This window comes from Ochotona curzoniae, unplaced genomic scaffold (assembly GCF_017591425.1).
Source record: "Ochotona curzoniae isolate NIBS_2020 unplaced genomic scaffold, NIBS_Ocur_1.0 scaffold_3890, whole genome shotgun sequence".
NCBI lineage: Eukaryota > Metazoa > Chordata > Mammalia > Lagomorpha > Ochotonidae > Ochotona > Ochotona curzoniae.
In genome coordinates this window covers 29,542,508-29,614,596 of record NW_024467115.1, presented here as the reverse complement: position 1 = coordinate 29,614,596, position 72,089 = coordinate 29,542,508, and positions in this window count along the sequence as shown.

Sequence of the window (72,089 nt, the reverse complement as noted above, 5' to 3'; positions counted from 1 at the left end):
TTTCCTTTAGCTCGGTATGCAGCAATATCCTTCTCGTACTTCTCCTTCAGCTTGGCAGTCTGCTTCTTGTGTTCTAGCATCTTTAAGGCTTTCTGCATGCTCTCTTAATTTAGTTGTAGGTTTGTGGAGGCACTTCTGTTATTTTTCACTGTCATTATGACCTTTGTGGATTACAAGTGGAATGATCTGTAACTATTCACCTTCTCCCTCCCCACACCTTATTTAATAAGCTAGGAATTATTTCTTTAGGGGACAGATTCCTCAAATCTCCCCCAATTGTTTGATTTAAAAATAACCATCTATGGATAGTGGTACAAGTTATGCTGGCATCCTTTATCAGAGTGTCAGTTCCCTATTAATGTACCTGGGGAAGCAGAAAATGGCCCAAGTGTCTGGGCCACTTCCACTCCTGTGGGAGACCAGTTCTTGGCTCTTGGCTTCAGTCTGGTCCAGACCTGGGTACCGCATACATTGTAGCAGGTAATTAGCAGATAGAAGATCTCTGTTGCTATCTTTCAAATAAAGAGATCTTTGTAAAAATAACTATTCACAGTTTATTAAAGAAACAGTATTTTGAATCTATGTACTTACAGAGGCAACTTTGGTTGGCATTTCCCTTATCATTATTTGGGATAATTAGGTTAGATAGATTTGGGTGTCTCTGTGGATAAAGGGTGGGGCTCTAAGGCAGTGTAGGAGTAGGGAGCTGTTGGTGCTACTCCCTCAGCACCCTGCATCAAGGTGGTGTTCAGCCAGTGCCCAGTCACTTTGTGGGGCAGCATCTGGTGTAATCCTTTGCTCCTCCCTGCAGGTGCTTCTGCTTTCTCATGGGGCACTGGTCCTTTGACCGTGGACTCCTTCTGCTCAGGGGCAACACTACCCATCTCCTGGGGAAACAGCATAGAGGGTCTCAACAATCAGTTTTCTGTTGCACTTGAGCCTACCTTCTGCTGAGGCCACTTGCTGCACCTCTGGGGAAGGGGGCTCAATCAGAGCAGGTCCCCAAGCTTGGGCATAGCCGAAGGGAACCAACAGAGATCCTGATGGGGTAGGGGCAGGAACCAGGAGCCTAGAATCCTCTCTGTCTCGAGAACTCAGTGTCTAGGAGTTCTGTATTCATCCAGGAATGAGGAGAAGCAGAGACTTGGGGAGGGGCTCGACCAAGATCAGCCTTAAACCAGCTTGGCCAATCAAGCCTCAGAGTGAAGAGACAACGAAGAACACAGCAACACTGAAATCAAAGGAGTAGAGAGCATCCTGAAGAACAGCTGGTGGTTTCCTCCCAGGGGAGTGCTTCTTGGAGACCTTGAGCACTCCTGCTGCCACACAGCTCAGCCCTCATCCCCAGGGAGCTCAGCAGAAGTCCAAGGTGGGAGGCATGTGCTTTGTGGCGGGAGCCTCTCAGGAGGCACAGGAGACTGTCCACATTAAGCTATCAGAGGGGATGCAAAGAGCATGAGGAAAACAGCAAGCGGAGCCACTGGACACTTCAGACACAGCTTGCCAACCCCACTGCTGAATTCCCCACGTGCCACATAGGTATTCATCCAGCCCTTCCTGCACTCGGTGGCAACAGCCACTTGCCCTGCTTGTTTCAACCCACCAGTTGTGTCCCAACCACACACATGACCCTGAAACAGCTTCTCTAGCAGGTCCAAGGGATCTGTGCCTACACCTTCCCATGTTCCCTTCCATTGCCAACCTGGATTTAAACCAAGGATAACATAAATAAACAGCTTTTCAAGACCGGAGGCTTCTCAAAGTCAGACATCAGATCACAGACTCCAATATCCCAGTGCCCAGTGTTAGAACACAGCCAGAACACAGCTTGCTGGGTGAAAGGAATGGAAATGCAGCCAGGATATCAGTCACGCCTGTACTTATTGCCATAGCCAGCAGCCATCTTTGAAACCCCTGCTTGCAGGCACCCAATGCCCTGGCTGCAGGGCCATCTCCCAAGGCTGCCTTGTCTTCTCTCCACTCTCTATGGCCCACAATTTCCATGCATAACTTGCCTGTGAGGTTTGTGCCAGATCGTGACTTGTCAAGGCAGCAGCTTCCTGCTCCTTCTATGCTACAGACAGTGGCTCTGTGTCTGGTTCAGCTATCTCATGCCTTAGCCACTACTAAAAGGCGCAGGGAATGGGGTGAGAGCTGTGAGCAACTCAGGGTTCAGCTGAATGGCAAGAGCAACCAATGCTTTGTTGTCCTTCACTTGGTGGTAGAGCAGGTGGACGCCCAGTGTCCAAGGTTTTCCCCAACAGGAAGCTAAGCAATGGCCATGACTGCTGTGAGAAACATGATCAGGAAGAGGAAGAAGAGTAATGTCCTGCCTGCAGGGTCAACCCCACCCTTCCCAGCTCACACAAATGTACTTCCTGAAAGAGACCCTCCAGAGGCCAGCACGTTCTTCCCCCAAGAGACGAAGGGAAATGGCTCAACAGCCAGCACTTGAGATCACCTTCTCCCAAAGTGGTCTTGTGAGAAGATACACCCTCCTCACTGTGTCAAAAGGAAACATGCTGAGTCTTCAGGCAGGATCTGTATGTAGCAAAGGAGAATCCTGCTGAAGGCCTTTTAAAGGCCACTGGTGTTCTCAACAGCCTGCAGTTCATAGGTGCTTGCCCTGATTTGCTGTGGCAATTATGAGCTATCAACTGCTTGCTGAAGCTCATAGATGTAAACACTGTCTCATTCACCCAGTACAGTGGGTGTACAGAGGGCTGGTTTGGCCCATGTGCCTCTTTGCAGTCCCTTAGGACTCACCACAGCTCTGGTCCTAATGCTGATTAAAGAAACACAAGCCAGCCCATAATGTGTTGGTTGTCATCTGTGAAAATGTGCATGAAGCCATCAACTTGAAGCAGGACTTCCAGCTTTGCAGCAAATGTTTGACCTCCCCCTACGACTTCAGGAAGCAGTTGCTGGGGCCTGGGTGGAGCTCCTGTAGGGAGCATTTCCTTCTTGCTCCCGATGTTTCCTGCTATCAAGGTGGTGGCTCCAGAAGCTCCCGGTCCCTCTCTGGCCTCTCACACACTTCTTGTGAGGCACGTGCAGGAGGTCACTCTGGGCAGGCACCATCCAGCTGTGCTCTTTGGGCAGAGCGCTGGCCCCAAGCAGCACAACTGTGTTTTGCTTCTCAGCACCATTAATTTGACATGCACGGGCTCTGCTCCTGTACCATAGGTGTGGCTCCAGTCCAGCTCACTGGGCAGGATGGTTTCTATGTTTTATGGGAAGATGTCCACCTGCCCATAGATCCAGCATATCAATGCCACTGTTTTAGCTTTGCTAACCACAAAGGTGAGAGCATAGGGGCTGGTGTTGTGGTGTACCAGGTTTAGCCCCGATGACACTGGCACCCCATATGAATTGCAGTTCCAGTTGATTCAGTTCCCTGCTAATGAACCTTGGACGATGGCCTAAGTACCTGGATCCCTGAATGCATGTGGGAGAGTAAAATCGAATTTCAGGATCCTGGCTTCCACTGAGCCCAACCCTGGCCATTGTGGCCATTTGAGCAAATGGGAGATCTCTCTGTCTCTCTTTCTTTTCATTTCTCTTCTTCTTTCTGTAACTCTGCCTTTCAAATAAATGAAATAAATAAATGAATGAAAAGCGACACCCTGGTGTCTATCACCCTAGTACATTATTTCCAATTCTCAGATTGGTTCAGAATCTTGGTGGAAGGAGAGGGTCCGTGCTCAGTCTCTGCATTCAAGGAACAAAGTGACTCCTGAAGAGTGAAGCTTCTTGCGGGAGCAGGCCTAAGTGTGGGCTGTTTGCTTGCACCTTGACAATTTGCAGCATGTTGTGCTGGGCCATGATCAGCTTTTACAGTCTTACAGTTGACTTTGACTATGGCCCAGTGAACAGTTTCAGGGTCATTTCAGAGTTAGCTCAGATTAAGATGGCCTTGTCCCATTGGTTTACTCTTTATCAAGTGCAGGGTCTGCAGGTGCAAATGGGGCTCAGGCGTTACTCTGTTAAGCAGGTAGCTTGGTGGCCTGACAATGAGGCCAGAGGCATTAGCAGGCAGGTTGCCATGCTTGCCTATGACCCACACAGCGTGGTACTTTTGGAGCAGGTGCATTGAGACAGCAGCTACAGGAAAAGGAGATCTTTGTGTTCACCCACATTTTGGACATCATCAATGAAACAATATCGCAAGCTCTATGTATAGCACAGAGTCAAGGTAGAATGTGTATTATTAGTGCTAGGACCATGCAGAGGCACTTAAGGAGTGCTGCAAGTCCCATCCTTCATTCAAGGCCAGAGCAACATTTGGATTTCAGATTCTCCCACTCTACAGGTCTCGAGTTGGGTCTAGGTTCCTGGTGCTCTCCCTTAGATATCACTGAGCCAGCCTGGGGCTGCACTTGGCAATGGCATTCAGATCAAATAACTGCATTTAGGAGCAATAGCTGTGCATAGTTCTAGGGGAAGGAGAATCAAGCCTGTTTACTGACTGTGGAGGATGTGCAGCCATTGGTGTATGTATGAGGGAACTTCAAAAAGTTCACTGGACAACAAAATCAGATGTTTATGCGGGTGCCAATGTTTTTTGGAATTGTGTTCATAAGAGAAAATGAGCATCACAAAAAAAAATTGGCACGAATTTTAAAATGTTTGCTCAAATAAACTCAACTTTTAATTCCATTAGCATGCACTTTTTGAAGGACACCTGGTTATTTCTCAGCACAAAGATCATAAAGGGAATCCTCCAACACTTTCCTTTTTAAAAAGGAAAGTGGAAGGCAAAAGATGTGTTTTCCAACTGCAATTCTCTTTTTCTCTTCAAGGGCGCAAAAGCACGAGGGAGTTATCCATGCTTACTTCTTCATCCCTTCCTCAACTGACTCCACACACCAGCTCTCTGCAATATGATACCACTTAACACAACTGGTATTTATCAGTCTCTTACTAACTTCTTGACAACGCCTGACACTTGGGCCACACCCTCTTTTTTAAAGCACTGTCTCCCCTTGGGGAATATGGTCCCCTAAAATCATGCTCTTCTTCCTACCTCTGTCAACACTGCCTGCCATTCTCTTTTGCAAGATCAAACAGTGACTCCGGCAACTGTCTCATTGCATCTTCTGGCCAAATACCTGAGCATCAGCCTAACTCATCTACATGACTACTGATGTTTCAATCTTGAGATTTCATAGGAACCTGCCATGTAAGATGCCTCAAGTGAAGTGCAATCTTAATCCCAAGCAGAATTCTCTCCCAGGAATGCTAGCATCACTTCCAATTCTGCCAGCTAGAAATTCTGGAGTTACTTTTTGCACCTTTTCTCCTTTACTCCAGGTATCTACACCTCTACTTATCCTTTTACTTCCCAACTCTCTCTTATAAATCACTTTCTTCTCTCTCTCTTGGCCTTGGTCCGTTTTCACCTGTACCATTCTAATTTTCAGAATGTTCTCCAAGAAAGAGCAGGACTATCAAAACAGAGTCTTCCAGACTGCAATATGATGTCACACCAAGCTTATCCCATCAGAAGAAAACTCTTCCATGTGCCTCCATCTCTTTTAGGATGAGATCAACACATCCTACTCATTGCCGTGTTACTGACTGACTGGCTTTCTCCACTGGACATGGTCACACTTACAATTCTTCCATAAGTTTCTCCAGGACTTGTAATCTCTCTGCACTGCTTTTTGTTTCAAAACAGTTACTATTGATTTATGAGAGCTTGGTTCACTCATCAGCTCTTCAACACAATGGCTTCCCTTTCCCCTTTCTGGCATTTATAGTTTATAATGATTACTTCATAGCCCCCTCCTTATCGTCTATAAAATTGATGGAAGGGGGCATGAGCTTTTGACTCATATCAAATTCCCAAAGTCTAGAATAGCACCAGGCACTCAGTACATACACATTAAGCATTTGTTGAATGAATGAATGAGTGAGTGAGTGAACCAACAATTTGTATAGTGGGGATTTGGGCATAACCAGTGTGAATCATACTGCTATTACAGATGTACTTTTTAAGAACACACACACACACACACACACACACACTGCTGTTTCTAATTAGACACTGAATTCTGCTACAGAAAGCAACCTGTAATTATCAACTAATTCCCATGGGAAAATACTATCCATTTTATGATACCACATTATTTTACAGATTCTTCAAAGGGAGCATTTTGGTGAAAGGTAGGTGGCCCATATGTATCTCCTACCGCAGTTCTACAGTCACATTTTCTCTGCCCCTGGAAATGCTGTATGGCTGAACACTGCCATAAAATGCAAGAAAAAGCTCTGCAGCAGCAAATTCATGATAAAAGTAAAATGTAGGTTTAAATATATTAGCAACTCTTAACGTTGTCCTTTATTAAAAACACAGCAACTTAAGAAATAAATCACAGGACCAGGCATGAGAGCCTAGTGGCTAAATCATTGCCTTGCATGTGCCAAGATCTATATGGGCTCTGGTTTGTGACAAGGCTGCTCGACTTCCCAACCAGCTCCCGGCATGTGGCCTGGGAAGCAGTAGAGGATGGCCTAAAGCCTTGAGACCTGCACCCACGTGGGAGAATCAGAGGAAGCTCCTGGATCCTGGCTTTGGATCAACTCAGTTTCGGCCATTGAGACCACTTGGGGAATGAATCTGTAGACAGAAGACCTTTCTCTCTGTCTCTCCTTCTCTCTGTGAATCTACCTTTTCAATAAAAGTAAGTGGATATTTAAGAAAGAAACTTAAGGCAGTGGGGTCTTCTCAAACCAAGACCTTAAAACATGGTAAAAGTGATTTGCATTTACTTTCTCCATACCAAAGTAAGATAGGGAGAATATCCATGTGGATGGAACCCCAGTTACATATAGAGTAAGAGGAATTTGTTCAAATATTGAATTTGTAGAAAATTATTCATATATTCTTCCCTTTTATTCAGGGTTTCTATCTCATTTTCTTTAAAGGAGATTGAGTTTAAGATGACTAGCAGCTTAAGGCTAGTTGTCATTTGAGACAGTGGGTTTTAAAAAGTGCATCAATGACAGCCCAATACCACAAAACTCACGTAACTAAATTTAAATGCTGCTAGACTTGTTTTCTTCTTAATTTTTTACATTCATTTATTTTGCTTGTGAATCATTAGAAAAGTTCCAACACAGTCTGAACCTTTGGTCCTCGGAAACAACCATTTGTTCGTATCTCTTAATTCTACCCTTAAATTGGAGCCCATTACATTACGGAACTGTCTGTTAGATTACTAAGTACCTCAAGTCAGGGAACATGGCAGCACTTTTCTCCCTTTTTAAAAAAAAGCAGACATTGGTAAATTACAAGGCGTAGATTGATTTGGATTAGCTCTTATCTCTCTTGCAGAAAATTAATTCCTACCATTTACATCAATTAGATTGGGTCAAGATTTGTAATTCAGGCTGAATCTAATATAAAAACATGTATTTACCAGAGCACCTGAAATAAATATGTATATTTTTTTAAAATTTGTGGTTAAAAAGAGAGTTATTTACAGTACATGGAATTATATTTCTCCAAGCTCATTTAGTAGAATTTGGAAGTTTATCCAGGGACTGGATAAACATTTGGCTACAAAAAGTAGGGGCACTGTATGGAGTTTTGTGCTGCATTTTGTCTGCAGGTATCAGCTAATATTCATAGCTACGTGTAAGGGGCCAAAAGTGCTACTTATATTAATGGCAAGAAAACAAACTTAAGACCTTAGAAAGGCAGGTGTATGGCGCAACAGTTTAAGTTGACTGACGGTGATGCTGGCATTCCCTTTGGAGTGCTTGCTGGAGTACCACTCACTCTGTAGCCACTGGGGCATGAGGCAGCAGCACATGGAAGATCTCTCCCTCATTCTCTCTTCTCCCTCTTACCATCCCCACCTTCCTCTCCATCGCCTTCTCCCTCATCCTTTTCCCTCTCTCTGTTCTGCCTTTCAAATAAATGAAGTTTTAGAAAAATGTAACAAAAAGGAAAGGCCTTGTAATTCTCCCTTCTTCACTCTTGATGAAACATTTGCAACTAGACTTTTACAGGAATGAACAGTTGGCTAAACGGATTTTTTTAATATATGGTAATTGGTGAAGTCCCAGAGTGGAACACCTTTAAGGAGGGCTACTCCTGCACAGCTGCTTCCCATTTCCCTCAGATGATCCAAATCTGAGGATACATTGGAGGTCTCTCTCCCCTCCTTCCTTTTCCATCATGCTTTTTGGAGATTCATAAACCTGGCCATCTTCAAACCTGTTAGCTTGCACAGCCACAAGGAAATAAGCATAGAAATACAACTCTGACCCATAAGTTTAAATGGATGTGGGTACTATTATAAATAAAACAGCATGAAGACAGTATTGCCATGAATACAGCACTATGAAACAGGTTAATACACTTCGGTCCAAGTTAAGTGGAAAATGGCTGTTCAGACAACAGGGTTTAGATTTAGGGTTACTTTCTTGGTGAAAACAACCTTCTATGGAAGAGCCATGCTGCAAGTATTATGGCGGTCATGGGTTCCCCATGGGAACCTCACCTAGGGTTGCCTCTCCGTGTCCTGTGTATGTTGGGAATAGGCCTATAGCATAAAGATATACTTGGAGGGATGTTGTATGAATTGAGTCCAAAGAACAAACAGGCCTGAAGAGGAGCCATCCAATCTGGAGATGTGAGTTGGAGAGTGGCACCAGTAGGGCGTTGAGGGAGTGGGAGTGCCATGTGCAAGGACTCAGGTTCCTTATTTTGGGGGAACTAAAAACAAAGCAGTAAAGAAGAACCAACATGTCTTGGGGATGGGGTAGAAGGGGGGAAGGAAGAGACAAGATGATAGAGGTGAGCAGGAAGCAAGCCAAAGAGGATCTTGTGTGTCTAATAAGGAATTCAAACTTGATGTTATAGATGGAGGAATACCATGACCAAGATCAAATCTTTGTGTTGGAAAGAAGGCTCTTCATGAACTTGGGAGACAGCTGGGAGTCTGTAAGCACAAGTTCAGAGAGAGAGAGAGACCAACCAAGAGATGATAGTCTGAGTGAAGGTGTCTGGAGTACAGGTGAACCCCCGTAGGATGAAGTGGGCTGTCAAGACACACAGGAACTGGAGCGTGGGGGCAGTGAGGTCCTGCGATCGCTCAGCAGAAGAACAAGCCCGCTGGCCTTAGATTATGGAGTTATCTTTTCCCAGTATAAAGAACTCCAGGAAGGCATTTTGAAAGTGTCTCACTTAGCGCTTTTGAATTACATTATTCCTTGTGGTAAGACACTTTCAACTCCATGTTTCACAGCTTGTAGCATTGCCCTTGTTCAACAAACGCTTAGCTCATGATTCCCCTGGGATCCATCCCCAGGAAGGGCACTGTAAGTTCAGAGGACAAGGCTCCATTCTTATGATTTCTCTAAAAGACTGGAGATAATTTACACTTCTAGCACTAAAACATGAACAAATCTGCTTTCTCACACAACCTATCTAGGGGTGCCCTTTGAAATCTGTTCATTTGGAAGGCATATACTGTCTTCCTTTTAAAGTTCGTTTAGATTGAATATGTCTTCATATTTGGTTTTCTATTTATTTTCTGTTCTGTTTACATCCTGGGTCAAGTTAGAATCTGATATACTCACATGTATATACATTCTCTAATTTCTTATATATATTATACATTGCATGTGATATATCTCATATATGTTTCATATCATATTTATGTGATATATATATTTCTCTAATTTCTTCCATGTGCATAATTTGCTACTTTGTTGCTTCATTTTGCTTTCCCTTTAGAAGGTCTTAAATCTTACATAAATGCATTTGCCCATCCATTCCTTCGATTTCTTTTCCTCTTCCACAGCAAAGCTGTTACTGGAGATTTAGGTTTCTTGGGTTCATTGGGAATTCACTGCAAGACCTACCACAAGGCAAATGATCTGAATCCTGGAAAGTTTTTTCTTTTTGATCCTGTGTTAGTATTTACTTCTACTTTAGTAGTGTTTTTCTTGATTCACCTGTTTTATAGGTATTTGATCATGATATCCGAAAGCAGTGTTCACCTAGCTTCATCTTTGATATGTAATTTCATCTTCCTAGATGTAAGTCATTCTTGTGCTTATTCTCCCACTGCAAAGTTGACATTTTATCATGAAAGATAGCAGGCCAAAATAAAACCATCACAGAAAGTGGATAAAAGACTCAAGATGTTCCAGGTACACCAGCAGCATGGGAAACCAAGAGACACGGCTGGAGGAGCTCTCTCTGCCAGACACTGCTCCCTGCCTGGCAGGTGGAGCACATGGTTATGGGCAAATGTTTCGGTGTCTGACAGATCTGAGTACAAGCACTAATTCTGCTAGTTGTGAGCCATACAACTTCTGGCAAATGTCAATTGTTTGTTGTTATAACGAAATACTTGGTGCAGGCTGAGTTTATAAAGAAAAGAGCTATCTTGAGCTCACAGTTTGGCAGGCAGAAAATCAAAATAGTATGGCACAGCTTCTTGCAAGGGCTGCCTTGTCACGAGGCTGCATCACCTTCTGGTGCATGGCCACGGTGCAGTGCACATGACAGCCAGAGCACACAGCTAAAAATAGGAAGCCAGAAAAGTTGCAGTGCCAAAGTCACTTCCAAGGGCAGTGGCCCTAATGACTTATAGACCTCCAGCTCTTAAAGGTGCCACACAGCCTCAATATTGTGATACTGACAGCCAACTCTCTGCCTACCACAGGAGCCCTTGAGATACGAGCCACATCCAAACTACAGTATAAGGTTCTTGAGTCCAACAAGTTTACCTACTATGGATGAATAAATGATGAGAGCTGGAAGATGACGTTCAGGAGCTGTTACCATAGAGTGGCAGAAGAAGAATGATCAGGTCCATGCAAAGCACTTACTCTTGACTCCTGCTGTACGGTGAGCCCCCAAAACATTACCCTTAATTATTAAATACTTTTTGGTTAGTGTGCCACATCAGTTCACACAGAAGTTCTGAGTTTGCTACTACATTTTCAAGGAGCAAAATATTCCTTATTACTGTGCACTTCTTCTAGGAAGTGCCCGAGGTGTGATCTGGCATCAGCAACTTCAAGCAACTTGAAGCAGAAGTAAAATGCAGGTGTCATAAGCATGTAATACTTGATAAAGCCAGCTTGAACCTGACTGAACCTCTGATCTTCATTTAGGCAGATCTATTTCTCAGATGAAGTTATGTAATTCCCTGGTAGCAGGCTGAGTCTGAGACAGGGCAAAGAGAAATTGGACTCTGAACTCATTAATTCTGTCATTATTATCAGAATAAATCAAACAGCAATCTGACAAATTCCCCAAGGGATGAGAAGGTCCGTTGAACTGAATTTTCTGGTAACTTTAGGGTTAACACTAGAAATTTCTTTCAACCCTTGTTAATGTTTTCCCCCTAGACGGGGTTATGCAAGTTCCCAACTCAGTAAGTAAGAGCAGCATCTAAACTGTAATTTAACTTTCTCTGATGACTCAGACTTTTGCTGTGCCGCAGGGTCAATTCTGTGAACTACACTACAGACCAGATTTGAAGACAGGAGGCCAAAGGCTGTCATGAAGACTGAGAGGACGACAGGCATCCAGAGGTTCTCCACTTTTCCTCAAATAAATCCACATGGCTAAATACTGTGTGTGTGTGTGTGTGTGTGTGTGTGTGTGTGTGTGAGTGGGGAGGGAGCGTTAGACTTCCTTCTGTAAACTATGTTTAGAAAAAATTTTTCTTTAGCGTTTTGCTTGAATACAGGTGTATATAGTGTCCTAGAGCATGGTTAGCTGAGAGGAATTCTTGAATATACTCTTGACTCTCTCTTTCTCTCTTCTCTATGTGTGTGATTATTTATTTGAACATCAGAATTACACACAGAGAGAGTGATATTGTCTCTGCCTGCTTACTCCCTTGATGGCCACAGCAGTCAGAGTTGAGCCAGGTTGAACCCAGGAGCTTCATCTACATCCCCACATGGATGAAAGGGCCCAAGTACATGGTCCATCTTCCACTGATTTTCCCAGAGCATTAGCAGAAAGCTGAATGAGAAGTGGAACAGCAAGGACTCAAACAGGTGCTCATGTGGGATGCCAGCATTGCAGGTGGTGTTTTGGTCCACTCTGTCTCAATGTTGGACACAATTCTTGCAGGTATTTAAGCACTGGATAGCACGCACTCTCCACAGGCAGGAAGGAGAAAATTGAGTTTGTCTACAGCATCTTCATCTAAGCCCTTGGGGATTTTATTGTGAGTAAGATGGGGTTCAAGTGAGCTACATCTGTGCAGAGGTTAAAGTTACACAGAATGTTCAAGACAATTTGGTACCGGAGACATGTGCATATGATGGAAGATGCAAAGGTTTCTTACTGATGAAGATTATCTTAAACGTATCTTTGTAGAGTACATGCCCAAGGATTTGCATTTTTGAGAAGCAACTACAGGCTAATTTTCTGCAGCATAAGAACTGCCGATAAATGCCAAAACTACTCCCAGACCTAAATTATATAATCAGAAAGACAGCATCCTAACTGCACATCAAATAGTCTCACTTTCTGGCAGACTATGAAAAAAAAATCAGTTTCAACACTTGAAGTAGATATTTGTTTATATAATGCAACCAGTCATGACTGCCAAACACAATAATTAGATGCTTTAGCAAGTGAGAAATCTTGCCAGAGTGTGTAATTTGAGGGCAAAAAATAAGCAGAGTTGATACGTAGCAGAAAATGCTGAATTAATTTATTTTCTGCTGTTAGGGGCAAACATTATGCTACAAGCCTACCTGTAGGCATCTCCGGAGAAACCACTGCAACAGAAGGCAGCAGTTACTTTATTAAATCAAACCTCCACTCGTCTCTGTGGATGCTGCCCTTGACTTCCACCCAACCTGGAAACACAGGAATTTTCACCTCCCTGTCATTGTAAAATTATGTGTGCAGAAATGAAATTAAGCGTCTACAAAGAAGTAATATATAACTATATTTTCCCCTTTTCATTCCTTCAATCACCTAAGTTTTCATTACCCAAATGATGGCTGAGCACCCTCAATGTGGCCAGAAAGCTCTATTTTTCAGTCTTGGGACCTCCTGTCATCTGCTTACTGACCCAGAACGTGAAATCTCTTACGTTACCCTTTTCCACTCCACTGTCTGCAGCTGGTTCTCTTCACAGCTAGAGTGTGGATCTTCATAAAACTTAGCTAAATGACATCACTCTCCTGATTTAAATCTATCAGTGCGTCCCCGGTTCATTAACAACAAAAGCCATGGAAAGCAAGGTTATGCATGACAAAGCTCTCAGCTGTCTCTTCAACCCGATCTCTGTTGCTCATTAGCGCTCTCATCTTGGCTTTCATTAATTCAGCTCATGCTTTCTTTCCTTTCCACCTCAACTTCAGATCTAACTAACCTCTAACTAACTCCTCCTGCTGATCAGAATCCACACTCTGAGTACCCTATGCTCTCTCTCTTTTTAATTAATTACATTGCATTATGTGACACAGTTTTATAGGCACTGGGATTCCCCCCACCACTCCCCAAACCTGCCCCCCCATGGTGGATTCCTCCACCTTGTTGCATTACCACAGTTCAAGTTCAGTTGTTGAGTTGGAATCAGACACTTAATCTATGGCTTTGAAAGCCATTACCTTATTTCACTAGCCTCAATTCTCCATGGGTGTCACTTCTACTTGAATCTTTGTACTTAGCTCCCTCCACAGTGCCTGGCACATGGAATCCTTCCATCATGTTAGCTGTGTGACAAACAGAGCTGGCACTGATTCCTTAATCAACCAAGTCCTTAGTGGTTTTGGGCTTCGGTTCTCTTGCCCATAATGATTCTTCCCTGGGATCCAATTCCCTCACAATTCTAGGTTACTAAGTTTCTATGGGCAAGTAAATGCAAACACTCTTCTTTTTAAAATCACCTTGAGCTTTAGAATTGACATGCTGGAACAACTCTAGGGGAGCACTCATCATGGGAGAAATTTGTGGTCAACAGCAGGTAGAGAACAGATCTAAGTAGTAATAAGTGAGACACACACACACACACATACACAATATACATCCTTTGCTACGAAAACAACTTTAATACATGTCTTTACAAAATGATTAAATGAATTATATTCCTTCTAAAAACCATGAGAATGGGGTTAGTGAGAGGCTATCAAAAAAGAACCGCCTTGGGCCAGGCACGATAGCATAGTGGTTAAATCCTCACCTTGCACGCGTCAGGATCCCACATGGTTGCTGGTTCTAATCCCAGTGGCCCTACTTCCCATCTCTGCTTGTGGCCTGGGAAAGCAGTCAAGGACCAAAGCCTTGGGACCCTGCACCCGTGTGGGAGACCCAGAAGAGCTCCTGGTTCCTGGCTTCAGATTGGTTCAGCTGCAGCCACTGCGGCCGCTTGGGGCGTGAACCATCAAGTGAAGCTCTTCCTCTCTGTCTTTCCTCCTCTCTGTATATCCTCCTTTCCAATAAAAATAAATAAATCTTTAAAAAGAAAAGAACCACCTTAAGAAATTTTTATTACAAAAATAGCCAATATTACTGATTTTTGAAAATTGATTCCTTATTGCTTATTTACTTTAAAAACACATGTGAGAACACATGTGACAATATTCTTTCTTCTATCCAAATCCATGTGGATTATGAAGAAAAATAAGCAACTATCTCATTGAGGGACAGCGAGAAAAATTAATAAAGGCAGTGTTTTCCTTAAATATCATAAAATCCCTTAGTTATCTCAGGAATGATTTCAAAAGGAAATTAGAAATATATTTTAGACTCAAAATCTGGGTTAGAACAATGTCAACATGAACACTTTGGCTAAGAATCTGATTAAAGTTTCAAAACCATTCTTTGGATGATGCCCAAGAACGAAATAAATAGTTCAAGTGTCTTTGACAATAAGAAAGGTATTGAAAGTAAGACAAAAATGTAACCCCAAAGAACATCCCATGAGTTGACATGTCAGCCAGTGGGTTAATTCTTTCCTCAGATGAAAGCTTTACGGATTCAAGCCATTTCAGACATTAAACTAGGTCAGACCAGGGATTCATAGCAAATCAAACACCAGTGCAGAAGAAGCCCTTTCCACCACACATCCATGCACAAAACTTCTCTTTCCTCCTTGTTCCTACTCAATTTCATGCAACAAAAACACATCCAAGCTATCTACAAGTGTGTCCTTCTTCCTTTATTCAAGGGCTCACTCTAAATCAGAAATCTTTTGACTTTCCTGAACCCACAGTGTAGTAGTGCAAATGTTTAGGTTTAAAGGTGACCATCAGTTGTTTACCATGATCTTAATTTAGGTTTTCCTACAGAGCAGCGTGGGGGAAGCAACAAGCCCTGAGCAGAAGGCTCAAGTTAAAATGTTTAAAAATAAATGCGGATTAACAATTGCTTTGAGTCATCACTACCATAAAATTCAAAGATCATTGCCAGATGTACCAAATACATGGGGCACAATAATTTGGCTCCCATTTTATTTGCATTTAAGTTCAAATAAGACAAATTCTGTTTTGCATTATGTAGTACAAATTGGGGGACTGGAGAAACATACTTTGTATCTTCAGATAAAATAATTTTCCAGAAATAAATAAAAATCTAAATAAATGACACCTTTAATGCACCATCTCTCTGCAAAGAGGCCACTTACTTTGAGTGGCTGCATAGAAAGCGTTCTGATTTTAAAGTCCTTTGTATTGGTATTTCAGGTCAGGCCTGGTTAGGAACACTACGGCCAGCTGCCTGGAATGCTGAACTCTTGACTTGGTCACCCGCCAGCCAGACTCCATGGAGACCACTATGTTCTAATGGATCAAAGAAGAGTTCAGCACTCAAAGACCACTGCAGACTACCCAATGATAGAAACTATGCTTCATGTGGGAATAATTTTTCAAATGGACTGTTGCGTTTTATTGAAGAACTCAGAATACACACACATACAAATCTAGAAATTGACAAAAGAAAACTCACGGCTCTCTAAGAAAATGGAAATTCCTTTTTTGGAACCAGACTAGAGGGAGTTTAAAAATATTTCAGGCAACCATAAAAACACAAATCATTCTGCATTTTGTTTGCAGCATGCTCTGGTTAGTAAAGTCTCCCATGATAACTTTTTTGTTTTAGGCAAAAGTTACAGGTGTGATAGCTAATGGTTGAGGTCTGTTTTTGGCAGGCACAAATAACAGTGAAGTTCTCATTCAGTCTGTGTGGGCAGTAAGACAAAGAAACCTCCAGGCGCATGGAGCCTTCTGTAAGGTGCACAAAGCTTCCACGTCCAAGAATAACCATTTTTTTCAGAGGCAGTCTTCACTACTGTATTCCTTAAAAGTAGTATTTGTACAAGGGCACTTAAAAATTTTTATTGCAAATTGAATTAAAAGATATTTTGGAGCAAAAATTGCAATTCCATACAAATGAGGGGTCTTCAAGAAGTTCATGAGAATGCATACTAGGAAAATATTATGTAAATATTTACTAAAAAAAAACCCTTTGGCATCAAAATAAATTTTAAATTCCATTTGTTTACAAACTTTCTGAAGTACCTTTGCATATGAGTACTTTATGTTACTATGCATCCAAATACTTTTTGCTGTGCACAGACACATACCACAAACAGAAAAGAATCTTTTATCATCTGTAGACCTGTTGGTTAGGAAATCTTTTCAAGGGAGAAGTAGTCATCTACAAGAAGGTAGTAACTTAGCTTGCTGCTGGGGAATTTACTCTCCTGGGTAATTCTAAGGGAAAGTCAAGCCTGCTTTCCACAGCTTCATTCCTTTCCAGATTCCTGAATTCAGTTTCTGTACAAGTTCCCCAGCTCAAAGGAGAAAAATCAGGCTGTATTTCCCCCAGGTGATTTTAATGCAAATTTAGTTTAAATTCAAAACTTCTGGATGAATTAATAAAACAATGTTTAAGTACATCTGTTACAAATATGAAAATGTGGATGGACAGAAACAAAGAAAATGCATAGACTTTGGAAGGTCGCCATGGGGCTCTGTGCTCCAGTCTACTCTTTTCTGAGACATTTCATAACATTAGCTGTGTACAACAGACAGAAGGCCCTCAGTCCCCACCTCACAGTTGAACTAAGAATACACAGTGTTGGTTCTCAGATGTTAAAACACAAGACTTAAATGGTTTAAACAGACTGTGGAAGCAGCCATCTTACAACAGAGATGCTACCGATTAGGACACCTGCATCCCATATGTGAATGCTTGGATTCAAACCCCAGATTGATTTCCAATTCATCTTTTGCTCAGGTGCACCCAGGGAGGTACTGAATGATGGCTCAAGTACTTAGGTCCCTTTCTTCCAGGTGGGAGACTGGGAGTTCCTCACTCCTGAGTTTGGCTTGGCCCAGCCTCAGACATTGTAGGCCTTCAGGAGTGACCCAAGATGCAAGAACCCTCCTCTCTTTCTGCCTCTCAAATAAATAAAACTAAAATTCAATGCTCTCTCAATGTATAGTCTTAGTCAAAGACTAAGTATCCACAAACTTACATCTAGAAACTATTTCTTAAAAAACCATCATGTCTATGGGGTTGGCATTGTGGCTAAAATGGGTAAGGCCACTTCCTGTGAGGCCCAGCACCTCAAAAGGGAACAATTCATGTCATGGCTACAACACTCCCAATCTAGCTTCCTGTTAATGGCATGGGAAATCAGTGGAAGACCCAGATGAAGCTCTTGACTCTTGGGTTTTGGTCTGGCTCAGTCCTGGCCCTTGCAACTGCTTAGGAACTAAGCCAGAGAATGGAAAATCTCTCTTCACCTCTAACTCTGACTTTGAAATAGCTAAATCTAAAGTCTTGTCTACAACAACACTATATTTAAAATAACTAATGATTAAGTCCTGCATCTTCTATGAGCTTTTGAAGACTCCCCATAAGCATAGACTTCAACACCTGATCTTGGCCAAAAGGCTCAGAAGCAGTTCAATTTTTCTGCACAAAAATTGATTTATCTTTTAGTTCCATATTCTGTGAACTTCTAAAGGGCCCTTGTGCATAAGAGGTCTTCTTCAAAAATTTGGTTGAAAATATGTTTTATAAAAGAACCATTTATGGATTTCAAAAATGTTTGTACCAAAATAACTGTACCTTTGAATTCCATTTTTTTTTTTTTGTGAACCTTTCAAGAGCTTTCATATAACACTTCCTTCAGGAGGAAATAATCTTATAAATATAGTTGGTCTGATGGTGACTGTGTTAGGTTGGAGGATAAGATGCCCTTATAGCAGTTCAGTCTCTGACATAAATTTTCTGCTCAAATTTAGTCACCAGATCTGGACCTGTAACATGAAACAATTAGGACCAGGTTTTCTCTGAGTCTAAAATGAATAGCTACGTATGACTAAAGTGGGCACCAGTAGTGGCAGACACCAGGCACATCAGCTACCTGCACAAAAGGTCATAGTTGTAAGTTGGCTGCAAATGGATTGACATGGCTGAAGCAGAAGCATACAGGATTGGTCCTGACAGGAAACAGTGCAGGACTCAGCCAGAAATCCTTGAAGGTGGAAGCTAGTATCATTCTCTGATGACCTCACTGGATGAGAGGAAGGCAAGTTCGCCCTTATCCTTAAGCTCTCTTCTTTGGCCAACACACCAACCTGAACATGTCGGTTGACTTCAGACAACCACAGTTCTACGGGACTGCAGAAAGGCAGCTACTTGGCTACTTAAGTATTTTGTCCAAGAAGCTGCATTAGGTTTTTGTCCAGAGTACAGCCAGGTGGAAGGAAGACTCTGTAGAAGCGATATACGTCTATTGTAATGTGGTTTTTTTTTCCCTTCTTCTTTAAATGGAGAATTCTTATTCTAATTGGAGCATTTCCAATGTGGGTAGAAAGGATGGAGCTGGTGTTGTGTTTAAAGGTTTGTGCCTTAATTGCTTTGCTTCAGATCCAGCTCCCTCCTAATTGCCAAATAAAGCAGCAGAATATGGTCCAAATCCTTGTACCTCTGCACCAACATGGGAGACCCCGGAAGAAGCTTCTCACTTTTGATTTCAGCCTGGCCCATTCCTGACCATTATAGTCATTTGGGAAATGAAACAGCAGATGGAAAATTGAGTTGTCTCTACCTCCTTCCCTCCCTCTCTCTCTGTTTTCGGGTACTAAATAAGTCTTTAAAAATAAAGAAAGAAGATATCCAACATCTATTAAATAGTATTCTATATGAGAAGCAGAAGCAAGGCTCTGAATGGGAACACATAGGCCCACCAAGGCCAAGTTTATGCACTACAACTCTTCAACGTTAATTGTACTTTTTTAGTAGCTGAACTCTGTAGTGAGGTCCTACATCCTTGACAAGTTTCCCTGGTTTGTCAAACCTTAAAGAATAAAGGAACTAATGCTAATATTGGGGTTTTGTGATCTATTTCTTAGCAAGAGGAACAATAGCCTTTCTCCAGCAGCTTATTTTGGTAGATTCAAGAACTGAGAAAAATAGTTCAGTAGGAAGAAAGCCTCCCATCCAGCCTTGACATTAATTATTCAATCAAATCATTAAAGTGCTTGACACAGGCAGGAAGCAAAGGATTCTTTTTTCTTTAGGTTTTATCTTCCAATGATGTAATATTGTTGGGAAAGTAGAACAAAAGAATTTTGTCCTGTGGTGACAGTAGCAGGTGGTAAATGACCTGCAACCTACAAACAGATTGAATCCTCAATCTCTCTGAGCCCTGTGACAAAGTCTGAAGTCAGGAACACATTTCCCAATAGCTACCACACTTTAAAAGGTACCGAAGGTTCCAAATCACTGCCATTGCTCCATTCACTTGGGCATCAAGTCCCACAGGGAGCCTGGTTACAGCCTCCTCCCATCCGATCATCCAAGTCAGGACCCTGAAGTCATCCTACAACATCCTACAACATCTACAACTTTAGTTTCTCCCAGCCTGGTCCCCATAGCCCATCCTTGAATACTAAAATTAGTGGAAGAAGCTTTTAGCATTTTTATTAGGCTAATTTTTCACCGAAAATAGTGGGATAAGAGCATCTCTGCCAAGTGTACACAGAATTCAGCATGACTCCAGCACACTGAAGAACAAAGAAAAATGGACTAGGGAAGGTCCCTGTCAGCTGCTTTCTAAGGACATCTGGTCAAGAAGTCAGCACCTTAGCCCAGAAGCTAGAGACATCACCACACCTGTTCCTTACCTGAGAAACTCCCTTTCCCTTAGGCCAGGATACAAAAAACAACTCAAGGAATGTTGTGTAAGGGTGCAGACTGTGCAACAGTCTACAGGGATGAGCATCTGAGATTGATGTCATACTTAGAAGTGGGTTTCAACTAGAAGATTAAAGGAGAGCAATAATTAAGAACAATGGCCACACGTGAATGGCCACATTTGGTTCTCAATAATGTGTTTTGTTGAGGTACCCACCCCATCCCTTCTGCATACTGCCACGGGGTACAGGTGAAGCTGAGAGCATCCCTGGCTCTATGGGTGGGTCCTGATGAATATAAGCCAATCTACTTGGCATTCTTAGTACCGTTATCACCCTCCTTGATGCAAATTGCCCCCAACAGATTGTAAGAAAGGACTTGTGCTGAATGGCTGGAAAGTTTTTGCTCTTTATCCTGATGCATGTGGACAAAGGAATAGGTTACTGCATTTGTGACTAGCAGCCATCAAGAGGCCATTTAGAGGCCATTCTTGAACGACAGAGTTACAGGGAGGCTGGCTGCCAGGGGTCAGGGCATGTCTTCCATTTGCTGGTTCACTTTCCAAGTGGGCACAATGGCAGGGACTGGGCCAGGCTGAAGCCAGGAGCTTCTTCAGTTCTCCTAGATGGGTTCAAGGGCCCAATTACTTGGGCCATCTTCGACTGCTTTCCCAGGTACGTTAGCAGACAGCTGGACTAAAAGTGGTGCAGCCAGTACTTGAACTGATGCCCAAATGGGATACCAGCACTGCATATAGAAGCTTAAGCTGATATGCCACAGTGCCAGTCTCACAGATGTAATTTGGGAAAAAAAAACATTAATTGACTTATTTGCAAGGCAGAGTTATAGACAGAAAAAAGCAAGGATACAGAAACCATCTGCTGGTTCATTCTCCAAATGGCCATAATTGCCAGGTTGAAGCCAGGAGCTTCAGTATGGTTTCCCACATGGGTTCAAGGGTCCAAGCACTTGGACCATCACTTGATGCTCTCCCAGATGTCCATTAACGGAGAAGAGATCACAAGTGAAGCAGCCAGGACTTGATCAGGTTTAATATGGGGTGCCGGCTGAACCTACTACATCACAATGCTGACTCCTACAGATGTAATTTGTTAAAAATAACTTTGACCTGTGGTCGGCTGAATTTGCAGATATGGCCCCCACGGATACAGAAGGCCAACTGTATTCTGACAGGATGAGCTGGGGAGAGAGTTAACTGTCTCTAGATAAACGCCACGCACTTGATGTCGGAAATCAGCTCTGGAAGCATTCATGATGCATCTAGCTATGGTCAGAATGACTTTCTGAGAAGTTGATGGAAATCATCAGGAGAAAAACTTGTTGGCTGTCTTTCCAGAGAGTCAGAGATCACAAGGAAGACAAACACATGGATGTGTTGAACATCTTGGGGCAGGTCAGCAGGCTATGTCAACCAACCTCTCACCATCTGTTTCTCTGCTTTAACATAACTCTCTGAGCAATATTATCATTTTCATAAGTGCTTCAAGTTTCTCAGGTAGGAAAGTTCCTGTTCATAAATAATCCTCAAAAGTGGAAAGCTTTTGAAATTTTATTTCTTAACCTAAGCACGGTATAGTTGAATGTTGCTAGGTGGACAACGTAGCATAACATTTTGCTGAGTTCCAAAGGAAGAAATTCCTAACTCCGTCAGGGGACTCCAACATTTTATTATTCTCATGCTCACTGAACTTCACAAGTCAAGTACAATTCATTTAAACATGGAGCAAGTTCCAAAAGGTGTTTGGTGAGTGCTTGCTTTTCTTCGTACAGGATTCTAACGGTGCTGGTGTTAGGGCCAGTCCACTCCAGGGTTCCACCTAATGTTGGTCCACTGAAAGCAGAGGGTCACTGGGAGCACAGAGCCCCAAGTTCACTTACAGAGTCATGCATTCCACAGGAGGATACCTTTCCACAGCAAGGGAAGAGGTTTCCATCGATTCAGTCCCTGTTTGACCCCAAGCAGAAAGGCTGTTCTTCCCCCAGGAAGGGCCCCTTCCAAAGATCTCACAGCACCATTTAATTTAGCAATGCTAAGCCTGGCAGATCAAGGACATGCCTCTCTTGCTTCACTAAATATAATCAGTGCTCTGCATTCACAGGCTCCACAGCCGTGGCTTTAACCAACTGTGCATTAGAATATTCAAAAAGAGATTCAAGTCTGTAAAATATTAGGAAAAAACTAAGAATAGTTCCTATGTTAGAGTTACTCCAAGAAAAAAAAAACTTATTTGTATGTACAGCTAGGTTTTACAATTGTCCAGAGTTTAAAAGACAATTTTATCAGAAACTTTTGATAGTAAACCTTTTTAGAATTGTCATCTTTATGCTGCAATATCCTTCATCTTTAAAATCATGAACAAAGAAATTGGGCTATTTATGCCAGATGCAGCTGCCTACCGGGGAACTCTCTCTGCTTAAAGTCTACTTGGTTTTTGCTTTCTTATGGATGCATATACATTTCTTCATTTTTATGTCAAAAATGTTTCAGAACTGTTATACACAGGCCTAGACCATGTGCCATGCATGAGCCCTGGTTCTGCCTTTGAATCGCTCAAGTCCAGCACAGAAGGAATGAACAGCACTCAGCCAAGGCAACCAAGTAGGCCCCTCAGAAAGGACTTTTTAAGACCCCAAACAGCATCAAAAGGCAACACATCATTAAAACCGCTAAGTGAATTGTTTAGAGGCTAACTGATACAGTGACTTAGGGAGGCAGATAAAATCAGGTTGGAGTAATTTCAAAAGGAGAAGGAATTTGAACTGAGTTTAAAAGGACAGATAAGGTTGAGATAACATTATTATGACTGCTGCTCCCTGGCTCTGTTTGACAGCCTGCCAAGGGCGGGCACTCACCCTAGTGGGCATTACGCACAGGCTCTCCACTACCCTCACTGAAACACACGCGGATTTATCATGACTTTGACAATCAGGAAGGCAAGTCACTTTCCTGCTACCTCCCAGGCAGGTCGGAGCTCAGAGGTACACGGTATGGCTGGGCTGGGAGCACAGCTCACCGTAGGGAAAAGGTTGCTTAGAGCTGCTTCTGCGCTTAAACTTGAAGCTATTACACAAATTGGTCATCGTGAGGCTTCAAGAAGGACTTAAATTTCTGAGAGCTTCAGTTGCGTAACCTGCAAAGCTGGATTAGCATAGGTATTACAAATTAAATAAAATGAAAATCAAGTACATCATGTATAGTTTGTGGTAGACAGTCTGCTACTCATTAGTTTCTCTACAAAGCAGTGGAAGTAGAAATGAGCAGGTGAGGTGCACTTTGTGAGACTTGTGACAAAGGGAGCATTGAGGACAGGGGTGGAGTGGGAAGGAGGAAGGAAGGTTGATTTCAGACTCAGAAGCAATGAAGTTGTATAAAACTGTATTTTGTCAAACAAGAGTATTAGGAAGTCTAAGTTATTTTGAAAAGCAAGCACTCCACGGAAGAAGTTCCTGGCTCCTGGCTTTGAACCAGCATAGCATCGGCCGTTGCGCTCACTTGGGGAGTGAATCATCAGACGGAAGTTCTTCCTCTCTGTATATCTGACTTTCCAATAAATAAATAAATCTTTAAAAAAAAAGTGATTTAGAAATGAGACCAAGGAAGAGCAAAGGAAAAAAGTAGAGAACACAAAAATGATTTGGCAAATATGTGACTGATGGCCTGCCTGCTCTGACATTCCATTTATGATATGTGACCGGCGGCCTGCCTGCTCTGACATTCCATTTATGATATGTGACCGGCGGCCTGCCTGCTCTGACATTCCATTTATGAGAAGCTGTGAAATTTCTCAAGTCCCTTTTTCTCTGGAATGACTATACTTTACACATCAAAGGAATGTATATATGATGTTAGAACACTTTAAGAAACCAAACCCCACATTTTTAAGGGAAAGAACATAAAAAGAAAATGCTCAGCTTATGCAGGGCTTAAAGATCAGTTGCAGCTTCACATCTTTCAATTTTAAAACACAATGATTACTTTAAAACCCACCAGACTCAGACAGGGCTTTATCGTGAATGCCATCTTCCTCTTGAACAGGCTTTCCCCATGACAGCAAGGGTGTGCTGATGTGGGAGGCTACAGAGTACAAGCCTCTCAAAGCACCTGCTGCCAAGAAGACAAGGGATGTGGACAGCCAGGAACTGGGAGGCAAGGAGTGGCTGGTGCTGGCTGCTCGGCACAGGCCTGATGCTCTAAAGCCATGCTAGACAACTTTCCTGAAGTCTGGAGTCTGGGGACTCTGATCCCGTGTTCGTACAAATGTTTCAAATGTTATAAAGTAGGGTCACTACCTGCAGCTGGCACCACCAAAGGTGTCTGGCTCTTTGGACATTTTTGGTGACCTTTCTATGACTATTAGAACAGAACCTGAGCAAGCCCCGAGGGTCCTTCTAGCTCATCATCAATTGCCAGTGTCAAAAGCATGAAGCCTTCAGTAATTTCCATGACCCAATCCGCATAGGATGAGCATCTGCTATCACTTAGTTATATGCCAAGCGAATAATTTGCTCATGATTGTATACTGAAGATAGTTTTGGGGCACAGCAAGAAAAAAAACCTGATAGAACCAAAAAAAAAAAAAAAACAGCTGAAAAGTCATCAGTACAATGAGTGCTCTAAACAGCTTTCTCAGGAAAAAAAAAGATCAAGGAGAAAAGGATATCGATGATCTAAATAATAAACAAACACTTTGGATGTAATTGAGAATCTGCACCTAAACTAACAAGAAGCAGGCATTATTTTCAAAGACTTGGCAATTCACAAAGGAAGGCCACATTTAGTACATTGCATGTGCTCACCATACTAATTCCTTTGGGTCTCTGCGTTTCTGATTAATTTTTGATTTTTTTCTGTCACACTCTGCTTCACACGAAGGCTTATCTGCGGGCAGATTTTCGCCTCTCTGACTCACGTATAAATTTGGGGTAATCAGTCTTGTTCCCTTGCCCTTGTGTCCATCAGACACACAGCTCAGCACTTTGTGTCACTCTAGGAATCACCAACATCCCCAAACAGGCCACCTGTCACAAAGACCTCAAGAACAACTGAGGCTAACTTGATGCTACTTTTCTTCAATAATGTGCCACCTAAGAAGTCCATCAAGCATTATCATATTGGAGGTGGTTTACCAGCCAAAGGTCTAGGAAACATTTCCTGCTAGGAGCTGAGATGACTAAGAGTCATCTTTCACTGATGCTGGAGCCAGAGGCTTCAGCTAACCACTTCAAGATGCTCCCCAAGTCAGACACAGAACACCAAGGGCAGTCCGAGGGAGGGACCCCGAAAACAGCAATGCAAGGGTTGGCTCCCTGACAGGCCGAGTACAGGGAGCTGAAGCAGACAGCTTTGCTCTCCAAACATCCTGTCTCCTGGCTCATCCAACAGGGACAGGTCTCTAGATTGCTTCAACTCATCCACATTTCTTCCTCTAGTCTACATCTGCATTACAGTAGCCTGCTTCTCCTTCCCATATTCGACCTGAGACTTGCACTTAGTAAACCATATTCCACACAACAGCAGAGGACCAGGTGAGCAATCTGGAAGGTGGAACGGGGACAGGTGATGTGGGGAGGGTGTAGTCTGTGCATCAAGAAGTTTGAGAAACTGCTTACAGCACTGACTGAAGCATCCAGGGCAGGCTGGTACGGTAAAGACTGCAGTAAAAGGAACTGAGCCCTGCCGACATGCCAAACCTACTTGACCATGAAGCACCTGTTCACTCCACGTTTTGACAGACACATATTACCATGTTGCACAAAACTGAGGATGCACTGTGCCAGAATCTCCTATCTCTCGTTGTTCATGCCAAGCATTGCAACCTAGTGGTTTTAAAATAGATCATCCCATCATGTGAAAAAAAGTGCTTCAAAACATATAATAAATATAACTACAAATTCTAAGACTCCTTATAAAATTTAGATAACTTTTCTTTCAAGAATACTTAGAAAACTCCCCCACCCATGTCCTTCCCCAGCTGTAACAAAGAGTGACAAATAAGGAAGTCTCTCCAAGAATTGGTCTCCAGTCTCCATGGGAACTTAATGTATACAAACTTCTAGCAACTACTTTTTTTTTTTTTAAGAGGAAAGAGGTGTCCAGAATTTAGGACGAGCTAAATCTGTCCATCTCTCTGAATGTCATAATTCTGGGATCTGCTTTTATAAGTACTATAGTTTACATGGCACTTCCAATATTTATATATTTTGAAAGATCACCGTCACAACACTACCATGTTTAGTGATAACCAGGGGTTTTGTAATGGAAGAAATGGAAGGAAAGTACTTCCGTGACTTCTTAAAGACCACACACTGCCTTCAAGCCCCCGTCGCCCAGCACGCTGCCAAGAATTCCGCTGCATGGTTATATTATTAGCAATGTCTAGCTCAATACAACAAGTTACTTATTCCACAATGTGAATCATTAATGCTGTAGCCACTGCAGATTCTACTGTGAGCTGCCTTCCCACAAATCTTTCAACACTGAGAAAAACACTTACAGGACCTTGGTCCCAGCAGCAAGGTCACCCATAAGGCAGCTGAAGGGATGAGCAAAGCCAATTCCTTGCTGAGTGTGCTGCTAACCATTGTGTCTGTGAGTCTTACAGGGAAAAAACCACCCTATTTTGATTCCCGAAAACCTACAGCTTCAAGACTACACATTTCTGAGAGACACAAAAGCAGTTCCTGACAAGAGACTTGTCTTGCATGTGGCCCAGGAGGTGGAAACCGGAGAGCAATATTTCCCTCTGGGGGAAGAGCTGTGTCAGGTGCGCAGGGGACCCACAGGCATCACGGGCCACTAGGCTCATCTTCACTGAGCCACAGTAAGCTCCAGGTGGAAAATCTACTACTGCTCCTCGTCCACAGCTTTACCAACAAGCCCACCAGCTTGGGTTTTACAGCCACCTCCAGCTCCTGAGTCGCACTTCCTGTTTACAGACTCTGGCAGCAGGAGTGATGTCTAACATGGTTGTGTTTCTACCATCCACGAGCAGAAGAAGCAGGCTGAATTTGAGGTCGCTGGCTCGGTCCTGGCCTAGCCCCAGCTGATACAGACACTTAGGGATGGAATCAACTGATGGGAACTCCCTCCCTGTCTCCCAAATGAATAAATCCTTAAAAAGTTTTAAAGCATTCCACCAGCAGGGTTCCTCTACTCAACAAGTGGTTCAATGACCAAGTGGTTCAGAAAATGCTAGCGATAGCAATAAAGGCAAGGATGCCCTCAGCCCCAGTGGCTGGCATGTGCCTTGGAGCTTTAACTGGCATCTTTGCATTGCAGACACCCTCCATCGAACAGCTGGGTAGCAGACAAGCAGAGGATACAAAGGCTAAAACGTAGGGATGATATTACCGAGAATACAATCTCTATCTATCATCTGTCTGTCTTTGTGTTACCTGAAATATCTAGTTTTAAAGCTGAATGAACTCTCGCACACTTACACCACACTACTAGAAAAACCATCTATTTTTAGTTTCTTTAAGATTAACAAGTTAAGTGTGTCAAATAGGTTCACAGGTCTCTGCTTTTCCAAAGGTTTCTATAAATGAGAACACCACAAAGCCGAAGTCCTTTGATTCTTTCTGCTGACATCCAGTCTCAGGCCTTCACCAGCTGGAGAGAGAGGCACTCTCTGGCTTTCCTATATCTACTTGATGAAGTGGTACCCATAAGTCTGTGACATCAGAGAATAAATGGACTCACGCACTAGCCTTGTGAAGCCAGCCAGACATGCAGTCTGTGGCCATTGCTGTTAGGTGACTGCTTGCTACCAACAAGCTACCCACATTTCTGTATACACGTAGAGTCACTCATCTGGGCATTCATTGGGCTTCAGCACTTTGGGAGTGGCCCGTCATTCTCAAAGCATCTCAGAGGTATAATGCGACCTTCGTCAACGTGGAATTTCTAAGCAAACAGATGGGCTTCTCTCATGGGTCTTTAGATGTGCTTCGCTCATGGGAAGAAGAGAAAAGAGAGAACTATCCTGTGTCCAGGGAGTTTACATTTGATCGTGGCTCTCTTTTAAAAATGAAGTCCCTCAGACATGTCACACACTTCCCTTACATCAGCTCGGGACTTTCAGAAGATGATGCCTGCACTGAAGCTGACAACTAACAAAAATGTTTTCTCCTAAACTAAATGGTGTTTTTGGAAAAGAATCCAAGCCAGGCCAGTCACAGTCACTGCAAACACTGTATACTCAGTAACACAGATGTGTAACTATAGAACAAGCACAATTCCAGACCTCCCCAGCGGGGAGTGGGTGGAGATGGCCACTGTGCTCAGAGCTACAAAACATGTGGGTACTGAGTCTAACTCCGGCAGCCTTGCCTCCCATCCAGCTCCCTGCTTGTGGCCTGGGAAAGAAGTGGAGCATGGCCCAAAGCCTTGAGATCCGGCACCTGCGTGGGAGACCCCGAGGAGGCTCCTGGTTCCTGGCTTCGGATCAGGTCAGCTCTAGCTGTTGGAGCCACTTGGGGCATGAATTGGCTAACAGAGAGTCTTCCTGTCTGTCTCTCCTTCTCTCTATCTGACTTTCTGAAAAAAATAAATTTAAAAATCTTTTTAAAAAAGTTATAGGGATATTTTATGACTGCATCTGTCAAATGAAAAATTATCAGCTGAACTAGGTTCAATATTACATAATTTCTTATGATTTCTACTGCTTCATCTGCTTTTAAGAGTAATTGAATTTAAACTATTTCCATAGGCCACTATAAGCACAACAGATCCAGATCCCTGCGCCTAATGATAAGCCAACTCAGGACAATAGATGCGTGTTTAATTTTTTTAATCCACTCAGCATGCTAGTCATGAGTTATGCTCCTAAACTCCTGGGACTTACTTGCCAGTCATGAAGAGCTGCAGGATAAAACCATTATTTTACCAGTTAAGAACAACCACCGATGCACTCTGTAACACAACAGTGATTTTTACTCCATTAAAATATCATTCATCTTTGTGAGAAGGCTAAGTATTCACAATATTAAATATTTATGACTCCAATGAAACATTAAAGACAACAAGATTCTAATGCATTGAGTGCTAACATTTTTAATTCTGTCCTATTTGATTGCCTGGGTAAAAAACAAATAAAAATGGCCTGGCATAAAATCGCAAACATAAAGTTCATTTATCAGAAAAAAAAAAAAGCAACACTGGGCTCAGCTGATTGGGTTTCATATGTGAGAAATGTTTCAGCAAGTTTGCAAAAAATGCATACTATGGAAAAAAAAACAGTGTGTGGATTTCAAAATTCTCATACCTTTAATTTCTTTTTCCATGATCTGTGTGAAGTTACCCTGGTGTTTCGAACACTCTAGAAAGCATTCACTGTGCCACAGGGCCAAGTTCCTTCAGTGTGTCAGGTCATGACAGTAAGTGTGTGATGACACATTAAAGTCTTAGCAAAGAGCACATAACTGCCTGAGGCCCCCAGAGAGGCAGGCACAGAGAGGCAGGCACAGAGAGGCAGGCACAGAGAGGTAGGCACAGAGCCCCTCTCCTCCTTTCCCTTTCCTCGCGCCTTGTGGTTGTCCAAGCACCAGCACCACAAAACCAGGATCAGAGTTTAAACCTTGAAGAAGTTAAAAAAGGACAAACAGAATTTTCTGGCTAATGAAAAGCATTCACAGCGTTACCTACAGACCAAGGAGAAGAATACCCCCAAATGGGTCATGTTACCCCTTCTGACTCCTCGCACATGCACAGAACAAGGAATTTTGAAGCATGCATCCTCTCTTATTTTTTTCATCCTCTGGAAATATTACTTGTTATGCTGCATGGGAAAAAATAGTAAAACGGACAGAACTATTTGAAAATACTTTTATCTATGTTTTACAAAACTACTGGAACATTATTTGGCCCACCTAGCGTACTGATATAAAAACATGCAGGATCCTAAGTCACTAACATATTAACATCTTACAACATATATTTTACATAAAACTGGCAAAAAAAAATAAAGGCAGCTCACTTTTGTGTTTCAACTTTCCAATATTCTCATCTGCAGATTGCTGATACCAGTCTTCACCTATAGTAGAAACATAAAAAGGATGTTTTAATTTAAACACTATTTTTTTTTCAGAATTATTTTAATGGAACACATAGGAGATATTAGGATCAATTTTATGGAAGAAAAAAAAAAGACTGCATGTAAAAAGATCAGCGTTCTCCCAGAAATAGACCACCCCTACCTATTGAACTACACCTTAGAAAAAAAAAAAGCAAAAAATGAACTAAAAAAAAAAAACCAAACACACGTTATAGAGTATGATGTCAGGAAGCTTCTGATATCTCATTATCTTTGATTTTTCCTTTTCTTTGAACTAGAGAATTGCAAAGAAGATACCAATGACTTGGTAAAAGCCAGGAAGAATTTCTCATAACAGAACAGAAAGAAAATATTAAGGCAGTGAAATAGGGCATGGAATCAGGGGGTGGTTTCAGCCCTTCTCCTGCATGGTACCCCTGGTTCTGCAACCCAAGTCATCCACAAGAATTTCTAGGAGAAGACCAAGAAAATGCAAAGAAATCTCTCTCAGAAACCTACTTCAAGCAGAAAAGGTATCAGAAGATGATGTGGAAGACAGGATGAAAAAATCACACATTAGCAGCAGTCACAAACAAATGAAAATGGAGATGGCCTAAAAATAGACCATGTCCAGAAAGATGGCACTTATGGAGAGAGCCTAGCCAGACAATTAAGGAAAGCTTTAGGTTAGGACAACAATTTCCTCATGAGAAATGAGGAAAACGACAAAGCACTTCTTAAAAGAGGACAAAGCATCATCTAATCAGGAAATTCAATCTGAGGTGAACCCATGAATTTCTATTTTTGATCATTATAGGAATATGAGAACAGAAAAAGGCTTTTACAATCAGCAAGGTCTACTTTCAGGAAACTATTTGAGTGCCTCAGAACCAGTTTAATAAAATCAAAATGAGTTTTTTTTAGAACAAAACACATTAAGAATATTTGATTATCTGGCTATTGGTGCAAAATCCACTAATATGCTGTATTCAAAGCATTGAATACAAATGAAATTTTATATCAAAAGAACCCCCTTGAAGGTTAGGGAAATTTATAAATAGCCAGAGGCATTTTATTTGTGAAAAAGAAAATGTAGATTTCCATCACTAAATCATGGGGAAACAGGTCATGTTGTATTGTTTTTGACCAAAAGCCCACACCAGACTTACAGCTTGGAGTACAAACAAGATGATGTTTAATGCAACTTATATAGGCAAAACACAATGAATGTGAGTTTGAGTATAAAAATAAACAAAATGTCAGGGTTGGATTTATGGAAAAGAACCGAGTCCCATATAGCTCAATGTCCTTTTAGCTACAGTGTCCAAAATAAGTTTACCTTTAATTTTAGAAAACAGTCCGGGTGACGAGGGAGTCTAAAAGCTATGTGTCACTCACAGTAACTATAGGATTGCTTTTGCTTATTCCAGAATGGATGTGACAAAAATTACCAATGCAAGGGATCAGCTTTGCTTTTTATAGATAGCATAAAAGCAAAAGGCCTGTTACACCACGTGACTGGGTGAAAGGAGCGTCTAATGGCCTCAGGCAGGTGCATCTTCAATGAGGAATTATTTAAAGTCATGTTTAGTGATAACACTTGTACTTATGAGAGTAAGTATTCAGATGTTCAACAAAACAAACATTCTTCCTGAAATGCCAAGTAGCTCATATACAAGAGCCACAAAGACGTGCTCATAAGCACAAAAATTAATACTGGAACAAAACACAGAAACTACAAAAAAAGAAAGAGAGAGAGAGAGAAAGAAAAAGGCAGGAAGGCAGGAAGAAAAAAGAAAGAAAGAAAGAAAGAAAGAAAGAAAGAAAGAAAGAAAGAAAGAAAGAAAGAAAGAAAGAAAGAAAGAAAGAAAGGAAGAAAGAAAGAAAGAAAGAAAGAAAGAAAGAAAGAAAGAAAGAAAGAAAGAGAAAGAAAGAAAGAAAGAAAAAGAAAGGAAGGAAGGAAGGAGGGAAGGAAAGAATAGAAAGAAAGAATAGAAATTTCTATAAGGGGTTGTCAGAAATCTTAGGTCCCAAGATCAACATGTCGTGTCACGAATGCCAAAACAGGACAAATCTGCTGATGTTCTTCCTATATGTTTTTAGAAAGCATTTTTTAAATCAGTAAGAAAGGAGGTCAAGCAAACAAAATCAGAGCAAGTATTGTTCAAGAGATTTCCAAGTTGATGACCTAGATTCTCAAAAATCTTTATTTGGATTTATCCTGCTTCTGTCCACACCCACCATCTCCGAGTGCGATTTCACATCTGTCCAGTCTGACTTGCTAGTTAGGTAACTGTGACAGCAACATAAACATTCCTTTCTCACTTCTACCTGTCCTTTGAGCTGTTTCATTTCATTCACAGGCCATAAGCAAATAACAATGACTAGTGCATTGCGATGAATTACTAGTGTATTACGGTGTAATACTAGTGTATTACCAATCGGCTTCTACTAAAAGGGAAGAATAATATCATCTATTGCCTTAGAAACGCAGCCTTCATGCACTCTCTTCTGGCATCCACACCAGGATTTCAGCCTCTCTTTCCCTGCTCCCAGCCCACATGCTGAGTGACATTCATGAGGTCAAGCCACTCACTAAGTCACCTCTGCTCCCTATGACTGTGACTGGCTCATGGATAGACATGTGGCCCAAACCAGACGTATCAGAGCCAATGGGAATGGATTTGATCTAATTTTATTTAAAAGGGAAACAGAGCACTCCCCACTGCTATTGAATAAACACGAATGAACAAAAGAGGACTTCGTGGCTAGCACAGCTGCAGTCACGCTGCCATGCAGAGCCTGGGAGTGAGATAGATGGAGAAACCTCCCTCTGACAAACGTGGTGTTTCTGAATTATGCAATAGGCATCAATATGCCTTGCTTTCTTCCAGTCAATGTTTATGACATTACTCCGTGGTATTTTACTCTCTGTGCAGTTAAACTGTTTGTACAGATGGTTAATATTCCACCGGAAAATCTGTCATATTTGAGAATACTTCAAAAAAATCTGTGGAAAATGGAATTAGTGGTAAGTTTATTCTGTTATAAACAACACTGAAATCCATGCATATGATGAAACTTCAAAAAAGTTCATGGAAAATGAATATTGTGACAAAAATGATGTATGCATCTTGATTTTTTTTGTACCAAAATAAACTTATCTTTGAATCTCATCTTCTTTGAATCTTTTGAAATATCTTTTGTGTGTATACTCTCTCTTTATATATATACACTCTATTCAAATATATACATACTCTATTCAAATTCAATATTCATGAGCAGACCAGTCTGTGCTGCATTTACCCAAATGGAAACTGTTGGGGTGTTAGTCACGCATATGTTGGACTTCACAGGTGTTGTTAATTTTCTGAAGAGACATTGCACCAGCTTAACACTCCATGTATAGTTTATGGGAGTTACTTTTGCTCCAATTATTGATACTAATTATAGTTATTTTGAGGGTATAAAATGGTATTGCCACCTAAATTTGCATTTTCCTAATTACAAATAAGGTTGAACATATGTTTGTATGTCATTGGCTACTCACGTGACTACCCCTGTGAAATGCTTGCACATGTGTTTTGTTCAATTATTGAATTGACTTACAAATTTATTAGGACTCCCCATACATTTTTCAATGTATAAACCCCACAGAATTGTTATGGATTATGATTTGTCTTTTCCTCGTGAAACAAGAGCTTTTCAATATGCTAAACATGTATCTCTTCGTGAATAATTATTATTATGTCCTAAATTGTTTCCCTATCCCAAGGACAAAAAAGATATTCTCTGTACTTACTTTAAGACATTTTAATTGTGCATTTCATATTTAAGTCTTTGATCCATTTGAAATTGATCACTATGTACCATGTGAGACAGGGGTCGATTTTAATTTTTTTCCTAATGGAAAAGCAGTTGCCTCAGTACTATTTTATTCTTTCCACTAATTTGCAGTCCATCTGTTACTCATCAGGTTTGTAGTAAATATGGGCATGTCTCAGGATGACTGTGGTAGTGGTTTAAATTGCTTATCCCTATTACCAAAGCCACACTTCCCAAATCATGGACGTTACAATAATATAAAAAACAATGCTATGCATTTCTGCCTATTTCTCTTTCAGGATTGTTTTGTCTACTTATGGATCTTTGTTCCTTTTATAAATTTTGGAATCCAATTAAGTGCAACCATGTACATGTTTTATTAAATTGAGATGGCAATGGATATATACACTTGTTATCTCTGAAATAATGAGAACAGCTGGAAATATGTTATCCTCTCTCCATTTCTTCAGATCTTAAAAAATATCTTTTAATAAAACTTTATTCTATTTTCAACATAGAGGGCTTAACAGATGTCTTATCAAATATATCTCTAGAAATCTTATTTTTGTTGTTACTGAAGAAGGCATTGTTCTAAAAAGTATCCTGTTTTTCCTAGAAAGGCTATGGTAAGCTAAAAAATATTGTTAATATGCCACCAAAGTAGCAAAAGTAAGCATACAAAGAATATTCTTTCCCTGGCTCATTCTTGTCAAGTTTATGGATCTTCCTAGTTCTTTCAGAGACCCACATTCTGATTCTAGGTTACTAGATGCTAATGTGACTGCACAGATTCATGCACAGATTCAAGCAAGAAACCCATCACCTACAGGATTCACAACTGAAACTGACTGACCAAGATGGGAATGAAGAGGACAAGAATTAAAACTGCTAATCATTCTAGAACAAGAATGTCAATTCAACAGCCACTTGAAATTTTCATTCACACAAATAATTAAGTGCTTTAGAATTGGTTTTCATTAATTCATTCAACAAATATTTAGAATCTATCATAAACACAGACCTATTTCTGTTCTCATCGAGACCTCTAAAGGCAGACACACCGTAGCCTTCCCTGCAAACTTGAACTAATTTTAAGTCTTGCTTTCTTATCTCTAACCAGCCATGTCTTCCTTAGAAAACAACTTGGCAGGCCTCAACCAACTACTGAAAAACAAAACAGAACATTGCAGTAGCAATAATAATAAAAATAATAATAAAAGAAAACTTAGATTTTTGGAAGCAGAGACTGTAGAGAAAGGGTACAAGCCTTTCAACAGCTAAAATTTCTTATCTCCTAACCAGGGCATGCACTAATTTTACTCACAATTTGATTGATTTCTGTAGGGATGCCTGCTGTGTGCCAGGCACTATGCCATCCCCCAGGGCTCACCAAATGAGTAAAGTATGATGTCTCCAAGTAACACACTTCACATTACAAAATGGAGTGTTCCTGGAAAAACTATATACATCCTTAGCTTCTAATGAATTGTTCTCACTTGTGTTTTTACAGTTCTATCCACTGAATTCATGTTTGTTACAGTTCAAGTTTGCATGTCTCATTAGACATCGCAGTCATATAATCTATGAAACCAGTTGAGCTTTTAAGACAACTTTAGCTTCTATCTTATATTAACTCCTGGATTTGACAGGATTATGTATGCATACTAGTAGGTTTGATTGAAGTTCTTTGTGCATTAAGATATGCTACTCTGATACCAGGAACTTCCCAAATCTGGGCTGTATTTCATTGTGAATCGACTGTGAACAAAACCTAGGCAGAAAACAAGTACTCTGTACACCGGACTTTGATGGTTCAGACCTTAGATTTTTGCTGTTTCCCATTTATTTTTGAAGAGACTAACAGTTTGTACAATTGCTTGACAAGGGCAATTCTAACCTTCACTCAGAGGTCAGGTGTTCCTGTGGGTGACCGCATTCCCCTGTATGCCTTCTTTATCCTGCTTACAGCAAAGAGGGCCTCTTCATTAGAAAACATTGGTCTAATAGAATTAGGAATTCAATTTCATTTTCCTTTACTTTTCAATGCCAAAGGAAACACTGGGGGGAAAAAATGAGGTAAGTAATGTTTCTGGAATGAGTGACCTTCAGTTGAGTAGATTCACTTGTGCAGGTGCTGCCAGAGGCACCAGGAGCACAAAGAAAGCAGTGAGCTACTTCCTGAGACAGTTTAAAGGATGCCAGTAAACAGTATCACAAACACTATTACGCAGAGATCAACACTTCACTAACTTAAGTTTCCTATCTGTTCCCAAGCAGCTTGGGCCACTGCTAATACACCTTTGGTACATCTCACACTGGGGCGCCAAAGCTGTACCAATGTAGACATTAAGGACCCAAAGTGATAAGGACAGGTGCAGCCTCCACCCTCATGGAACCCACTGCCATCAGGGGCTCTGGCTAGAGTCAATGGCCAGACGCAGGTGCAAACATATATCTGGCTCTTGAAAGCATAACTACAATACACCTCGAGAATTAAAATGTGGGGGTTTGTGGCACATCAATGGATGTGCCTTAGGTAAGGGAAGACAATCCACAGATCAAGTTTAAAAAAAAAATAAGGAGAAGGTGAGCAGGAACACTTGTATGGCTTTTTGGCAGACTGAAAATGAAATAAAGGAAGTCACCACGAAGAGGCCACCAAAATTGGTAAGGAAAAAATTTTCAGAAACATCGTTTTTTTTTTTTTTTTGTAGAGGTTTCCAGAGGTTCTTTCACTCTAGATCAATAACTTTCAGCAGTCCAGATTGTGTTAGTAAACAGCGACAAATTTTGCGAGAGTGAAATTCTCTTAACGTGAACAAAACTTCGGAAGCTGTGGTCCTAAAGTTTGAGCTGTCTTGTGAATTAAAACAGAACTGCTAGAGAGAAACGGAGGATATCTGTTTTCTTACGCTTTTTATTGAATAAACTAATTTTAGAAATTTGAATTTTAAAAGGGTATTCCAGTACAACTGTGGAAAATGAAATTAAAAGAGAAGTTCATTTGGGTACAAGCATATTTTGCAATACATACATAGTCTTTCCACATACGCATTTGCCAGCACTGCTTGAAAAGTGCTTGCATGATCCAACTTCAAAATTTTTTTACCTCAAAATGAACTTACCTTTTAATTCCATTATCCTCACTTTCACTTATTTATATGATAGCCAGATATAAATCTTTCTTTTTTAAAACCAAGCTTCTGTAAATACACTACTTTTATTCAGGCAACGTATGGAAAACTGTTGCATTGCTTTAAAATGTTCTATTTGGAAAGGTCATTTCCTTTTACCCAAAGTCCCTTTTTTCATCTTCCCCCATCAGTCAAGAAAAGCAGGATTTGACATCTAAGGTTTTTTTAAATGTAAATGTGTCACGGAGTTTATTTAACATCCATCTTGAGTTTTCAGTGAACCTTCTGGTTCAGGAGGTGGGGCGCGGGGTGGGGGCAGGGAATGAAACCTGAACAAGGAGGGCGAACTTCCAGTAAGATATGTTACAGACACAAGTAAACAGTGATGTACCCATCCACACGTTCCTCGGCATTGCGACTGCACTTGCTGCAAGTCTTTGGTTTTGCTCATGTGGACGGCTTTGACTTTTACACGGAGTGGAGATGTTAACGTTCAATAATGCAGTCCCCAAGGAAACTGGGAGGGTAATGACAGACATATGCCAGGAAGCCCTGTCATTTTCAATCTGTCCTTGAGGAGTCTGTGTCCCTTTTATTAAACTTTCCATTAGCAGATCCACTATGTAGTTACACGGTTATTTTGCTGATCATAAAAAGGCTCAAAACTTCACGTCATTACCATTGCAAGAATATCTCAATCTGCGTGTCACAGGTGACCCCCTCACAGGAAACCAGTGAGCTCTCTCTTCTGTCCTGCCGATTTGGACTCCTTAAAGGGCGTTGACCTAGTTGAGGATACATTTTCTTGAGAGTATGTGCATGCGGTTTTCTAATTTCTAACTCCAAGAGCCAAGTGATAGTTCAGCTTCTGTTTGAGTGAGTTCAACACAGATATTTGAGCATATAAAAATTAAAACAGCCCATAATAACATAGAGATCTGGCCATGCAACACTAGCTTCAAACTCAGATTAAAGGACTGGGTTCTCCCTGAGTCCAGATCCACTGGGAAATCCACTGCCACACTTCAATATGAAACTGAGGTCATGGCAACTACTAAAAAACTGAAATACAGACCTTACCAGAACAAAGCTGGCATACTAATTTGCACTTTCTGATTTAACTATCAGTAACCATTGGGTATCTATTGAACATCTGTATCACCCTTTAGGCCCCATGAGGCCCTGTTTCTTTGTTCATCACAGCAAGCCTGATGCCTAGCTCATGACAGTTGCTCATGAATATGTTCAACGAGCAACTGAGTGAAACGCACCCCTGGGGGTTAGTGGTGTGAAGTCACCGCTGACTTGAATCAGTTCAGGCTGAGAAATGAAACATGCACCCTAGACAAAGCCTGAAAGAAGGGAAGTAGAACTAGCTAAAGGGAGAAGTTTTCTAAACCAAGTTTTAGGTGGGACAGCCAAGAAGTATAATTATTGGAGGGGAACCTGAGCAATTGGGAAAGGGGGAGTACCGTTATGCTCCTAAAACTATATTGTGAAACATCTGAATTTGTTTTTACATGATTAAAATGAGTTTTTCAAATGTTCATGTGTGGGCCTGGCGCGGTGGCCTAGCAGCTGGGATCCTCGCCTTGCACATGCCGGGATCCTGTGTGGGTGCCAGTTTTAATCCCAGCAGCCCAGCTTCCTGTCTAGCTTCCTGATTGTGACCTGGGAAGGCAGTTGAGGATGGCGCAAAACTTTGGACCCTGCACCTGTATTTGTGTGGGAGACCTGGAAGAGGCTCTGGGCTCCTGGCTTCAGACTGGCTGAGCTCTGGCTGTTGCAACCTCTTGAGGAGTGAATCATTGAAGGGAGGATCTTTCTCTGTCTCTCCTTCTCTCTGTATATCTGATTTTCCAATACAAAAAATAAAAATAAATCTTTAAAAAAATGTCGACATACACATTTTTTGTCAGATGAGAGAGCTAAAATCATCAGAATACTTCAAAAATTCATGCAAAATTAGAAAAATCTAGATATAGATTTTTCATAACATATATTTTTCATGAAATTTTGGGGTCCCCTGTATGCATGGGTTTCAAAGCTGTTTTGCACCAAAAATAAAACTTACCTTTTCATTTCAAGTTTCCATGGATCTTTTGAACTAACCCTGTACTGCAAAAAGAAGGATAGTCAGTTTGTTCCTGAGAGACGGGAAGGAGTAGGTCCCAGGACTCAGGATGCAGTGTGAAATGAGAAGGGGACAGTCTTGGTACCCTAACAAAGGTAAGGAATGCATTGGTTACCAGTAAGTTTGAAAGCTACCGGTGTGCTATCTACAGATTTCTCTTTTGAGATGATATAAGATCATCTTCTGAATATTAAGAGCAAGAAATTTTATTTAAGAGAAAAAGAAAAATCAGAATTAAGTCATTTTGTTGGGTAATCATAAGTTTACTTAAAAAAAAATACTAAGCCTGTTCATACCACACTCCATGTCAACAAGTGAAAAATCCTACATGAGAGATGCTGGCCTGGCACGTGCTTAGTATACAGCAAGGAGCAGCTGGCTAGAAACACAGGAAAGCATTGGCCTTGGATCTGCTCTATGACTCCAAGCCCAAGCTCTGCTGTTAAACAATTGACAAAATGGGGATTACTTCATTTCCCTCAGCTCTGCATTATGCCATTGATAAGATGACAGAGTTGCAGAAGAACATTGAAGATTCCAAAATAGCTCTATAAGGGCTAAATCTTAGGGGGAAAAAAAACCAGAAAAATCATCTAACAGCATCACAATTAATACAGAAAAAAATTTAGATTGGATAGGAACCACCTTTGCTGCTTTGGTTTACAATTCCTTTACTCTCCAACATGGAAAAGACCAGGGCCTCCTATGTGGTCTACCTCTGATTCTCTCTCCCTCCCGGCAGCAACATGACAGATGGGACCTAAAGACTTCTCTCCCCGAGCCCCCACCCCCTCGCACCCCGAGTTGGCTCAGTGCAGCCCAGGGAGTCCTTTGCCATCAGTTCCTGCCCACTTACTTCCACTCACAATGTCAGAGAACTACTGACTGCATAATTGTTTCACAAAAGAAACAAAGACAGAAATTCCTATAACTAGGCATAAACGAAATTAGTGTTCCTTTAATCACCTGAGCATACTTCTTTTCTCCTACAGTGGTGTATGTCTTATCATTTGCTATCTTAAGGCAGGCAATTCAATGCAAACACATGGTGCTGTAAAATTTGGGTCAAGTATTTCTCAGTAGCAATGGTGAGAATTTTGTGGCTAAGCTAAAATACACTTAAGTGAATGCCTTTCACTTTTTAAGGTGATTGCAATCCTAGTTAAAGCCTTCCCCTAAGAAATGAGCTTGTCAGAGGAAGTGAAGTAAGAATATAAATAACATTCCTCATTCATTAAAAAGAATGGTATTCAACAATGTTTACACACACAGTTCCCACTCTTTACACTGAAGTCTAAATATATTTTAAAAGCTGTAAGGAAAGTAGTAATTTAGTGAAGCCAAACCACAAAGTAATGCCAGGAATGTATCCAGGTTATATAATTCTACTGCCTGCTACATAAAGAGAATTCTAATAGCTTCCTTTTCAGTCATCTATGGGCTAAATAATTTGAAAAAAATCAAGTCCGGTGAAGTTTCTGAGTTAACAAGCACATTAGCCCAAGATGCACACAGGTCCCTGAGCCCCAGAATGCCCCATGCACTTCCTTCCATGTCCGGGGATTTCCTTGTTCTCTTGATGCCTTATACAGCCTTCATTTCAACAATCCACTTCAAGCTGGGGTGGCCCCCAGCGAAAGAAGGAAGGTGGATGGCGAGAAAGACTCAGGCCAGGGTCAGTGAATGTTGAGAGAGGGTGAGGGCTTTCTGTGTAAGTCGGGTGGAAGGTGGGCAGTCAGCACAGATTTTAAGGAAAGGTCAAGATGGGAAGGAACATACTGAAAGGCAGAAGAGTGTTTGGAGTTACAGCAGTCTAAATTACTGCAAGAAACAGTAAGACTTTAGCTAACTAACTTTGAGAGGGCTGTGGTTTAGGTGGAAGCCAAAGGCATTCTGCCTAACAATCAATCAGGAAATGTCTGACGGGACAGAAGAAACTTTCCAAGCAATTCAAGATCACCTGTGAGGTATAATGCCTTGCCCAGGGCTGGTATCTATAGATCTTCACACACCTTTCATGGAAAGAAGACGAAGGGCTAGAAAATTCTCAGGCTCCTAAGCAAAGCTCTAACAGACAACACAATGGCTAAAATAGCAGAGCTTATAAGGCTAAAGAGTCATCCAGTAGCAGGCTGCAAAATTTAAGTCACAAGAAATATCTAGAACATATACTGAACAAACAAACACACCACCCCTCCCCCCAAAGGTAAACAGGGTCTGGTGTTATGACTCAGAGGGTCAAGCCATTAACTCACTTCAGAGTTGCTCTGCTTCTGATCCAGGTCCCTGCTAACGCACCTAGGAAGGCAGCAGAAGACAGCCCAGTGAATGTGCTCAGGAGAACCAGAGAGAGTGTCTGGCTCCTTGCTGCCTTTCAAATATATAGTAAATACATCGTTTTTTTAAGAAAAAGGAAAATAGGAAAGACATGGAGAATCAACTCTAAGACATTCAAGATCCATCTACCAGGGTCTGAGTAAAAGAATAATATATTAATAAGAAGATATTCTGAACTAGATGAGGCTTCAGCTCATAAAGGCCTCTCCTTGCCCGCCCCCCCCCAAATGATCAAGAGCAATAACATGATGTGATTTCAGCATTAAGAATAAAGCAAAATTCCCTAAAAGCTTCAAAGAGATAGATACACACACGTGCACACTCAAGTTCTACCATTCAGGCTAACATGAGACTTACTTACTGTCTATGTTAGACTGTAGGTATCAGAGTGTGAGACTTGCAAAGCTGAGAAGCAACTTTGAATTGGACTAAAAAGATCAATCCAGGGTGGAGGCAAAATCAAACATCTTTGAAAATGTTAACAACAGAGCTTATCATCCATGCCAATTATTTATACATACCTCACAAGTTACTCAAAGGGGATGGCTTACCAAATGGTAAAATGAGTCCAACAAAGAGGTCAACATTGTATATGAAACAAAACATGAAAAGCTAAATACTGTGCCAAAAAACAAAAAGGTCCACAAAGAAATAAGTTGTGAAATCTTCGAGCAATAAACTTAAAGCAACCCAGGTTGGGAGTTCTTTTTCTAGGACTCAACTATGTTAAGTTAGCTTCACAATGGATAGGGGATAAAGGCTTTAATTTTTTCTAAACACCTAGACAAAATAACACCTACTGTTACACTATAACAATAAGAATCACACATGTGTTAAGTTATGACATAAATTCAAAGTCTGGCACACCGGGAGGTCATAGGGAGGGTGAGAACCATGCTGGGGCCAAGGGGCTTCCCAGACATGGGACTTTCAGTACTAAAAGTGGGAAAGTTTTGGGCAAACCAGGAGCAGGTTATCACCTCAGTCACAGGGCAGAGGAGATGAATGAAGGATGCTAACATCCTCAGTTTTCACCCCATTAAGTTGGTGACAATCAATACTAACACAGCAATTGTTTGATGTCCTTTCCAAATTAACTTGGTAAAACAATACATCTATTTGGAGTACAATTAATCAACTCGTACTCATGAGGCATCTAACGTCCAAACAGAAAAATCTCAAATTAGAACCACCTAGAACTCCAAACACGTGCGGGTGACTGATTCAACAGGGGATTTTTTCTAAACTCTGATGTGAAGCAAGTTGATAAACAAAGCCAAGGACAGGAAGAGCAGTTCTCTTTCCTGGGGCAGTCTGTACCCTGTGAAGAACGGTTGACTGCAGGAAAAGACAAGCGGAAGAGGACCTTACAAACCAAAAGGTGGTCCCTGCTGAGCCCCATTAATCACAGCAACAGGCCATTAGGGTGTTCACTGTCACCAGAACTATGCGGGAGAACCAGCTGAACCACTTAGAAGCTGCTCAAAGACACACTGCTCCCACTCCACAGGTCAGAGTGAGTGCTATAGTCACACTAACTTCTTCAAAAAGTCAAGAACAACATGTCACGATCCAGTTCTTTTACACTGTCATTCATGCAAAAAAAAAAAAGAGTCAAAATAGGGGGTCTTTAGTGAGCAGAAACACTTTAAAGTTTGTCTAATAACCCTGAAAAGGGATTCATACCCATTAAACATTTTTGTGTCTTTACAGAGAACTCAAACCTTAGATATGTATGCGGACTTGATGATTGTCTGCACAGGAAGCCATGAACTTGTCTACAAATGATAACTCAACCATAAAGATAAAAAGAGTTTCATGCCCTTCAACTCAAGAAGGCCCTCTTTTAACACTCAGAAGACAGGACATTTATTTTAAATCTGAAGTAGAAAAAGCTGAAAGTGCTGCTTTTTTAAAGTCAGTAACTTCTCAGCATATCATCAAAACCCATGCTGAATATTGTTCAGCATATGAAACCAAGGGCCTTAATACATTTAACGACTTACTTGGGTCTCTACTCAATTGTTGCACATCTACCAATTGTCCCTATTTTAAGATGCACTTAATGTTTTAAATGCATACGTGTGCGATATCATTATCATGAATATTTAATATTTATCTGAGCTCCTCTAAGGCTACTAAATCAATTGTGTGTCTTAAAAATCTAGAGTCTGATAACTCAGACTGTAGAAAAACATCACTGACACCGCTTAGTGAAAATATGGTTGGGGATGACCAATAATGTGTTTGGATTTAGAAAGAAATTAAAATAATGACACAGCTCAGGTAAGCTGAGATGTCAATCCTTTAAGTGAACATAGCTGAGATAAGAAAGACTAATGAGGAAAAAATTAGACATTTGTTTCTCAACTGTTTGGAACTATAAATTCTATATTATTGACCCACAAATCCCGAAACAAGAAATGAGCCAATGTGATTCCTCAAAAAGTGCATGCGCGACCTTATTATTTTCTTAATCACAAGACTCCTAGAATCCCCTTTCAGCTATTTCAGGATGTTAGGAGCTACTCAATAGCATTTATTAAAAGCAAACTCCACAGCACAAAGCATCCAAAACTCTAAAAAACCAAAATGAACAAAAGCAGCAAAAGCTCCAATGGAGTTGCTCTCCAGGAAACCGACTGGAATGTTCAGCAGTAAGCTAAATGAAATAAAGCCAGTCCCTGGTGCGAAGTGCAGTGTTCTAAATCCTTGAAGAACAGGAAGCATCGCGACCCTCACTGTCATCGTCTTTGGTACGTAAGGACAACTCCACCAAATAACCATATTAAACAGAATTGAGAACTCTTCCCCCTCCAGGACAAAAAAGCAGTAACCACCTTAAAATCTGGATTGCTTAACATTTCTAATCACAGTCCTCCTCACCCCCATCCTAAACCCTTCTAGCTCTTCTTGGGACAGAAAGATCCTACAAATTCTTTCCCAACCTTGCCCTCAAGTCAGCTGTAAACTACAGCTCCCAACTCTCAGGCAGAAATGCCAGTGTTTATATTCATCTGAAAGCACAGACATGATGACACACCTTGGACTCTCTGCTGTACTTACTACAAAATCGACATTTTTTGTCCACTTATTTCATTACTTCATTATCATGATGGATTTTATCCCAAGATAGTCGAGGTATAGGATTCAAGAACAAATTTTTCCATATGTCTGAACTGAAATTATTTCATCATGGGGACACTGACTTCTTTCAAATAAACATTTTCAGTGTTTACTTTCTGCTCATTTAGTTTTTAAAAGTGTTATCCTTAAGCTATGTTTCAGGTCTCTACACATTTTTTCAGGCAAGCTTTGAGTATGGTTCAGTTTCAGTTGGCAATCTGCACTGGTTGACACTCACTCTTCACCTTCTGAACTAGCTGCACTGTCTCTCCGGCTTCTGTTTAACATGTCACCGGGTCTAACAAGGTCTCCTGGACTACTTCAGGCCACACGTGTTTACTATGCAGGCTGAGCATACTTAACCTGGATAGCTAAAATCAAAATTACAGACATCACTCCACCTGCCCCCCCCCCCCAAAAAAAACCCCAAACCCAAAACCAAACCAAAACCAAACCAACTATAAAGTTTTGCTGACCTACCAACAAGACAACATGATACCAGAAGTCCAGAGTTCCACACCTCACCTCATGTCACAGTCAAGACACAGGGACACTCAAAATACTGTGACCACACACTTTAGTTTTAAAAGGCATGTAGGGCAGCTGACTTCCCAAACCAAGCTCAAACCAGTCTGCTGGTCAGGCAGTCTTTCCCGTGCCCCTAGTTACTTGTGCTCAGTGGACACGGAGCAGGTCCCTCCATCGTAGAAGGCAGAACAGCACTGACTGTTACACGGACACTCCCCAGGTGCACCTTCCCACATTAAACAGGAAACCATCACAGACTGCCAGGGACGCCACGCATGGTTGGCCTTCTCTGGTGCCATCCTGAGTCTATCTTTCGCTTTTGGAAGTTTACACTGCTTCTCACTTAATCATATAAAAGTTAAAATTTAACAACACATGAAACTCATTTCAAAATGAAATGTACATGCTTGTGATTTTTACTATGGCCATCCTAAGAACGGACAGCGCCGTTTTTCCAGCCCTGTGCACCTCCACGCTCTCACAGCTGGAGCCTAATGGATCAGATCTAACATGGCTGACCCCTAAAGCACTCTCTTAGCAATATCCTCCACTTCCTCCCATTCTTGTACTTTGCAGCTGTCCAGGAAAACTCTAATACAACATTATTTTCTATCTTTCTATTTTAACTTATATAGCTCAGCAGATGAAAACAGAAGATACCTCACAAATGGAATTAAATCAGGATGGATCCCTGGTGACCACCTCAGCTGAGTTCTCAAGATTTGTCAGCAGCTTTTCATTGATTGGTTGATTGATTGTTAGCTAAACACCTATAATGTTCCAGGGATGCTGTCCCTCCTTTTATCTTTTTCCAGCTTTGTAGCGGGTGTAGTTTTCACTTAGTCCCTGTTCTCAGAAGATAGCCCACTCTCCTAGGCAGACAAAAACAATGTCCTTGGTTATGAACTCTCAGCTTCCGGAACTTTCAATAACCTAAGTGACCTTCCCCCCCACCCATTCTGTGTTCTCCCTGGCTCAAAGGAGAGAGGACAGGGACTGAGGAGGAGCCTACACTCCACTCCTCTGCCATGCATCCAAACCCCACCTCTTCATGGAGTTTTTCCTCTTAGCCTGCACACATGATGGTGTGCCAACCATCCTAAAAGCTTCCCTGAGAGAGGCTGCAATGCCTTCCTCCTCCCCTTGGCTATCATCTTCCTCACATAATCAGATTTGCTCAGGGTCACTGTGAGGACTCTCCTCGTCCTTGCTCACTGACTGCAGTCAGGCCTCTGCCCTCCAGGCCCAGCACTGAAAAGATGAGGCACAAGGCTTCAGGGATTCCTCAAGCTTGAGTTAGAGCTTTGGGCAAACCGGCATCTCCAACCACCAGGGCAACAACTCTGCATGTCTCCTGGCTTATCACATACTAAGATGCAGTCCTGCAGCCCACTAGATCTTTGCTTGCTTCATCTGTGACTGCAGCAAGCCTCAGGTTGCCCAGCAGCCACAGTGCCCCCTTGCTTCTCAGACTCCGTCTTGCCTCCATGTCAGCCTGTGGTCCGTCCCTCCCACTCTAAGCCCTCTCACTTGGTTGATGCTCTCTCTCTCCCTACAAGACACAGCAGCAGGGCCAATGCCTCCTGCCAATATAGCAGCCATGAGCAGGGTTCTTCCAGACAGCACCATCCTCTGCCTCTTTGATTGGATCCCTTATCTCCACAAGTGCACAATCTAGGTGGCATCTCCGAAACCCCAACCCAAGGTCAGTACTCCAAGATACTGAATTAGATTTTGATTCTTCAAAGGAGAGCAGATTGGTTATTTAGTTGCTTTCAGACAGAAGGTATGTTTCTCAGCTCAGTAAAAATAAATGGAAATGGAAAGTATAGCATTGCATGAGTATTTTCACTGAATAGTTTAGAAACCTAAACTGCAAAATATCAACTAATTTTTAAAAAGGAATTTTTAAATGAAATCATGCTAAAAACATATGCACAAGCTAGTTTTTTTTTCATCTACTCCAACTTAAAACCAGCTACTTTCTCCAGAAGCATTTGGCAAATGAAATCAAAGATTAGTGGTATATATTTATATATCATTTTATGGCATAAAGTCTTACAAAACATGAGGATACTTTAAAAGTCTTCTGGAAATGTGTATCTTGGTAGAAAAACTTTTCCAAGTATAAGCATAGTATCCTTTTAAACATATGTTTGCTTATTTATTTTGAAAGTCAGAATTAAAAGTGGTAGAGTGGTAAAGAGAGCAATACAGAGATTCCTATCCATTGGTTTGCTTCTCAAATGACTACAATGACTGGGTCAAAGCCAGGAGCCAAGAGCTTCTTCTGGGTCTCCCATGTGGGTTGAAGGGGTCCAAATACCAGGGCCATCTTGCATTGCCTTTTATAGGCCATTAGAAGTATTAGAACTGAGTTGGATTGGAAGTAGAACAGGGACATGACCTGGCACACATAGCATTACATGCTATGTCACAATGCTGGCCCCTTGTATAGCTATCTATAACACAAATTTTCATGATACTTTCTAAATACCGCACAATTGTAAATTTCTTCTTAATTTTTCACTCCTCCTTGTCTTTTAGTCACCAGTTTCCCTGCTGCCAAGCCATCTGTGTATGAATGAAAAATCTAAAAAACGATTATGTGCTGATTCTGTTTATTGTTTTCTGAAGTTGGAATTACAAAGCAAACCGTGTGTATGACAGAGGAGGCACTTAAATATAGCTTCACAAAGAAGTTTATATTCTGACAAATTGCCAACATGCACACAATACATGAATCCCTTAAGGGACAAGACACAAATCACAGTGTGTGGGAGAGGAGGATTCCAGGGTTCCAGGGTTACCTGCCAGGACATACAGTGGTGTGTATGGACATACAATGTGTATTAGGGGTCACTGCCTCTAACTGAGGGATGCACTCAACAGGAGTTTCTCTTTCCCTCCTGTGTTTTCTAGGTTGATTCCCAACCCCAAACATCCTATCACTTGCAAAGCTTGCAAAACTGCAAGTTCAAGCAGTGAATGAACAGAAATGCATTTCTGTGGCACACCTGAGCCTCTGCCACCCCGATCTTTCCTCCCACTATTCCCTGGAAAGGCCTGTGTCCCATCCATGTCCCAAGTCAACCCTTGCACAGAAACGGCACCCACGTTTCTCAGAGCTGAGCCACTTCCTCTACTATTATGGGAGAAGGACTGAAATTCAGGCTCTTTGACTCTCTGGGCCAGACAAGGCTTTCTCAGTCTATTTTGCATGTTTGATCAACGTTTTTATTTTCACCTACACTTGTCCAACTTCCTCCAGGAAGTTAGGGTTAGCCTGTGTGTGTGTCCTGATCTCTCTCAAATTCAGCATGCTCCTCCTCCTATGTCATGATAACTGGTTTTCCGGTATTCCAAATGAGACTTTCAACTTCAAGGAGGCTAAGTACTGTCCTCTCTTTCTTACCATCTGCAGCCCCAGGGCAGCCAGACATTGCACAAGCCTGGCCTGAATAAAGGGATTCTGGGGCTGGAAGAGAGAATTCCACTAGATCTTGGAAATTTGTTGCCCTTCTGCAAGGAGTGTGTCACACACTCTGTCTTCCCAGAAGAAATGAGATTAAAAGACCAACAAGAGGACTTACAAAGCAAGCAGGGGCCCTTAATTAGAATAAGAAGGCCCCTAGGGACACTGTTAGGCTGCTGGAGGGTTGTGTCCTAATGCTCAAGCAAGTCCCTCAGCTGAAGAGAAGGAAGAACTCTGGATGGAAAGCCTGAAAGCAAATTTCACAGCCAGGAAAACAAAAACAAAAAAATACAAATAGCTGGGTCTGGGACAGACTCCCAGAAGCCAAGCCATGCCTTCTGCTGTGCTCTCTGCATCTTTTTCTCTCTGCCAGGTGGAGCCCCTCGGGCACCGGGGAATGTAATTACTCAGATCAACAGTGAGATTTCTTCACCTGCCATTTGACTCAGTGTTCCCTTTGGATCTTTGTTCATAAGTCATGTTTGGCTCTCTCCTTCCTTCAACACTCTTTGGTAAATAAGCATGTTGATCTTGTCCTTTATCCCACTCTAACGTAAGTGCTGGAGAGCAGTTTTATACCTCACCTCCATTAAGGGAGAATGTTCTGAAAATGTCATTCCTACAGCAATGCTTGCATGTACTGGGATGCTTCATGTCTGAAAAAGAATCTTTTCTCAAACGTAAGCATTAAAAGCTTATTAAACACTGTGCTGCAGCAGCCTCCTAGAAGAGGAACCAGTGTCAAACACACAGCTCAAGGTCTGCAGGAAACTTGGTATGTTAGCAGGCTGTTTGTGTTGGCCGCTAAGCCTTCTGAGAATTAGCTCTGCATTGCCTCTTCTGGAAGCTTAGAATGTGGTCCTCTATAGCATTTGCACCTGCTGCTATGTGGGCAAGTCACATCTTGGTACTGGCAGATCTATCGCCCTAGAAGAGTCTCCTGTATCCTTTCCACTACTCCACCAGCTTAACAGCTAGGAGCTCTCAATTAGTCATTTTGCTGAACTGCATATATTTATTAAAACAAGTTTACATTGTGCTTGAAACCACCAAAGGCCTTGTTGCGATCACTGAAAAGCAAGTAAATGGAGACAGGCTGTTCCAAGACAGACCTTGTTCACAGCCACGTTCCTCAGAGCAGATGACTGTCACAGGCAAGTGGGGCTGGCAGAACGCTCAGTTCCTCCAGCGTTCACTGTGCACACAAGTAAATGGCTCTTTGATAATAATTAACAGGTTTTTTATTTTAAAAAGTAATGTGGGAGTGAAAAGGATGTTTTAAAATAACAAAAATTTACAGTTTTGCAGCCTATATGGGCTGTTTATGCAAAAAGATGGTCCCTCCCAGGAATGGAATACTATGTCACCAACAGAGACGACCACGGTAAAGCCAAGTCAAGTCCTCAGTCCAAAGCCTCTTGCTTTTGTTTTCAGTGAAAGTGCTCCATTTTCATCCTATGCATAATAATGTAACAATATGGTCTCAATTAGTATTTTAGATCTTAAATAAACCAAATATGACTTCTAAACATGAGCACATCCAAGCCATTTATTGCCCTCTGCATCTTCCTTATTCATATAAAAACAAAAAGATCAGTAAGTTACCATTTAATTCCAGGTCAGTCTCTCTCACACCATCTTTCTGCTTTAAAAACAATGCTTAATGTATAACAGAATACACACAGCTAAGTGGTGTGAAATTCAGGGTAATTGCAGCCAATATTTTCTAGCATGCCTAAGTTGCTCCCTTGCAAATAAGAAGCTCTTTATACTCATACTTTTACACAACAAAAGTGTCACTATTCATCACCAATAGTGGCGAATCAACACAGAAGCCAGCTAGCTTCATTGTGTGACATTTTGTCAAAAAGAGTCAGACTGGGAGAAAGAAGATGAACCAGCAAAAACTTGCTCCAGCTCTCAAAGCAGACCCCTGGGTGCTATTTCCAGCCCAAGTCCCCAGGGAGGAGCTCTTGTAGACCTTGGTACCTTCCACACCAGGGCTGTGAAACTGGTCCACTCTGATTCTGTCCATTCTTCTCACAGCTTTCACATCCTTATCCAGAGAAAGCCTTCCCGGCCTCTATCCACTATACCCCTCAGGGCATTTCCCAGAGAGGCCCAAATTGCCAGATGCACCCTCCATCCCTACCCTCAGGGCACAAGCCTTAGGGGCCTCATCTGGGAGTTTATTCCAAGCAAACCTCAGGCCTTGCTGCAACTGACTGGAATCTACCCTCCCCACCAGCCTTCTCAGTGTTTCCTACATTGCCACCACACAGCAGGAATACTTGGCTCTCTTTTAGAGCACAAGAGTGGCAGCCTTTCACATGGTCCCTCTCCCAGATCCTCTCCTATCAGAACCCCAGCCACAGCAGGATAGAGCTGTTCAGGCAGAGTCCAGGTCATGATGGAGACTATGGCTACAGTGGCCACTGTGTCTCAGGGCCTGAGGACTGGCAGTAAATGTAAAGCCTCTTTGTCTGAAGGAGCTTAGGGCTAGGAAGAGAACAGATCAGAGAGCCATGAAGTCAAGCTGAGAGCTCAGAGTTTGAAGACACCCTTGGAAGTTGGACACACAAAGGGTTCCGTATACACTTGGAATTTGATCAAAACTGACTGCGCTCAGTAAGTCAAGGATGCAGACATAAAGCTTTGGAATCAGCTTTCAAGGTATGTGCACTGATGCATGCACAAATACACCCTCCCTCCTGGACTTGTAGACACACAGCACAGGTTGGGGGCTTGACAGCTATGACCAGGATGCACTGTGACTGTTCTGGATACATAGTCACGCTTCTAAGGAGAGCTGTCTGATGAGATGCCATTACATACTGAATGTCTGTGTTCTCCTGGAAACCCTTGATGGAGGGAGGCCCTGATAGCTACATGGTAGCACTTGGAGATGGGGATCTTTGGGAGGTAATCAGGTTTAGGAGAGGCCACCACAGTGGATTAGTGTTTTTTTTTTTAAAGGAAGAGACACCAGAGGACTAGTTTATGCTCTCTTGTTCTGCTGCGTGAGAACACAATGAAGAAACAGCCATTGGCAAGCCAGCAAGCCAGCAAGCATGCTGTCACCTGAAGCCAGCATGTTGGTTCCTTATTCTTGGCTACTGGCCCCAAAACTGTGCAAAAATGCATTGCTGTGAAGCCACCAGCCTTTGCACTTTCTTACAGAAGCCAGGCCAGACGTACACAGTGTGTGAAGTCACCAACCTATGTGCTTTCTTACGGAAGCCAGGCCAGACACAGGCTGCACAGCCTTATCCCCTTTCCCACCCATACCGCCATGTCTTCCCGCTCTGCACTCTCATCCACTCACCTCTAATTAAGAGCAGGTGGCAACCACCAGCTGAGGTCCTTGGACTTGGTCTCATCAAACAGATGAACCCAGCTTTCCTCTTGCTCTCACATTGTGCTCTCGGAGGACAGGTTTTCCTCTCTGTCAGCCTTCTCAATCTCCTTGTCTGTTTCCACCATTTCTTTGGCTTGCCTTCTCCCTTTTCCCTGTGTATTTCCCAGATCCATCCTGTTTTAATGCCGAGTTCTCTTTTTGTTTGTTTTAAAGGAAAACACAAGATAAACAGAGCTCCTCAACCCACAGAACCTCTAGCATCCCTTCCCCTGAGTAGATTCATTGGCTTCCCACTGTGGAGATCCTTCTAGAACTGAGGTTGTCCTCCTCTTGTTGAAAGTTCAGCTCTTTGTTTCTATTCTGCTTCACCTGTGTGCAACATTTAATGCTGAACTTGATGTAAGCTTCCAGGGGTCATCTGATTATGAGCTCGATCAGGACACCTTCTAGGGATCTGCAGTCTTCTCCAACTCATCGCTGTGCTGTCTTTGACTTACTCAGCTGATTCCTACTGCTAACGGTGAGTTAAGCCAATGGGTTGAGCTTTGCTCCTTCAGGCTCTGCATTCACAAAGGATACTCCCCTATCCCCGACTGCTCCCTATAAAAAAAGGGACACCTTTTCTGTCCTGTTCCAAACTCAGCTTTATTTTTACATATTTTTCCATATAAAATTTTATTTTCATATAGCACCGTGGCTTAAAAATCTTTGAAACTCATCAATGATGGGTACCAGGAAACAGGCAACAGAATCTCTGGTCTCTGCTTTGGAATTCCTTCGTAGACAGCAACTGCCTCATAACTAAATGAATAGCAACAGCGTCCTTCTTGTCTGCCTCCCTGGACCACTGAACAGTCACATGAGAAAATGTACAGTCGTCCTGACCTTTACCCTTCTGCCATGTCATGATGCCAGGGCAGCCTTCTCCACTAGCGGCCATGTTTCTAGCCCCCAGCTATCTGGCTAGAAACAAGCCATGAAGGAAGAGAGGGCAAGTCAAGTGGCATGACCTTCCTGGTGGCCACTCACACCCTAGCCTGTGATCCCTACCATGCAACCTCTTACCAACTGTCCATCACAGCACCCAAGACAATGAAAGCAGCCAAGTTCAGTGCCATTTAATGTTGCACAAAGCTGAAAGGAGGTGACACCAAGAAGTGAACTTTCAACAGGAGGCGGTCAGGTGAGCAGAAAGCAAGTGAATTTGCATGAGACATGTAAATTGAGGATTCTTGGCTTGTGTAATGTTTTCCTCTCAAATTGAACAGAAATAAAACCAGGTATTCAAAATATATGGCCTGAACTGATCAGAAAACCAAAGGGAGAAGCAAACTTTAGAAGAAATCTCTAAATGGACTTTCAAAGGAAATTATAACAATAATAGAAGCACAGTATAAAAAGTTCAGAGAGAGAGTAAAGAAAACCAAAGGAAAAACATCACTCATTCCTCAGAAACTATCATGACCTAACTTCTTTCCAGTGTTGCTTATTTGTTTGTATACAATGGAAAATGAAGATTCAACAAGTTAGTGTAATCTAGTCCTTTTTTTTAGTGAACATTAGAATACAGGGATTTTTTTAGGAAAGATTTTTAAGCTCTTGACCTTTTGCTACTCACACAGAACTTCTTTGGAAAACGCTAGGAATGCCACATGCTTGTTTTAGACAACAGAGAGAAGGTCCTGAAAGTTGTCCTTCTGTTTTGCTTCTCAGAACGCCAGGGAACACAGACACTCTGGTGGCCAGGTTAGTGGCAGCAGCAGAGAGAGCAGCCAACTCCCGGACACCTGAGGCTAGGAAGCGCCAGCAAGAAGCTGGCTTCTAGAAAAATTCCACTGCCAGCTCCCTGGGGCCTCTCCCCTTCCCTAGATCCTCTGTGCTAGTCCAATCCTCTTTTCCTTAGTGCTCTGGTCAACCTGCCATCATGGAGCATCTGGAAGTGGGGAGCCCCAGATCTCACTGTATCAGAGAAAGAAGCGTGCTGGCATGCAGGTTGCAAACACGTGCTTCCCCAGGACTCCTACTGCTCATGCTCAGACAGTAACCTTGGGCATCCTGCCAGGCGACCTAAAGGTGGGATCACCCCAGCGTGAGTGTTCCTGCCACAAGACCACACAAGGTACAAGGTGCACAGCTGCCCCACTGGACCCCTAGAAGTGCTAGCACACCCTCGGATGAAGGTGGGGAGTGAGGGCAGGGATACAGCGTTTCCTTGAAGGAGAAGAGCATGATGGCAGCCCCCAGGTGGTCCAGTTTTACTTTACCTGAAAGCAGACACAGGAAGGAGGGCTGTAGGCAGAGGGCAGTTGGAATTGGCTTCTTGATTTTCTTTCAAAGAGAAAGAGACAGAGAGAGAGAGAGACTGCCCAGCAGGATGTGATGGAGACAATGGTGGCAGTCAGGCAACCTGGGGAATAGGGCTCAGCAGGCATGAGGTGACGGTGACAGAGACCTGGAATCCTGGGGCTAGGGATGGTGTCTTCTTATGGGAAGAGGGTTGCCCTCTCTTTTCCATGGAATTTGATCCAGTTGGCACCTGTCCACACTCTTCTGACTCAGGGATGTGACCAGCTCTAATCCCCTCCACCCTGTGGCCACGCCTTCCCAAGGTCACCAACGACCCATCACCCCCGTGGAACATACAGACCCACTCCCTGCATCTTCATTTCTCACCTCCTCCACTGGCCTACAGGGGAGACTTCAGACTCCCGAATCTCCTCCTCACTGCTGGCTCCCTCCGCTTACCTGGTCTCATTGCTCTGGTGCCTGGGACCGAGCCCCTCCCCTTCTCTCTGAGCTGTCTGGTTCAGACACCTTATCCAGTCCCAAGCTGGAAACACCCTTGATTGGCTGATGGTTTCTAAGTGTAGACATGGGGTTCTTCATAGAGTTCATGGAAAATACATATATGGAAAAAACTATTCAGGAGTTCTATTTCTTTTCCTGCACCAAAATAAGCGTATTTGTGTTAATAGCACTTTCCCCTCATGAGGTTTCATGTATTGCTGTTTATTTCCTCTCCAGACCTGTCCTGAGCAGCTGATGCGCTCACCCAAGCAGCTGCCTGGCAAGGCCACTGCATGTGGAGATTCCTATTTGAGCTCTGGCATGACTGAATCAGCTCCTGCAGCATCATACTTTGCTTACCAACTTCTGCTCTCCCTGATCCCCAATCTTTACAACAGAGCCGGCTGTACTCAGATACCCTGGGCTACAACCAATCTATCCACAGATTCCACTAGCTCCATCTCAACAGACATTCCATGACCATTCACCTTGTTCATGGCTCATACTCTGATCCTTGCCCTGTCATCTTTCATCCGGATGGCTGTGGATGTTCCCATGACTCAATCTCCCTGCTAACACGTCTGTTCCGAGAGTACATCATTTACACAGAAGCCAGAGCACTTTTGTTCACACATGTTCCCAAGTGCAAACTCCTCCAGTGACTTCCCATCATGCCCAGGACTGAATCTTTGAGTACCACTCTCCCCTTGGTTTCCTACTGGATGAGAGACAAAGTGCTCTGAGGAGAGCCCTGTGGATGCACTGCTCAAATGGAAAGAACATCATCACTGCTGATCCCCCTTCAAGTGGCCTAGGGCTACTAGATAGGAAAATGCTGACCAGGACTAGCTCTTTAACTTTTACTGAACAAGCAAAGTAAGAATCTATGATTTTCAGAAATCTTGAAAAATTACAAAAATCCCCATACATCAAGTATAATTAAAATAAAAGTCAAAGTGTCAAAGCTCAGAGATAACTATTATGATCACTGCTATTTTGGTCTGACTTTTGCCATTCTTTCCTATGTAGTATTGAGCTTTTAAAAATTGATTACTCTGGGCCTGGTACAGTAGCCTAGTGGTTTAAGTCCTTGTCTTGCACATGCCAGGATCCCATATGGGCACCAGTTCTAATCCCGGGGCCCTGCTTACCATCCAGCTCCCTGCTTGTGTCTTGGGAAAGCAGTCAGGAATGGCCCAAAGCCTTGGGACCCTGCATCCACGTGGGAGACCTAGAAGAGGTTCCAGGCTCCTGGTTTTGGATTGGTGCAGTCCCAGCTGTTGTGGCTACTTGGGGAAGGACTCAGTGGATGGAGGATCTTCCTCTGTCTCTCCTCCTCTTTGTATATCTGACTTTCCAATAAAAACAAATAAATCTTTTTTTTAATGGATTACTTTTTGTTTGGTTTTATCTTTCCTTTTTCTTATGTCTTAATATTTTTCTTTTCTAACAAATATTTCTTTGGAAATATGAATTGTTCACAATAGCCCCTGCATAAATGGGTGGGCCACAATTCATCCAGTGCTTTAGTAGTGAATATGAGGGGTTTTTAAAATGTTGTAGCAATGGAAGAGACTTCAGGGAATCAGGTATAGACAAAGATTTATTTCTTTAGGGTACAACATAAAATGAAATTTTTGAGTCAAAGATTGTGAACCTGCAAAACCTTGTCACATTTTATCAAATGTTTTCTGGAGATCTGCACTTTGAACAGCAATGTGTCCCTGCCTAGCCCCTTATTTCTCAGTGATGACAGTGCCTACCAGCTGGCTGTACTGAAGTTATCACAAGGCCTAAGTCAAGCTTGGGGAATCCCGGCCTTCTGATTCCAGTTGGCCCCAAGGGCTGTTATTTCACTGCGGCCAGTGGCAGTTTAATCCTCCAGGCCAGCATCACCCCTAGCTCTTTTTCTTTCCCCGTCTCACCCCCATCCTTCCTCCTTTCATCGTGCTTCGAGCACACATATTCTCTTGGTTGAACAGCTCTTTGCAGTCCTCTGTAAAAGCTCATCATCCTTGTTTGTAGAAGACAACACTGCGGCCTGATTGCACAGCTCTTGTAGAGCATCTCTTAGGTTTGCGTGCTATCCATCACTTGGAAATTCTGTTACCATGCAGCTTCTTCTCTTTCAGGATGACACAAAGGATCTGGGCAATCGCTTCATTCTTGCACATAAACTACAGTGCCATTAATAGTAGGGACAGAATATTAACCAACTCCGGTGAGCTAAACAAATTCAGCCCTGAGTTTTTCCAGTGGAGTCAAGTTAATACATAACTCAAATGTAGCGGGTACAACACAGCAGGGCAAGGACAAGAACGTGTGTGTGTGTGTGTGTGTGTGTGTGTGTGTGTGTGTGTGTGTGTTTTCCTACAATACACCATCTCCAAACAAATGTTCACTAGCTGAGGACTCTTTGAAAACTGATCTCAAAGGAATCTAAAGAGAAGCCAGGATTGCAGTCTCATGTGTAGTAAGCTGCTACTCCCAGGCCCCTTTTCCAGTCAAGGGCTTTCTCCTGGGTCAACATTCTTTTTGAAATTTATACCAAGAAAAATATACAGATATTAAACAGCAGCAGCGATTTACAGTAAAACAGAAAATCCCAACCAGAAAAGTATCACATTTCAAACCTCTAAATGTGTGAGTCCAAATGCCAAAGCCTTGTCTTCATTCAGTTTCACTACAGCCACGGTACTTCCTCCGATATTCCCTGCAGGCTTACCAGGCCTTTCAAACATTTATTTTAGCTTCAATCTGCCATCCATATGTCAAAAAAAAAAGAGAGTTTCATTTGCCATATTTAACCTGAAAATGGGTTCTATCTAAAAATCCCATAATCCTGTGGTTACATTATCATTAACGAGAAGTATGAGCATAGACCAGTTTCCATTTGCAAGACACAGAATGGAGCATGCATTCCATTAAGCCCCTCATGCTCCATGTTGGGAAGGCCACCAAGCAGCAGTTGTTTATTATGATCTATGTAATCTTGGCTTTGAGCTTCCAACGATTGCAGATGGCAGCGAACCCCTCCAACATTGCTCAAAGCCAGAGGATAATGGAAACCTTTTCAAATTCTGGCAAACATATGTTGACACAGTGATTTCTACACAGTCCTGTGAGGCAGGATGCATGGATATCCAACTTTGTCAACCCTGCAGTCCCAACAAGCAAAAACTATGTGTCAAGGTCAGACTATTCACGTGGGCAGTAATTCTTTTTAACTTTCCAGTTGCAGATAAGATTTTTTTTAAAGTCATTTCCCAGAAGGAAACCAGATGTTTAAGTTTTCTTCTCAAAAATGATGTTGATGTTGATTTTTTTTTTCAAGGCCACTGTTACTTGTAAGTTCAAGTTTCGTTTTTGCCTCACCCTTGACATTGGCACCGGAACAGTTCTGTGGAAATGTTCACTCTTCCTCTCGGGAGACAACATGATGACCTTATTGATGAACAAAGGCAGGTTTTCCAATCAGAACAGAGTGTTGTAACATTAGCAAAATTTAGGAGCAGTGAGTGACATTTTTGAGTCTCTCATAAATATGAGCTATTTAAGAAGATTTGGTAGCTTAGAAATATATCTCAGGAAGAAAAGTGATGAAAAACTTTCCATTTCTGATTGCTACAATGCTGCCCTACAAGACCCAAATATTTGCCATCTTTTAAATAAATATTTTGTCCCGAACCTGATGTGGGTCTAGACATGTCTTCTGCGGACTTGTTGGCTTAATGTCGTCTCTCCCATTGTAGGGGCTGGCTCTGTGCACGCATGCCTCCCTTTGCTACAAGGGGATGCACCCACCACTGGGCTAGACAGTGGTGTTTCCACTTTCCTTTCTTCTTAGTGTCCCATTTATTATAAGAAGGATTTGCTTGATATTTCCTTTCATAAACTTTGCCTAGTTTACTAGTGACGAAGTTAAAAGACATTCAACTTCAAATAATTGTAGCTAGCTTGACCTACATTGGGGATAAACTACAACACACACAGAGTCTCTGGATAGAAAAGAAATCTAATATTTGACAGGATATTATTTGTCAAAGGTCCCATACACTTGGGCTTGCATTATTGGTGTACTTCTGAGTCTTTTGTGACGGCATTGCAAAAGCGCCTCTTCAAAGAGCTTTTGTAATCTTAGTCTGATCCCACGGCCATCGGCTGCTGTCATAGTTGAAGCTTAAAAGAAGGAAGCACAACAGTGCCTCTCTGCAGTCCCATGGAGTCAGAACAAGAGAGCTGGCCATTTCTGGTGCTGCAGTGGTGGGAGCTTTGCCTGCTCTGTGCAATTGCAGACAGGAAACAGATACCTTCCTCACCAGTAGGCAAGCCACTGGGAGCGCAGATCAGGGTTGGTGTGCTCAACCTTCCCTCTGGAAAGATCACACTGAAGCTTGGTGAGGTCACAAACCCTGAATCCTTCTGAAGGTCCCGGAAGCTAATGTCCTTCTTTGGACAAACCTGTCAACTCTTCCTATACCTTTCCTTACTGCTAACACAGTACTTCTGTGTTTCCTTGTCACATGCAGAAGTTCTCACAGATTCGGGCAAAAGCTCACAGTCTGCTGCCTCTGTTGCATCCCTTCATTCACTCTACAGCATCTTTGCTGTCTTCTCATCATCTTCACCTGACTCTGCTGTCATGGCACCTCTTGGAAATGAGGAGCTGGGCTCTGTCACTCTGCCCCCAACATAAGTCATCATGTATCCCCTCAAATGGCATTTTCCTATAGAACCGTAGCCTATTATTACACCTTGGAAAATGAACAAGAATTTCACCACAGGGCCACACATGATGCTGCAGTAGATTAAGCAGCCCAGATCGATCAGACAGCTAATTAGAATTTCAGTTGCTCTGCTTCCAATCCAGTTTTCTGCCAATGTGCATGGGAAGGCAGCAGATGATGGTCCTAGTGTTTGGGCCGCTACAACCCAAAGAGATCTAGATGGTTCCTGGCTTCATTCTGGCCCAGTTCAAGCTGCTGTAGCCATTTAGGGGGTGATCCAAAAGATGGAAGATCTCTCTCTCTCCTCTTATCTGTTTACTTTGCCTTTCAATAACACAAATGTAAAAAGAAAATGATAATTCCACAGCATCACCTAACATTCAGTCCATGCTGGGAATTCATCAGTTGTATGCCTTGGGTGGAATTGTGTGGCCCCTAAAATTTACAGTGAAGCCCTAACTCCCAGTAAGTTAGAATGGGAGTCTATTTGGAGAGAGGGTCTTTAAAGAGGTAATTAAGTTAAAGTGACGTCATGAAGGTAGACACCTAATCCATCTGTGTCCTTGTATGGACATTAAGATAGAGAGACACACACAGAGGGTGGACCCTGCAAACATACACACAGAGAAAGCAGCCATCGCAAGCCAAGGAGACAGGCTTCAGAGGAAACTGAGTCACTGAGGCTGTAGCACCTTGGCAAGCCAAGGCAGGGTTCCACAATCATGTCACCATTTAAATGAAATCTGTGAATCTGTGATCCGATCAATGGGCAGCTATTACATTTTTGTCAAAGGTTTATTCATTTTTACTGGAAAGGCAGATTTACAGAGAGAAGGAAGGACAGAAAGATCTTCCATCTACTGGTTCACTTCCCAATAGCTGAGCTGATCCTAAGCCAGGAGTCAGGAGCCTCCACCTTGATCTCCCATGCGGGTGCACAGTCCCAAGGCCTAGGGCCATCCTCTGCTGTTTTCCCAGGCATAATCAGGGAGTTAGATGGGAAGTGGAGCAGCCAGGATGCAAAGTAGTGTCCAGATGCATCCTGGCACTTGCAAGGGGAGGATTAGGCAGCTGAGCCATCGCATTGGGCCCACATTTACTTGTTAGGACAAATCATAGGCTTCTGCTTCAGATAAACTGATTTTGGGGTGTGAGGTGGCTTAGAAGTGAGTTTCTTATTTCTGGGGTTCTCTCCTCCTCAGAAACATCCCACACTGCTTGCTCTACTGAAGAGAGCCTGACTGAAGGGCCACTGTGAACAAGTTGTACCCCACAAAGGTGTGGCTGCACAACAAGCTGTCAAGCTGTCAGCAGGTGTCCCTGTCATTGCTTTATCAACAGCAAAATCCAAAACAACACCTGTCTGAATTAGGATCGATCGCTGTGCCTGCTAAGGTTTTCTAAGCCTCCCAACTTTTCTTCTGCAAAACGTTTCCTGGTTGCATTTATTAAAAAAAAAAAACAAACAAACAAAAAAAAAAAAAAACAAAAAGCCTTCCTTCACCCATGAGGTGTGATAGTTACATGATTCAACCATTTGCACTCTTAATAGGAGCCAGGTTCTGTGTCACGCACTTTAGAAACATACCCATTTCTTCTCTACAACCCTATGGGAACATGACAGAGAGGACAACAAGGGACCAGGTGTGAAGACTGGAGAAGCAGGATTCCCTCCTATGGTAGTGGGAGTCCCTCGAGCCAGACTTGGTGAGGACACAATCCCGAATACAAACTCAAGAGAAGGATGGGGTAAGAGCGTGCCTAAGTGAACCCACCAGCCAGTCCACCAGCCCAGGAGCCTGCAAGTGGCCTGGAGCATGGCACTTTGAGGGAGCCATCCTGGGAGAAAAAGTTGGAGGAAGAGCTTATGTAAGAACCAGGCTCCTTGCTGAGCTCTTTAAGACTTTGAGGGTAATGTAAATTTAAAAGTATGTTATTACAAAGAATAACAAAAAATGGAATCAGAAAAAAGAAGTTTACAATAAATCCAATTCTCCAGGCACTGGGTATCAAGTAGGCTTTTACAAGGGGGTTGTACTTGGCATCAGCAATTCTCTCTGATGATAAACTGCTGGGTTCAGGAGTTTAAGAAGCCTACAATCTAACCAGGGAATCCAATATGCTGTTCATTCTCCACACAGTTCAATGCTATACCATTTTGTCAATGAAAATATTCAGTTTGACCAGTGATTGAAGACACAAATTGAAGATTCTGTTTTCCTGCTGGTGCAGGTGTCTGTAAGATGACATGCATATATAGTAACCTCTACAAACCTGATGCCACATGTAGTGGCATGGTCAAGGGCTCATTACAGCCACAGATGCCTAAGGAGCCACGAGACACAAGGATAGTCTCCCTGGGCAAGGCCAGAGAGGGTAGTAGGGCTGTGAGATCATGGATCACACCCCTGTGAAGAGTCGAAAGGGACTCTCTGCTCCACACTTGGGGAAAGCCTAGCTACCATTGTTGGTTCCCACAACAAAAGGTTGAACACTAGATTAAAAGTAAAGGTCATGAGTTTTGGGTCTAGACTATGACCTTGAGACACTGAATCTCTCACTGGGGAATCAGAGATGCCAGTTGACTGGATCATCCAGGACTGAGACAGGTGTCTGCTCCTTGCAGGCAGGCAATGGTTCTCAAAAGCATGCTAATTTACTTCCTCTACATAAAGGGGGTGCTGCTGGAGGATCCCATGTGTCTCCCCTTCAAGATTCATCACTAAGTGGCATTGTCACTGAGACCAATGGCCCAAGAACCCATAAAACCAACTCAAGCTTCGCCGCCCGCCCCCCCCCCCCGGCTTATTTGACTTGCAAAAGGAAAAACACCAGCACAGACAAAATCCTTCCCATCTGTTTTTTTGCTCTCTAGCTGCACCTGTGTGGCCAAGGAAGCGATAACATCAACTGTGATTTCAGTGTCACGGGGATGAGTTATACTGAAGTTGGGCTTGGGGTGAAAAGAAGCGGAACTTGAAGGCTGTGTCATTGACACACAGGATACTTGACACAAACAACAGAAATTGCCTCAGTGAGCCATTCCCTCATTTCCTACAGGAAAAAAAAAGACACTAAGAGTCCTTAGCTGTGAGATAAAAAAGGAAGTGGCAGCTCCTCACCAGTAGCACAGCTGAAAACAAAACCCGGGACCAGGCTGAGTGGTGGTGCTCCTGTACAACCCACCCCACCCCTTTGGTTTTCTTGCCCACAACGGGCCTTCATACAATTTTAGGCACTCAGTTGGTGCAGAAATAACCATTTGGTCATTTCTTACTTCAATTTAAAGGGAAAGTAGGCACTTTCTGATAGAGGTTATACAACCCAAGTGTACTTGACAGTAAATTTAGGTGCTAAGGGAATGGGCAAGCTGGCCAGACAGGTGGGGGTGGAGATAGAAAGCACTCCTGGGCAACATCTCATTGAACTGTCTTCAAGGTGAACTCCTGAGCTCAGCCAGTCCCCTGTCTCACAAGGGTCACAGAGTGGAGAGAAAGCCAGGGATAGAACCTGTGCTGTCTGCCAAGGCCAGTCACCAAGGACTGATCCCTTGGGGCTGGGGTGAGCCAGGGGACAGGATGGGTGACTCACTGAGCGGTCTACACAATGAAACACATTTGATTTTTGCAAATTTAAATTAAAAAACTGTCACTGGGAATGGTTCCTCTTTGTGACTGTAAGACAACGTATTAGCTAACCAGCTAATACCTTTGAGCCAAAATACTATCATGTTACCTAGAATGGAGTCTTGTGTACACTTCTCTTTTCATAAGATTCATTCATTTGATATTTGCTTCCTCCCGCCACATCACATGTGGTACTGGCACAACCCAGAATCTACCATCATGAATCAACGTCTCTGAAAAGGTACATGTGAGCAACCAGTAAGGAAACAGAGCCTGAACTGTGAGCAGGATTTGAATACACCTCTATCTCCTACAATGTTGGATCAATCATACCAACACAACTAACATGACATAGAAGGACCAAGTAGCAACCTATAAGTCAGGTCTCAAGGCAAAGAGATCAAGATGTGTAATATAAGGGTGCTGCTTGTGGCCGAGTAAATTACGCGTCCATTTTGGAACACTGTTTTCTGAGCCCCAGCTGCTCTACTTCCAACCTTCCTCGTGCTAACACTCTTGGAAAGCAGAAGATTATAGCTCAAGCATTTGGGACCCTGCTACACTTTGTAAGACCTAGATGACATCTTGGTTCTTGGCTTTAAACTGGCCTAGTCATGGCTATTATGGCCATTTAGGGCATGAAGCAGTAAATGGAAGATCTTGTTCTCTTTTTCTTGCTCCCTCATTCCTTCCTTCTCTTGCTTCCACTGTGTGTGTGTGTGTGTGTGTGTGTGTGTGTGTGTGTGTGTTTGAAAGAGAGAGAGAGAGAGTGTGACTGAGAGAGACACTGAGAGAGAGGAGAGATTCCCTCTCTCTCCATCACTTCACCTTTCAAATAAATAAAAAGCATAAATGATTACTGTTGGTAAACTTGGATAACAATCAGATACTTTTGTCTTTTCAAAGGATGTATTTATTTGAAAGGCAGAGTGAAACAGAGACATAGAAAGATTTTTCATTTGTTAGTAACTCCCCAAATATTTACAACAGCTGGGACTAGGCCAAGCTGAAGCTAGGAGCCACTAACTCAATCTGGGTGGCACCAAGGGGTGGCAGGGAGCCATGTAATTGGGCCATTACCTGCTACCTCCCACAAAGCCATATCAGAAGTGTCAAATAGCCAGAACTCTGATATGAGTGCATCCTATGCAGCTTGACCTACTGTGCCTCAACGCCTACCCCTAATAATTAGATATCTTAAATAGTTCATTCTTGGTCCCTACCACTGCTTGATATCACTGTCTATATATCCATACAGTAGTGTTCAGATTTCAGATTGTTCACTGACATTATTTAAGTTGATTGAGAGTACAAAACCCTCTGAGACGCAGTAGATTAATAAGATTGCACCATTCAAAGGGGGGAGCTGTAGCTCAGAAACTGTGGCTTTAGTATGGTTTCCCAGGAAGCAACAGCGACAGAGTTCTGACATCCTCAGTGAGTTCTCCCTGCACAAGCTACACATCCACCATTATTATCATCATAACTGAGAGGAATTGTTTGAGGAGTTACTACTCACCAGGTGCTGTTCTGGCAAGGAGTATATATTCACCCAATGACATTCTTGGCAGTAACTTCTGGAGATTCTTATTAAGGGCTGGAAAATCCTCACATAAAATGCTAAAATCAGGAATATCTCAGATTTCACAAAATCTGTAAGTTGAGCATCCCCAATTCCCAAATCGAAAATGTTCCAATTTCAAAGGTTTTGTAGCATCATATCAACACTCAAAAAGTTACTGATTTCAGATGTTGGAACATCTGAAAAAGTTGAAGCATGCCTAGTTCAGCAGGCTTAGAGACAGAACCTATTAGAGGCCAGCAGTTTTTTCTTCTTTTGTTAGACAAAGAAGAAGGCTTTGTTTCTTACTTCTGCCCACTACTTTTTTTTTTTTTTTTTTAAGATTCTCTCTCTCTCTTTGGAAAGGCAGACTAACAGGGAAACAGAAAGGAGTCTGGTTGATCCACCTTCGGTCCTCTGGTTTACTCCCCAAACAAATACCACAATAGTTGGGGCTGGGCCAGTCCGAAAGCAGGAAACCCACTCATGTCTCTCATTTGGGTAGCAAGCACCCAAGCGCACCGGCCCTATTCTATTGTCCTTTCAGGAGCATTAGCAAGGAGCTTGCCTGGAGCAGCTGGGACTGAACTGGCACTCATTTGGAATGCTGGCATCTCCACTGAAGAACTCTTGCTCCCTGGCCACTACCTTCACCACCAAAAATGAATTGGTTTTAAGTTGGGTTAAAGTAGGAGGAAGAGGCTTCATTCCCCAATATCAATTCATTCCCTCTCCCATTCTTGGCCGTCCTGATTCCTGATAACATCAGGTGCTTCCTGAATGTATCTGTCCCTTGCAGCAAACTCCATGGGGGCAAAACTTCAGGTTTATTCACCCTTGGAATCCAAGTGCCCCTGACAATGAATGAATGATGCCTTGCACAGTTACACACAGACTGATCAAACACAAATGCACAATACACTCGTCAGTACAAAGAAGGTAGGACACTGCTTCTAAAATATTTGTTTACTATATTGTTTACTATATTGATTTGAGTAGAGATGCAGAAAGAGGAAGACAGAGACAGACAGCTCCCATCCACTGGTTCATTCCCCAAATACCCAAGACAGCCTGGGTTCGGCCAAGCCCAAGTCAAGAGCTCAAGGTGACAGGGTCCCAAGTACTTAAGCCATCACTTGCTGTCTCACCGGATCCGCACAGGTAAGAACTGGAGTGAGAAGTGCAAGGACTAGAATCCAGGCACTCCGATGTGGAACATGGGTAACCCAAGAGGCATCTTAAGAAATACACCAAACACCTGACCTAACAACTTAAAAAAATAGGTAAGATGGGGGTGGGTATGTGGCCTAGCAATAGAGATGCCTGCATCCTGCAGTGCAGCGTTTGAGGCCCAAGCCCTGCCTCCAGCTTCCTGCTGACACAAACCCTGGGAGGCAGCAGTGAGGACTGTGATTGCACTCCTTGCTCCCTGGTTCAATCTTGGCTCAATCCCAACGATTGTTGCCATTTGTGAGAGAACCAGCCTCTGGGAGTGGTTTTTTTTCCTCCCTTCCTCTCCAATCATTAAAAACAGTTGAGTCCAAAAGATCTGACAACTTAGAAGACAAGCAAAGTAAAACATAACTGCTTGGATCAAGTAGAGAGCTGACAGTCACAGAGGGAGTGGCAGTGTTGATTCAGGGCCCTTCCGCTCTTGCACCAATAGTGGATGGGTCCGGAGGATGGGGTGAGGGACAAGGGACAGGTCAGATTGGTGCGGTAACTTCCTGCCCAATCACAACTCTCCAGTGCTGGTGGGGGTGTGGCTGGGAGCCAGAGATGCACCTGAGTCATAGCTGTACACTCTGTGTCTGGGGCTTCCTGCCTGTGACCAGTGGAGGGCTGTGGTGAATACCGAAGTAGAATTACTTCTAACAGAGGTGGATATTTGGCACAGCAAGTTGAGACACCACTTGGGGTGCCTACCTCCAAGTCAGAATGAAGCTCTGTCTGCTCTAGGATCCAGCTTCCTGCTAACATGCATCCTGGAAGGCAGCAGCTGATGGCTCAAGTGCTTAAGTTCTTGTCCCTGGTATGCATGGTGTGTGGCCCGGATTGAACCTCACAGCTCCGGGTTGCAGTCCTGGTCAGACTTGGCTGTGGCAGTTATTTCAGGAGTGAACCATTCAATGGGTGACTTTTTTCTGTCTCAGTCTTTCAAATAAAATGCAATCGATACATTTTAAACATGTAGAATTACTTCTAATGGCAAAAGCTGAATCAGTGTTTTCCTTTCTCTTCACACCCCACATCCCCCTCCTCACACCCTTTTTGGATTAAAAATACTATAATTGCTACTAAAATGTAAACAATGAACTTAGTAATAATAGATAATAATAAAAATGAGCACATGTAATAAAATGAGCACATGAAGTTGTAAACTATATAATGACCATATGCTTCTGATCAAATGAGACCTGACATGTATAAGGAGAAGGCAGCAGCATGTCACTGAGACACAACAAAAATCTACAGAAACATTCTTATTAACTCAAAAAAACTCATTGTGAAAGGAATCAATCAAAGAAGTTGACCTTCCACAGTGCAGAATCTAATGGCTAAAGTCCTCACCTTGCATGCACCCGATCCCATACAGGTACTAGTTCATACCCTGCCTGCTCCACTTCCCTTTCAGCTCCCTGCTTGTGGCCTGGGAAAGCAGTAGAGGACTGTCCAAAACCTTGCAACCCTCTATATGCGTGGGAGAGCCGGAAGAAGCTCTTGGCAACTGGCTTCAGATCAGCTTAGCTCCAGCCATCGTAGCCACTTAGAGAGTGACAGCCGAAGGAAGATCTAGTTTCCAATAAAAGCAAAGAAATCTTTGAAAAATTGTTGATCCTGCATTAATGCACCTGAAACTGAGTCTGAAAAACAAACACATCTAGTTTTACAACCGTCAGTTGCCCTCTTGGGGAGTACGAAGTCTAGGTGCTATTTGCTGAGCCCCATGATGGGCAGGGGCAAGATGCAAGGAAAGGAAAGTAAAAAAGAAAAACTCCCCCACAGAGCAGGTGCTGGCAGGAGGAGCCCTGAACACAAACACAGATGACCACTGAACTGCAGGCCCACACCACGGGTCGTGAATGGCTCTCTCAACTTGGGGATTTTGACAAGGGCATCACTGAAGCAATTTAGTGAGCCAGTTGATTAAAAAAAAAAAAAGCCATTGTTAAAAGGTCAAACTTAAAATTCAATAATATATTGTAACAGACAAAAGTATAAATGCTAAAAATGCATCGCTTATTGTTTCACTGGATTTTATTTCTCCATATGACTCTTAGGGAACTGACATCTGCTAAAGCTACACCCCAAAAATGTTTGGCTTTGGGGCCGGCACTGTGGCATATAGTGGGTAAAGCCACACCTCATGTGGATGCCAGTTTGTGTCTCAGCTGCTCCACCTCTGATTCAGTTCCTTGTTAATGACTAGGAAAAAGTAGCAGAAGTTGGCCCCCATACTTGGGTCCCTACGCCCATGTGGGAAACCTAAAAGCAGCTGGCGCAGGCCCAGTCATCAGGACCAGCTAGAGGTGATCCGGTGGATGAAAGAGTTTTCTCTGTCCTTTTCTCTGTAACACTGGTTTTCAAACAAATAACCAAGTCTTATATTACAAAGTGCTGCTTTGTTTTACAGTGTGATGTTACACAGCCTGACCCCGTAGCTGCCTTCTGCAGCTGATGATGTCAGCTGCATTAGGAATATTACATCATGAATATTAGCAGATGCTATCAATCAGGGCTTGATGTGTTCTCTTTGTGCCTCAGAAAGAGATGGAGCAAACACTGTTATGGCTTCAAAGCTGTCCTGTTGGCCGCTGTTATTTGTGGAAATAGCGCCCCAAAATGAGGAAACCCTGATCCAGCATTCCTCCATCAATGACCCAGTGCCACAGAGGAGTCACCCATGCCGCTGAATGGGCGAAGTTATTACATACACTGCTATCATTTCCCTTCTGTCCTACTCAACACTGAAAGAAATAAACAATATTGGTGTCAAAACTACCTTCGCTTACTGATAGGCTGGCTTGTCACAGGAGAGGCTTGGCAAATATCAACAAAAGCTCCCACAAGAATGAACTTACCTCATTCTTATTACTTCCAAATTATGTGTGTCATGCATCCGTTTTGTCAGTATTGCATATAATAAACTACGTCTGTACACATGCATGCCCACACACACACGCCCCTCCCAAGCAATAGTTTGTTAAACACTCGCCAGTACACTTTGCTTTCTGCTCTCCCTGTTTGAATCTATTCTCTGTCCCTATAGGTCCTATTCCCACACCCCAGGCTTCCCACCAAACAATGCTGGCTGCTACACCCATCAATAGCTGCAATGGGTTTGTCTGTCACCGGACTGGCAGAATGGAAGGAAATCCGTTGCATTTCTAAACCCAGTGTGGGCTCTCTTGCCTGGCTTGCAAGCAAACGGACTCAGCCCAGCTGGCAGCTGCACACTCGCCAGTGACCCGGGCCATCACCGATCTGACCCTTTCTTGGGCAAACACCTTTAAAAGGAGACCCAGACCTTGCCAGGTGTGACGGGGAACGCTGCCAAGGAGACGCAGGTTCTGTGCTTCCAAGGTTTCCCATAGGACCCAGAGGACTTTCCCTGAAAACCCCCTGCTGTTTGAGGCAGTGGCAAACATCCAAAAGCACAAGTTCCATGTGCCACAAAAGTAAATAACTGCCCAATTACTTCACATCCATTTACTTGTAAATTTCACGAGGACATCAGGTCTGCTTCTGAAATTCCAAGAGAAACAGCCACTGCCTTGACTCAACTGGAGGATAAAAGCACTGTCTTAGCAAGAACTTTCTGAAAAGGAAGTCTCTTAATTCTCGTGGCCACCATGAAAACAAGTGTGATTAAAGTGAGTGCTATTCTTCAAACTCAGCAAAGCATAATGGATTCTATAATCTTCCCTTTGTTTTAACTGCACAAATCCCCCAAACTCAGGATACCCTGTTACAAAGGATTTCCTGTAATTCTCTGAGAATATGCAACAGAACAAAACTCACAGAATTTAAGATTCTGAAAATACACAATTTGATTTCAAATTCTTTATCTTGGCAAAAATCAGGATTGTCCACATAGTTGCATTTCTTTGTAATGTTCTCAGCCACATGTAAATCACACCTCCCTTGGGTCTTCAGAACTTTCGCAGTTACCCCAGGACACTGAGACTACCGCAACTTGTCACTCCTGCAGCCAAACGCAAAGTCCTTCCACGGAAGCTCTCATCCGTCTACCTCCTGAGCAAGCACTCCCTGTCAGTTTTCAGGTGCTTCCTGATGTTGCCATGAGTGACTGGCCTCCCGACACAACTCCAAACAATGCTCCTAGGACTGCTGCTGTGGTATAGCAGCTCAACCTGCTACCTACAATGTTGGCAAGCCATATGGAACACGTTCAAGTCCCAGTTGCTCCAGTTCTGATGCAGCTTTTTGCTAATCATTTGGAAAATAGAAGCAGAAGGTAGCCCAAGTGCTTGAGGCCATGCACCCACGGGGCAGTCATGGATGAAGGTCCTGGCTTTAGTCTGGCTCAGCCTTGGCCATTGTGACATTGTGACTGCTTGGGGAAGTGAATTAGTGGGTGGAATATCTCTGACTCTTGTCTCTACCTTTCTGACTGTAACTCTGATTTTCAAAAAAATAACTAAATCATTCCAGGGGGGGGGAAATTTATTACATTTCAAAAAGAAAAGAATGTTCCTTGAACTTGTCATGAAACAAAATCTAGCAATCTGAAGCTTTTGTTAAAAATGCCTAGTAGTTAAACACTAACATTTGGACCCAGTGTGGTGGCCTAGTGGCTAAAGTCCTCGCCTTTAACGCGCTGGGATCCCATATGGGTGCTGGTTCTAATCCCAGCAGCCCCACTTCCCATCCAGCTCCCTGCTGTGGCCTGGGAGGGGAGTTGAGAATGGCCCCAAAGTCCTTGGGACCCTCTGCCCATGTGGGACACCTGTAGGAAGTTCCTGGCTCCTGGCTTTGGATCAGTGTAGCACCGGCCATTCTGGTCACTTGGGGAGTGAATCAGTGGAAGCAAGATCTCCCTCTCTGTCTCTCCTCCTCTCTGTATGTCTGACTTTGCAATAAAAAAAAAAATGTTTAAAAAAACACTGACATTCTAATATTCTAATCTTTTTAAAAAGGATTTATTTATTTTAAAGTCAGAGTTACAAAAAGATAGGGAGAGATCTTCCATCTGCTGGTTCATTTCTCAGATGGCTGCAATGGCCACAGCTTAGCCAGGTGAAGCCAGGAGGTTTACCCAGTGGATAGTAGGGGGCCAAACATTTGAGTCACCTTACACTGCTTTGCTCAGGCCATAAACAGGGAGCTAGATCAGAAGTGGAGCAGCTGGGACATAAACCAGCACTCCTACTGGATGCCAGTGTCACAGGCAGCGGCTTTAGCTGCTAAGCTCAACACCAGTCCCTAGTGTCAAATACTGATCTGTATGCCTGGGGGCGGGGGCATCCTCCCAACATGATAACCTTCTGGATATGGCTTCTTCCTCTCCTTTACCATCAATCCTAGAGCCATAATGAGCCCCAGGTTGGCTAGGTCTCCGAGGAGTCCAGTTCAACTCAGGGAAGGATGGTCATGACTATCACATCTTCTCACAGTACTTTCTTCTCTTATGAATGAGTTAACCACTTTGCCTCTCTACAATACAGTCTCTAATCTGAACTAGGTATGGGGCTGCCCCAAATTAACATGGCAGCTCTCAGGACTCTAGAATAGAAGAAGTTTGGATCCCCAGTTGTTAAGTGCACCTACCCTACTTAGCTCTCGGAGGAAAGGTTAATTCCTTCCTCTTTATACTACTGTTTGGTTTTTTCCTCTTTGACAGTCCTAATGAAGAATGCCGAGCATCCAGCAGCATGAAGTCTGGGCCAGTCTATTAAATCTGTTAAGTTCCAAGTCCATTAAGCTGATATCTACTCCCCTAAGTGGACTTTTTTCTTTAAAAGGTGTATTTATTTATTTTAAAGTCAGACTTACAGAGAAAGAAAAAAAGAGATGGAGACAGAACGAGGGAGGAGTGAGAGGGGAAAGGGGATGGAAACAGAGGAGAAGAAAAGAAAAAAGAACAGGAAGAGGAGGGAAAGAGGTGCGGAGGTGGGAGAGTAAGAGAGGGGAGGGAAAAGACGAGGAGATGGGGAAAAGTGGGGGAAAGAGGAAAAAGAGAAGGGAAGGGGAAGAAACAAGAATGGAGAGTAGGGGAATAGAGAGGAGGAGAAGGAAGAGG